Consider the following 72,089-nt stretch of genomic DNA (forward strand, 5'->3'; position numbering starts at 1 on the left):
GATTGGTGTTAAAATACACAACTTGCTACCTGCAGAAGTTATTTTTCTTTATTTGTTTTAGATTTTTAGCATAACCAACTCCAAGTTGAATAACCCAGAACCTTCGGGATGAAAACTTGTGTGAGATGTGATCTTCTTATGAGTTGGATGATCATTTTATTGATAGTGATTGATAGTGACTTTGTCATAGCCTCAAGATCAAAGCTGTGCGCATAATACATAACACGATGCAATACAATATCTTATGATATTGAACTATGCACAGGGCATCCTGGCTCAGGAAGAATTCAGATGAGAGCGGTGAGAGTGAACCAAAAGTTGCGGGCCGTAGAACCAAAACAAGGAGCTGAAAGACGCGAAAGCGTTCCATACATGTAGAGCTGAGGGGAACTGCAGAATTGGGTGAGAATTCTCTGTGGACCCCTTCCACATTACCAGACCGCCATATACAGTAGGTCATCTGTGCAAGCACGACCCATATTTACGTTTATTATTAGGCGGTGACCTCGAGTGGACGTAGTAATTATGGCAGGAGCAAAGGAGGTCAGGTGAGGTAGTACAAAGAGCGACTTTGACCCGGGAGACTGCTGTTCGTGTCCCGAGTGAAACCAAAAGTCACCGTTGACTTATTTTAATTGACGTACGTAAAGTAAGTTATGTTAATAAGTCACTTGACGTAACTTAGCTTACGTTCGTGACTTAACTTAGCTAACTAACGCACTTATTTGGACCCAAACCATGATCGTTCCCTAAACCTAACCAAGCAGTGTTGGTGCCTGAACCTTACCAAACTGCGACCCCTTTCAAAACGCTAACCACATGTCTGTTATTGTCACCATGACAACGAAGGTCCGGTATGCCTGTCGCTGGTACTCCCCAACATATATGTCGATTTGGGAGTCATTGGCAAACGAGCTATCCTGTCGTTTAGGTATGAGGATGTGTTGCACTTAAAACACTGTAACTGCACTGTAAATGACATTATCACATATGTCCTCTCTATCCTCTTATTCCAGTCTTTCTGGGACTTCTTTCAAACACGAGACAACACGTTTTAAGGCTGCAACAATACCTCAAATGCAGAATTCTGCTTGTGCATCATCCCCCTTTTAATTCAAAACAGCTGATTTCAGAGGGCAGACAAAAAGACAAAAGCCTGGATATTTGTCAGTAAAGCAACACGTCATCCCTCGCTCCTCCTCCCCGGTTCAGATGAGGGAAACGTTTCAGTCAAGAGTGTTAAGAGTGGAGGCTGAGTGTATAGCTACACCTCCTCCCTCCCTCCCTCCCTCCCTCTGTCCTCCTTTCTCACAGGGTGTGTCTTTTCACCCCGAGCTAGAGAGCTCCCCTGGAATGTGGGATGAAGAGAGACGGCCAATCGGCTTCACAAGTGGCTTTAATGAGTTTCTATGGCTGTGTGCCTTATTTGACCGTGTGTGTTTTCATGTGTCAAGGCAGGAAAAAAGTGGTCTCAGAAGATATCAGCATGCATGTGTGTGTGCGAGTCCAACAGAGTGTGTGTGTGTGTGTGTATTTATGTCAAATGAATCACCATTGTTTAGATTTGCCCCCTATTCACAAATCCAAGACAAAGCCCTGAAAGCCAAAGCCTGGAGCTTCCAAATTGGTGTCTGATGACTGTTGCGTTCAAGTGCTTTTGTGTGGGAGAGACAACATTGTTAACACTAAGCAAATACACACCGGCTGATGTGATCGGATCAACAAAAAAAAACCTGTACAGCCCGCCACTAACCAATCATCTGCGTGGAAAGATTGAGTCATCGTTCCTACAAGTTCCCAGAACCTTTACTTACTGTATCAGTCCTGCATTCAAAAGTGTTTCTTAAGTAAAAGTATGTCAGTATTATCAGCAAAATCTCGTTTAGGTATCAAAAGTAAAAGTGTGAAATGAATACAATCATTTAATCATTAATACTGATGCAGTAATGTGTGTTTCAACTACTTTATACTCTGTTGGCTCCATTAATCTGTAATCATATGTTTTGTATGTCAAATCTAAATTGTCAAATCTTAAAGTAACTAGAAACTTCATCATGTCTTTTATTTATGTAGAATCTTAATCTGAAAAGTAACTAGCAACTAGCTGTAAAAAACAACAACAATGTACTGCAGTAAAAGGTATAATAGTTCCCTCTGAATTCTAGCAGAGCATGAAGTATGAAGTATAAAGTGGCATGAAATGGAAATACTTAAGTACTAGTATCTCAAACGTATGCTTAATAAAGTACTCTAGTAAACGTACTTAGTGTATTGGCCTGAATACAAGAGCAGGGGGCTTACATTCGAAGACTTGGCAATTTTGTCAGATATTCTTTTTGAATGGAGAGAGTTCCTCCAGAGAGTGTTGCATTATGGGTTGTCAGAGGTACACACTGGCCACATCCAAAAAATCAATAATGCTATTTATGTTTTAAAATGCGTTGTGTCTTAAGTAGCTGGCGGATCCAATCAGCTGAGAGAGAGAGAGCTAACTTCTCAAGCTAGCGTTAGCACCACGAGTCGGTTTAAAATGCTGTCTCGGCTCAGTGTGCTCACCAGCTGATGATCCACGTCCAAGACGCTGGAGTTAGTCCTAGTGTTATAGCACACTATGATAAGGAAAATGTGAGCATGGAATTATACTTTATATATATATATATATATTCCTTTAATTTAAATGCAGCACGACCCTCCATACACATGTATGGGTCCTCAACACCTCTCTCTCTCTCTCTCTCTCTCTTGTTTCCTCTATGTCTCTCTGCCTCTCTCAGTCAGCCTGTCTGTGCCTGCCTCCAGCATACCTCAAGTTCCAGCCCACTTCTCCTAATAGTTTCCCCCTCTCTCCCTTCCTCCCTTCCCCTCTCTGCTCCCCTGAGCCTCTTTTCGTCCTGTAGGTGTTTTTTCTTCTTCTTCTTCTTCTTCTTCTCTTTGCGACCCCTCTCCCTCGTACGATATCCGGAGCAAGTCACAATGATACAAAAACGCCACAGACCTCTACGACATTTGTGTCAAAGGCACTGTGTGTAATTTCTGCCGCTAGGAGTCCCTCAGTCAGAGCAATAACAAACACGCCGCGCGATAGCGTGGGATCATGGGAGTTGTTGTCTTCAGTGTTAAACAACCACCATTGCAGGTGAAAACATATCTGGCGTCATTTCATTCTAATGAAATAGCCGCAAGTCGACTTTGACTTGCTAACTTCCCATTAGATGAGACCACTACCCATACAGCCACTGTGGCTAACGTCATGTGGCGAATTCGATCGTGGGGTAGCCCAGCGCTCTTATCCGTGGTCAAAACTTTCACACTGAAAATAACTTTATGAGCGCGTTGAACGTCGTTGTAACGTAACGTTACCGTACGCATCAGGTCGGTGGCTGGCACCGGCTACGTGTCATAGGTGCACATCGTAGCAAGCCAGCTCGATATTGAAATATCATATCAATATATTTGGTCTCGACTGGATTACTTTGTTGCAAAACGGCATGCAATTAAGTGTAAATCTGTGACATTGTGTGTCCCTTCCTCCCCAACCCTCTGATGCATCATCTGGTGTGTTTTCCCCAGAAGTTATAATAACTAGAGGGGGTAAAGGGGGGTATGACGCCATTGACAGGTGACCAAATGCCTTGAATAAAATGACCTATTTCTCTGCGTTTGAACATTGTTAGAAACATTTGAGAGAATGCGATAAATGTTACATATTGTACCTTGAATACAAACTTGCCTGGAAGACAGAATTACTCTATGACCACCCAAGCTTTGAACACACACCTGTAGGCCCATTAAGTTACACCGGTTTGACCTCTGCCTATACAGACACATTGAGACAAGCCGGGACAGGCATGCTGCTGTGGATACAGGTTTACACACACACAGTGTAGTGGCCTGGTCATGTCCACATTGCAATAAAAACATAGGACCTCAGAGTGAGGAGATTAAATATGGAAAAGAAGCGGTGTCCCTGCTTCTTTGCAGCATTGAAAAGAACTAGTTAAGGTGGATCAGGCATGTGGTCATGACTGATCCTGGACACGCTGACTTGGAGGAGACCATGAACAACAGTAGATTCTAACCTACAGTTGTGACACCTTGAGTATCCCTCTGTTGTTTGGTCAGAAATAAGGATGTACTAATTAGTCCAAAACAGAGCTGCTAGACAGTCTCTGCACTGTCAGTATCAAAACCAGACTTCATTTAAGTATCCTGTTGTTTAGGAACACCATCCTCTCAGGTAAACTTGAAGTGTTTTTGACTCAGCTTAACTACACGAGCCAAAAGAAAAGAAGTAAGGTGTTCTCGCAGGTGCTCTGCAGTGAAACGCATCGGCGCCACAGGACAGCAGCGAGTGTGACCTTCACAATGCAGACAGCAGCAGGCAGCAGGTGTCTAACAAAGCAAAACAAATAACGGATTCTTCAAGGAATAGACACTGACGTCTATTGACATAGAGCTGACACTTTGGGAAACATGCTTACTCCCTTGATTGATACTCAGTTGAGAATCAGTTGCTCAGGCTCGTTCCTCTCAGCCCAGGAACCCTGGAACCTGGAAACTGCCATTTGCGCGTTCGTCACTTCACATCTCGAGTATTACAAGTGCAATGCCCTGTGTACCAGCATTAGCAAGAACATCTCTCTCATAGCTGAGGCTTGTCTAAAACTAGCAGCCTAGGGTTTGAACTGGAACAAAGGCAAGACCGGCGCGTTTCACCCATCGTCGCGTCCAAAGGAGATTTATTCACATGAATTCCAGTTGCTTTCAGAACTGATTTCAAAATGTAGCTGATAACGTTTGAGGCTCTAATGGGCCTTGTGCCTGTCTATATTATGGAGCTGCTAACCCCCTTATGTGCTCATCTGTCTCCTTACGTGCCCCCCAGCTTTATGGAATTGCTTCTTTAATGAGATCTGCATAATTCTTCATATGGTCGCTTACATTACTTTCATGACTGGCAAAAATAGAGGAGGGAAGACCGGGCGTCCCTGTCCCTGATGCCCTGATATTTATTCATTTATTTCATTTTAGCCTTCACTGATGATGAATGTGGAGAGGCAACATGTAACAGAAGTCCCAGCTGCAATCAAACCGGTTACACTGCAATAAGGACTAAAGCTTTCCACATTTTGTATCATCATTATTAGCTTTTTTTCCCACACATGTACTGTTTAAAAAAGCATGCATCGTCAACGCAATCGTCATGGCCAACATGTATAGCCAAGTATCACCCAAAATCACATCTCTGCCGTTAATTCCAGTCAAGTCTTGTACTATGTGTCTCCCTAACATGAAGCCTGGTCATTCGTCACGGGGGAACATTTAGAATCCTTTTTAAGTCTTTGCAAACAATCTTTATATATCATTATATAGAGGACTAATGGATCCTCCTTTGAAACTCCCCAGACCAGATCATCTGGAGCTGGTTCAGTGTTGTAGTATCATATGTCTTTGTTGCTGCGTGTTTCTTGCAAAATGATTTCTTTTACAAAGCACTTTGACTTTGCCTCACGTGTGCTCAACTGTGCTCTATAAATGAACTTTATGCCATACTACTGAATTTCTATTGCTGTTTGGACCTTAAAAGTCAAGCCAGGCAGGGTGCCTCTGGTTGGGCGTATCTTCCAGGCTGGGTCTAGCAGCTGGATCTCTCTTACTCAATCCCAATGTAAAGCTCCCCCTAGTGGATCATTGCGTGCACCCACCGGTTATACACGTGTACTGTTTTCTCCAGTCGTGAAGCACAGAGCAGCAGAGCTGGCCAACCAGCAGCCTCCTGGTCACCACAGAAAGGGAGAGCCGTGCATTATGGGAGCTCGCAGTGCGGCATGGGCCAGACTCCGGACCAATCGGGTCACTTGGCTGAAGCCCGACAATGTTTTAACTGGATGCGCTGCTGACCTCAGCCCTCTAAACCCTTCCAACACCAGACCAGCCTCGTGTAATTCTATGTTGCAGTAATAACACACGCGGGGGGAAGTCTACTTTCAGTATCGTGGTTTTATGCACATGGCTGCGTTTTAACTCTTAACTCTGTCTTTCTAGCTTTCTTCTACATCTACAAACCAAAGCGGGCGAATGCACATCACAAGAGGGCTGACGTTCCCGCCCATGCTCTAAAACGGAGATCTGATAGATACGGCACTCATAGATACTTGGGAATTTGATTAGACAGCAGATTGTCCTGCAACACTCGTGCTGGCCATCAGCTCAAAAATGTAAAATTCAAATTGGATCATTATCCTGAAGCAGAGCTTGTTTCTCCTTTGACGATTTGCGTTGTGGATGACTGAAGTTAGAGTCACTCATTCCTCTGAGAGACTTCAAAGCTTTGCGAGCTTATATATCCAATAGTATCTATGGCTGTTTTAATTAGTGTGGCCACATGTGTGTGTGTGTGTGTGTTGTGATGGTTGTTTTGAGTGGATGCATTTCTTGCTGTGATCTTGTGTATATGTAATCTGTTCTCTCTGGTCTCTCTCGCAAGTAAGATCTCGATCTCAATGAGATTTCCTGAATTAATTAAGTGACTATACTGGCAGAAAGGCGCACTTATCCCAGTGGGATTTGTGGGGGAAAAACCCTCCCCAGATATCGATATATATATCCAAACATGCATTCAGGCAGAGGCGGAGCCAGGGGGCAGGCTTCACACAGTCAGCTCAGCGGAAGTCGAGACTAAACTGTGGATCACTTCTCATTGCCTTCACACAGAATGCATCCAATGACCTCATCTTTCAAAGTTCATGAACTGTTTTCTCAACCACCACCACGGCTCTGCATATTCACTCTACATATCACACGTTTGCATACTATTGTAAAAACTGTTACATTTACATTCAAAACCTAACTTAACTAAAAAGAAATTGAAATAAAAATGCACATCTGTAGCTGTCCTACACAAGGATGTGTGGTGAGTATTTACAGTTTTGTATTGCATTACTGGAATTTAGTGCACTTATGAAATTCATTTGATTAATCGCACAATCCATGCAATGAAGAAGCGAAGCAAAACAACCACAAAGAGACGCATGAGTAACTGATGCAACTATTGATCGTGAAGAACCCTGACCCCTTAGACGTCTGAACGCGGTTCATTCCAGTGTTTTCTGCAGCGGTTTGAGCGGATTTTTATTGATCCCTGCAGGCAAACAGGGAAGCGGTGACTGGAAGCTGCAGGTGATGGAGCCTCCGAGGAGGGGGGCGGCAGTCTGAACCAGGAAAAGTATGACCTTTGGAGGATTTTCTGAAGCATCCTAGTGCCCCCTGGCGGCCATGTTGGAAGGTTACCACAAGGCTGCCCTGAATAAACAAGTCACACTGCTCTGACTGGAAGAGAAAGGTGAAAATGTATTGTATTGTATTAATGTATTAACAGCTTTTTTTGGCGTTCATTATTAAGTAAACAACAGACAAGGAAAATCTTTCGTTTTATTGACTTTTATGAACAGAACTGGATTCATACACATAAAGTCTGAATAACTGCTTCACTAGAACAATGTTACAAAAAGTTATGATCAGGGTTTCTGAACACACCTTTCAGCGATTCAAATCTGCTCTCCCTGCTTTGCATGCTCGGGCGTCTCACACTGTGTGAACTGCCGAGACGGTGAAGTGACTGCGATGCCTGACGTCGGGACCAAATTGGTTGGATTGGAACCAAAAGCGCTATGTTCAGTTCAGATGTTCAATCATGACTGAATCAATACTCATTCATCCGTTATCTCAAAACGGGGCCTGGGACTGAATTTTGGTTCATTTTCTATATATTGACACAATGTTACACTGATTTACCTTTTCATGACATTTCCTTTACGTATTTGATTTCTTATTAACATTTATTAACATTTGCACGACATAATATTGCTCTCAACATGTAAATAAAGTTGGTGAAAAGCTTTTTTTATTTTTTTCTAACTCTTAAAAGTCAGCGGGATCCGTTTAAATGTACATCATTTTACAGTGGATCACCTTGGAAGTCCGACTTTGACAGATATGATCTGTCCATAAACAACCATCATTTGTATCCCTGAGGTTACCATATACATAAAAAAAAGTGTATCTTTAATAGTGCAGCTGAAGAGTAACTTTGAGTTTCAGTGAGACATGTTTTCACCGAACTGCTCAGCATAAAAGAGGCAATTACTTGTTTGATACTTGTTGTAGTCGAAGCGGAAGCCTGGTAATTGCTGGCAATGAGCCCCTAGTTCAGACTACATGTAACTGATTTCGTTTTCTTTGTCACCTAAAACCAAACAAGTTGAATGCATCACAGTGAATTGATTTATTTAAAATAAATGTGCCTCACAACCCCCCCCCCCCCTCCTAAAAATGGCTGTTTCCCTGTCCTCGTTTAATTTAGAACATTTTGGCGGGAAGGTCGGCCAGGGGGCGCATCAAGACACCATCTGAAGTTGGCACTGTTGGCACCAAACAACCCACAGCAGCCTGGGCGAGCGCTAATGCAGCGGAGCGTGTTTTTATTGGTCACACAATAGTGTGGCAAAATGGCCGCTCATTGCCGCCACTGTTTACGTGTCGTAGATGAATAGTAGTAGTAGTAGTAGTAGTATTGATTAGTGCAGCTTTTAAGTAAAAGAAAGTCAACATTTAATGTAAAAGTTGAAAAGGTAACTTTTATTGCATATTCTGTGATAATCTATTTTCCATCTTCAAATATTTGAAAAGCAAGCGAGTGAAAGCACGCTGTTGGATATATTAACGATGAACTTGTAACCATTTTCTCGATATTCAAGAACAGATTCGTATATTGGAACATTACATTTCATTCTGCCGACAGTTCATAGAAAAAAGGAATGAGATAAGTTCGTACACTACAAGCAAACATGTCCATCAAATACTTAACTAGTCATTAAACAACAGAGAGGACAATCTTTTTTGGGGGGGGGATAAGACGTGTTTAAGGCTTCTTGTAACAGAGGAAGTTCTTCCTCTGCATGCAGTCCTTTATATGGAAGCGTGCAGCGCCGGTCTTCAGCAGGGCGCCGCAGAACCTCTCAGTTGGGCAACCTTTAATGCCCTGGTACTGCACCCCTCCTCCTCCTTCCTCCACCCACACCCACTCACCAGCCAGGTAACGCAGGCCCGTCCACACCTGCCAGCAGAGAGAGAGAGATGTAAACACAGACGATGAGTTGCTCAACAACACAAATGACACTGTAGAAAACGGCCCTACCTCATCAGTGGTGGCCCCTTTAGCTGTCTCTTGTGCAAAGTCGTGGTCATCTTGGGTGAGCAGGGAGGCTAGGTCATAGCGGTGGTTCTGGTAGGCCGTGGCTGGCTTACTTGGGTCCACCGCCTCCAGAGCCCTGCAGTGCTCTAATGCCTCCTCCCACGTCTTCGCCTCCTTCACCAGAACCAGCCTCTTGTCGTAACATATGTAACTATGAACAGTTTCACAGGGATGATCTTCCCATGTTATTCTATCGGGTTTCTTAAAAGCACAGTTATGAAACCATGGCGTTCCTGCAGGAAGTAGAAGAGGGGGCACTTAACTGGCGGCAAATATCTACTTTCATTTATGTCTAGTCGAAACATTCTTGATATATTTTTGTAGATTTTATACATTTTATTTGAAGAGACTGCCGAGAATTGACAGCAAATGAGGGGAGAGAGATGGGGGAGGACGTGTAACAAAGGTCCCTTGCCAGATTTGAACCGGTGAGGTTGCAAATACATGGTCAACTTGTGGGCCACTAGGACGTGATTACATGTTAACTAGTGTTAACTAGTGTTAACTAGTTAACTAGTTTAGTGTTAACTAGAAAGATCAAGGTTTGGGTTAAACCTTCCCCTCAATATCTCAAAATAACACAGCAGTATTGAGTTGGTCCACATAAAGAATTGAATATTATCATAGCTAGTACTTTTACATATTAATATGTTAATGGTGATCATTTTTTGCACATCCAACAAATGTTGCATTTTTTGCGTGGGCCGTGATAGAAAATACAAATGTGAATTGGCATGAATGTAATTTTTAGTAGACAAGGGTTACATTAGTATTTCTTTGTCAGAAAAACATGAATTTTGTAGGCTGTTTTATTTTTTACCTGTTACTAAGTTATGGTGTGTCTACACAGGAGGCAGTGCAGATGCATCTCATGTGCATCTTACAGAACAGATACGCTTCTATTTTAATCAATCCATCTGGCTTGTTTGTATTTCTTCAAACCAATCACAATCGTCTCGGGCGCCGCTGAGCCCAGGATGCAACGACGGCGCCCTCGCAAAACGGCAACACGCAGACAGAGGAAGGGGAGGAGAATTATGACTGAAATGATCGGCCAATGCCGGACTTTTCCCAACAGCCTCCATCTGGCGAGTCAGACTACTCGTGCACTAACTACAGCGGTCGTGTGTTGGGCTTTGAGCGCTACACTCAATGCTGTGCCTGAACGCCTCCTGTGTAGACACAGATTTTCGTCTTTAGCCCAACTTACTGTCAAAGTTGGTGAAGTTGGCGGTCTCATCTCTTCTGGACCATTTCCACTCAGAGGTACGATGCACTCGGTGCAAACCGATCCAGCCCTGGGCAGCAATGGCCAGATTCTCTTCTGCATTTCTGATGGTGACCAGGTCAGTGTGGGTCCCCCTGCAGTGGCCCTGTGCACTGCGCCAGTCCTTCAATTCACTGTAATGTATAAAGGGCGCCATTCTCAGGCCTAACACCTCCCCACACACAGGAGGAAGGAGGAGCAGCAGGGGGACAAGAATGCAGACTTTCCTCATCATGTTTTCCACAGGAAGGATTCCACATACCTGCAGTTACATGCACATTTATTTTTAGCTGAAGATGCAACATTTTTGAAATATGAATCAAGCGATGGAGCCGACTTGAAAAGCCGGACCCCCGTCTGCTGTGATGGTGCAGCCATGAACAGTAAATCCTACTGCACTCAAATGTCTGTTTTCACTGGAACTATGTGGTACCAAAGAAATAGTCCCTGAAAACTGTTCACAGTGAGGTATGTGGATTACTTACACTGAGACAGTGCTTCTTGACCATGTTGCTAATGTTTTAATGCTTTGCCAAACAAAATTCCATTCACCTCCACTGTAGTATTGCATTGTTGTTAAATTGCCGTCTTGCATGGCGAGATTCCGCCATTGGCAAAGAAGAAAAGCTTGGCTGAAGTAGCCCTTTAAAAACTACATGAGCATTTCCATTCCAATACTTTACAACACTGTCCACCACATGTATCCCTTTTTTTAACTTGTGACTTTGCAGATTCTACATAGTGTTTATCGTTTAACTTTGAATCACAAGGTCTTCCCCCAGCAGCAACACTATGATATAATCATACACAACTGATGCCCTGCTGTAAATGTTAATGCATCAATAACCAAAGATTATGCAACAGACAGTTCTTCATAATGAGTACTTTAACCTTTGAGTAGACCTCTCTGCTAATGCCGTCCCTCTACCACTCCTACTTATACTTCTCTAACAGTTTGAATGCCTGACTTTTACTTGTAAAAGGTTTTACGCTGGTATTGCAATGTGCACTGAAGAATGCAAATAATTCTTTGACAAATGACAAGCAAGAACAGTTTGATGACAACTTGATGATGACCAAATTACAAAGCAAATAAAGGCAAGGCAACACAGCGTCGTGATATCTCAAGCACAAGACAGAACCAAAGTGACCTGGAACCCGTTGCTTGGCAGCCTTGTTCCTACAGCAGCACTCACCATGGACGACGGCAGCAGGGGAGCCAGCTTTGAAACTCTGGGTTTCCAGGTACTGAAGTTTCTCAGTCAAGTCAGATTGACCGCACCAATCACGGCTCAGATAGACTCCGACTACACCTATCACAACTATGTGCAAAACCTAGATGCAGAGATCCTGCCACTCATAACATGCACAAGGTACGAGACATCCGCCCATCCTCTTTGTCTCCCTCTCTTCCCGTCTCCCCAGTCATCTTAATCTCGCTTGGCCTTGCAAATCCTTGCAGTGTCCCAGCAACTATGCAAAGCAGAACTTAGCATCTTGGTGTTCGGTCCTTTGTACCATCCTCACAGTAAAGCTACGGGGTTCACACCTTCTCCAACTCTGAACAGAATGATTGATATTTAAAACTGCAATAACAGTTTTTGTTTAGCTACTTGGGGGCAGCAGAAAGAAGTTGTGAACACAACAACGACATATCATCAGATTCTAAGTTGACATCCAGCAGTTACAGAGAAACATTTCTTTTCAGGACGCTCTCGATGGTGCAGGAGGAGAAATTCCTCAGTATTTGAGGAGATACCCGGAATTTCCTCAAGCGTCTGAGGTGAAACAGTCTCTGCCTTGCTTTTCTCACCACTGAGTCAGTATGCAGCGACCAGGGCAGGCCCTCTGTGATGTGGACACCAAGGTACTTGAAGCTGTCCACCGTCTCCACCAAAGACACTTTGATATTCAGGGGGGCATAGGTCCTTCCCTGCTTCTTCCCAAAGTCCACTATCAGCTCCTTGGTCTTGTTGACGTTCAGGAGTAGGTTGTTGTCCTAACAGGTCCTCTACTTCCTTCAGGTAGGCCTTTTCATTGTTATCTGTCATCAGGCCCACCACAGCACAGCAGCAAACTTGATGATAGTGTTACAGTTGAAAGTGGCTACACAGTCGTGTGTGGACGGGGAGTACAGCGGGGGGCTCGAAACGCAGCCCTGCGGTACTCCGGTGATGAGGGTGGAGGAGGTGTCTCCACCCACCATAACCACCTTGGGTCTGCCCGTGAGGAAGCCATGGATGCACATGCACAGTGAGGTGTTTAATCCTTGAGCTTTGTGACAAGTCTGGAGGGAACTGTGGCGCTGAATTGTAGTCAATGAACAGCAATCTCCCATAGCTCCCTTACTTGTCTAGGTGAGATAGAGTGGTGTGGAGGATGTGTGCTATGTCGTCTTGCGTTGATTGGTTGGGACGGTAGGCAAACTGTAGTGGGCCCAGTGTGCTCGGTAGTGAGGAGCAGATGTAATAAAATTTGATATCACTTTGCTAGTTCGAGCTCAACCAGCAAAGGTGATATTTAATAGTACAGCTTTCTTTTCACGCCTAGCAAACCTACCTGTTTTCACCAAATTGCTCAGCATAAAAGAGGCAATTACTTGATTAATACTTGGTTGTGGTTTAAGCGGAAGCCTGGTAATTGCTGTCATGGCAATCAGAAAACCTGATGCTGTCTAGAGTCAGTGAGATGATGGCAATGAAATACCCAAACACAATATCTGTCTTTGTCTCTAGTTCCCAAGAATTCTTTATTGCTTGCAAGCAAGTTGCATATATATATATATATATATATATATATATATATATATATATACATATATCACAAACAAGTCATGGACAAGTCACAAGCTTCACCACCTCTTATCATCACCCCACTATCTTGCTTATCTAATAGGGCAACAGGCTCTGCTCTGCATGCTCTATACCTTGTGATACATAAGATGCAGCACTTGTCTTTGTCTAACATATATCCTCATGGATGACACTTATGATCCCCCCCCACCTACAGCCTTTTCGTCCTGTCATGTGGTTATCTTACAAGGTCATGATGCACACACACACACACACACACACACGCACACACACACACACACACACACATAGGGAAAGTCTAGTACTTTCCCAGCCGTTTACCCTTACATGGTTATACTTATGTTTCACAACAATAACTCTAAGATTAAATAAATTTTCCATGTACTTGTACATGAATATTTTAACGCATACATTTCCGTAACATTGAGAAATCTACGGCAATCACAGGATTGAAACATGAGCCGTGGAGGACGAAGTGGACTTTTTTTTGGGGGGGGGATAAGACGCGTTTAAGGCTTCTTGTAACAGAGGAAGTTCTTCCTCTGCGTGCAGTCCCTTATATGGAAGCGTGCAGCGCCGGTCTTCAGCAGGGCGCCGCAGAACCTCTCAGTTGGGCAACCTTTAATGCCCTGGTACTGCACCCCTCCTCCTCCTTCCTCCACCCACACCCACTGACCAGCCAGGTAACGCAGGCCCGTCCACACCTGCCAGCAGAGAGAGAGAGATGTAAACACAGACGATGAGTTGCTCAACAACACAAATGACACTGTAGAAAACGGCCCTACCTCATCAGTGGTGGCCCCTTTAGCTGTCTCTTGTGCAAAGTCGTGGTCATCTTGGGTGAGCAGGGAGGCTAGGTCATAGCGGTGGTTCTGGTAGGCCGTGGTTGGCTTACTTGGGTCCACCGCCTCCAGAGCCCTGCAGTGCTCTAATGCCTCCTCCCACGTCTTCGCCTCCTTCACCAGAACCAGCCTCTCGTCGTAACATATGTAACTATGAACAGTTTCACAGGGATGAACATCCCATGTTATTCTATCGGTTTGCTTAAAAGCACAGTTCCCATCATAATTTGTCGTCCCTGCAAGAAGTAGGAGAAGAGGGGGCACTTAACTGGATTCACATTGCAAATATCTACATTCATTTATGTCTAGTCGAAACATTCTTGATATATTTTTGTAGATTTTATACATTTTATTTGAAGATACTGTCGAGAATTGACAGCAAATGAGGGGAGAGAGATGGGGGAGGACGTGTAACAAAGGTCCCTTGCCAGATTTGAACCGGCGAGGTTGCAAATACATGGTCAACTTGTGGGCCACTAGGACGTGATTACATGTTAACTAGTTAACTAGTGTTAACTAGTTAACTAGAAAGATCAAGGTTTGGGTTAAACCTTCCCCTCAGTATCTCAAAATAACACAGCAGTATTGAGTTGGTCCACTTCGTTTAGCCATTAATAACTACAAGGGCATAAAGAATTGAATATTATCATAGCTAGTACTTTTACATATTAATATGTTAATGGTGAACATTTTTTGCACAGAATTATGACTGAAATGATCGGCCAATGGCGGACTTTTCCCAACAGCCTCCATCCGGTGAGTCAGACTACTCGTGCACTAACTACAACGGTCGTGTGTTGGGGTCTGAGCACTGCCAAAACGCGGATGACCTACACTCAATGCTGTGCCTGAACGCCTCCTGTGTAGACACAGATGTTTGTCTTTAGCCCAACTTACTGTCAAAGTTGGTGAAGTTGGCGGTCTCATCTCTTCTGGACCATTTCCACTCAGAGGTATGATTCACTCGGTGCAAACCGATCCAGCCCTGGGCAGCAATGGCCAGATTTTCTTCTGCATTTCTGATGGTGACCAGGTCAGTGTGGGTCCCCCTGCAGTGGCCCTGTGCACTGCGCCAGTCCTTCAATTCACTGTAATGTATAAAGGGCGCCATTCTCAGGCCTAACATCTCCCCACACACAGGAGGAAGGAGGAGCAGCAGGGGGACAAGAATGCAGACTTTCCTCATCATGTTTTCCACAGGAAGGATTCCACATACCTGCAGTCACATGCACATTTATTTTTAGTTGAAGATGCAACATTTTTGAAATATGAATCAAGCGATGGAGCCGACTTGAAAAGCCGGACCCCCGTCTGCTGTGATGGTGCAGCAATGAACAGTAAATCCTACTGCACTCAAATGTCTGTTTTCACTGGAACTATGTGGTACCAAAGAAATAGTCCCTGAAAACTGTTCACAGTGAGGTATGTGGATTACTTACACTGAGACAGTGCTTCTTGACCATGTTGCTAATGTTTTAATGCTTTGCCAAACAAAATTCCATTCACCTCCACTGTAGTATTGCATTGTTGTTAAATTGCCGTCTTGCATGGCGAGATTCCGCCATTGGCAAAGAGGAAAAGCTTGGCTGAAGTAGCCCTTTAAAAACTACATGAGCATTTCCATTCCAATACTTTACAACACTGTCCACCACATGTATCCCTTTTTTTAACTTGTGACTTTGCAGATTCTACATAGTGTTTATCGTTTAACTTTGAATCACAAGGTCTTCCCCCAGCAGCAACACTATGATATAATCATACACAACTGATGCCCTGCTGTAAATGTTAATGCATCAATAACCAAAGATTATGCAACAGACAGTTCTTCATAATGAGTACTTTAACCTTTGAGTAGACCTCTCTGCTAATGCCGTCCCTCTACCACTCCTACTTATACTTCTCTAACAGTTTGAATGCCTGACTTTTACTTGTAAAAGGTTTTACGCTGGTATTGCAATGTGCACTTAAGAATGCAAATAATTATTTGACAAATGACAAGCAAGAACAGTTTGATGACAACTTGATGATGACCAAATTACAAAGCAAATAAAGGCAAGGCAACACAGCGTCGTGATATCTCAAGCACAAGACAGAACCAAAGTGACCTGGAACCCGTTGCTTGGCAGCCTTGTTCCTACAGCAGCACTCACCATGGACGACGGCAGCAGGGGAGCCAGCTTTGAAACTCTGGGTTTCCAGGTACTGAAGTTTCTCAGTCAAGTCAGACTGACCGCACCAATCACGGCTCAGATAGACTCCGACTACACCTATCACAACTATGTGCAAAACCTAAATGCAGAGATCCTGCCACTCATAACATGCACAAGGTACGAGACATCCGCCCATCCTCTTTGTCTCCCTCTCTTCCCGTCTCCCCAGTCATCTTAATCTCGCTTGGCCTTTGTTGGCAAATCTTTACAATGTCCTATGCAAAGCAGAGCTTAGCATCTTCCTGGCAATACCCTTTGTTGCAGGGGTAGGTATCACATTATCTAATGGTACTTGTTGTTGTATAGCACACTTGGCAACCAATCGAAAACCAGATCTGCCCAAAACAACAAAGTAATGAAACAGTGTTGGTCAAGTTATGTGAGATACACATAACTTGTGTATCTCACAAGTTAAGGCGCCGATGACCCCTGTTTCCATCCAGGGGGTCAGTGTGGACATTGTAGAGGATTACAAGTACCTGGGAGTTCACATAGACAATAAACTGGACTGGGTAAAGAACACTAATGCCCTCTAGAAGAAGGGCCAGAGCCGTCTCTATTTTCTGAGGCGGCTGAGGTCCTTCAACATCTGCCGGACTATGCTGAGGATGTTCTATGAGTCTGTGGTGGCCAGTGCTATCCTCTATGCTGTTGCATGCTGGGGCAGCAGGCTGAGGGTGGCGGACTCCAACAGACTCAACAAACTGATCCGCAAGGCCAGTGACGTTGTGGGGGTGCAGCTGGACTCTCTGACGGTGGTGTCAGAGAGGAGGACGCTGTCTAAGCTGCGGGGCATCTTGGACAATGTCTCACATCCTCTCCATGACGTACTGGTCGGACACAAGAGCAGCTTCAGTGGGAGACTCATTGCTCCCAAATGTACAACAGAGCGCCACAGGAAATCATTCCTGCCTGTGGCCATCAGACTGTTCAACTCCTCCCTCTGAGTGTCAGACACTCAGGAAGAAACTGGAAATCTGTATCTGTATCTACTTCACCTGTCATACACTACCTCACTATTTATTGTGAATGTTTAAGTGCAATACATGTATAGCGCAATACAGATATAGTTATAAACTACAGTGCAACACATCCATACATATATATACATTGTTACTGTATAGATATATATTTTTTACCTCACTTCACTTAAATACTGTAAATGTGTATATTTCTTATTTTCTATTTCTTATTTTTATATTTTGTACATACCTTTAGTTCTAAATTATGCTATTTTTCTACTCTGGAATGGGAGCACCGGTACTGTACAATTTCCCCCCGGGGATCAATAAAGTATTTCTGATTCTGATTCTGAGTTGTGTTCAAAATAATAGCAGTGTGATTAAAAAGGTGAGTAAACGTCAAAATCCCTCAAATAAATTGTATTTTAATGAACACAAATGCATTGGGGACACAGCACTTTCTATTTCAAAGCAAGAAAATTGGGAAAAGTAATTGAATTTGATAATATTTTACAGAAAGTCAAGAAATATAATGTCAAAAAAATAGCAGTGTTGACATCTGTCTTTACTGTATAAACTAAGAAATGCTTGAAGATTCAACTTTCCTGAGAATCATAAACTAATATTTAGTTGCATAACCACGGTTTCTGATAACTGCTTCACATCTGTGGTGCATGGAGTCGACCAATTTCTGGCACCGGTCAACAGGTATTGCAGCCCAGGACAATTGTACTACGTTCCACAATTCCTCTGAATTTCTTGGTTTTGCCTCATGAACAGCATTTTTCATGTCAGCCCACAAGTTTTCTATGGGATTAAGGTCCGGGGATTGTGCTGGCCACTCCATTACTTGAATGCGGTTTGTCTGGAACCATGATTTTGCTCGCTTGCTGGTGTGTTTGGGGTCATTGTCTTGTTGAAACACCCATTTCAAGGGCATTTCCTCTTCAGCATACGGCAACATGACTTCTTCCAGTATTCTGATGTACTCAGACTGATCCATGATCCCTGGTATGCGATAAATAGGACCAACACCATAGTACGAGAAACATCCCCATATCACGATGCTTGCACCACCATGCTTCACCGTCTTCACTGTGTACTGTGGCTTGAATTCAGTGTTTGCAGGACGTCTGACAAACTGTCTGTGGCCCTTAGACCCAAAAAGAACAATCTTACTCTCATCAGTCCACAAAATATTACGCCATTTCTTTTTAGGCCAGTCAATGTGTTCTTTGGCAAATTGTAACCGCTTCAGCACATCTTTTTTTTAACAATGGGACTTTGCGGGGGCTTCTTGCTGGTAGCTTGGCTTCACATAGACGTCGTCTGATTGTTGCAGTACTCACAGGCAACCTTAGATCTTCTTTGATCCTCCTGGAGCTGATCATTGGCTGAGCCTTTGCCATTCTGATTATTCTCCGATCCATTTGAATAGTCGTTTTTCTTTTTCTTCCTCGTCTTTCTGGTTTTGGCTGCCATTTTAAAGCGTTTGATATCATTTTAGCTGAACAGCCTATCATTTTCTGCACTTCTTTATAGGTTTTCCCTTCTTTGATTAATTCCTTAATCAAAGAACGCTCTTCTTCTGAACAGTGTCTTGAACGACCCATTTTACTCTGTTTTTCAAGGACAAATGCACAGCCAGCATATGCAGCGTCAGTTGCCTTGATCCTTAAATGAGGGCCACCTGTTTAACACCTGTTTTTTTCACATTATCAATGACCTCACTTATTGAACTCAGCACTGCTATTTTTTTGAACACGCCCCTTTCAGTTAATGATTCAGTTTCACAGAATCAGCAGCATGCACGCCATGCCTGTTGGGTCTGTTGGTTTTCTATACCTTTACTAAACCTTCTAGAAACTTACTTGCAGTGTAGAAGTTGAAATTTTAACAAAAACTGTGATTTATCTTGCTAGTGATGTGGGACTGCTATTATTTTGAACACAACTGTATGTAACCAATTACTCATTGTACTCAACAAAAACCAGATATGTGACGTAACTCAGTTTACTTTTGTTACTCAGCGCAACTTTGTCAAAGGTGCCTTTAAACGATTCCTTCACACATGCTGCATCTTCCGTTTTCAACACATGCAGAAAAACAATATGAGACGTTGCGGTTTAACAAGACGTCAACCTACCTTTCGGAGGCATTTACTCACCATTAACGGCTAGCTTAGCATACTCACAGCAAAGGTATGGGGTTCACACTCCCTCCAACTCGGAACAAATTGACTGCATTTTCTCGCATTTTCGCCACTTGGGGGTGGTAAAAGTTAATACACATGTGGCAAACTTGTTCGCAAACAGTTGTTGCGCAGAAACATGATCATTTATTTGGAGTTGTGTGTGCTTCACCTGGTGAACGGAGGTCCAATGTCGCTGTTGTGCAGAGCAGCACCAGAGCTGAACTTCTTCAGCTCCTCAATGCTCCACTGTGTTCACCAGCTAGTTGCTTGCTGTGTCTGTCTGCTGTTTGCTGCTGACCAGTGGGGTTTTAGAGCTAGGCAAGACAGAGCAGCACAGTGCAACAGCAGCACCATGAAAAACCCATGAGCTTGAGTTTGAGATGAATACTACAAATTTGAAAATCAAATCACCAACAGCATCCGTTAACAATGTACGGGAACAAAATCCAATCATATCTGCTCATATGAGAAGTTGGCAGCCCTGACTAACTCAATTTCATTACTGCAAAAGTAATCATATTACCGTAACACGTGACCTTCCCAACACTGGTAATGAATCAAAAAACAGTTCAATTATGAGCGATGTAAAGTGAGGAAGTCAAAAAGTCAGAGGTCACAGCCCCCCCCCCCCCCCCCCCCCCGACAATAGATGAAGTCAATATTGCAGATTTTGTACCTCAGTCTGCTGATCTACAGGCTTGTAATGGAGACTTATTAATGGAAAATGTATTTAAAATCCCAATAGGGTTATATTATTTGGAGAGTATACGTAAGGTGTATGGTACACTGAACTGAGGCCAGAGCTTCACAGCTTTTTTCTGACAGGTTACAAGCACTTAACCTGAAGAATGAAGAATAAAACAAACAAACAAAAATAAATCTCTTAAACCTTACATACTGCTTAGGTCAAATTTGACCCGTTTTGACGTTTGACAGCAGTAAAAACATCCCAAGTGCCATTCTTTTAGTGTGAAATTTGATGAATTTTCCAAAACGCACAAGAACTGCGTTCTTTCTCCACTACTCTTCTCCCTGTACACCAACAGCTGCACCTCCAGTCACCAGTCTGTCAAGCTCCTGAAGTTCGCGGACGACACCACCCTCATCGGAGAGGATGAGTCTGCCTACAGGTGGGAGATTGACCACCTGGTGACCTGGTGCAACAGCAACAACCTGGAGCTCAACGCTTCAAAGACAGTGGAGATGGTTGTTGACTTTAGGAAGAGCGCAGCCCCACCCGCCCCCATCACCCTGTGTGACTCTCCAGTGGACACTGTGGAGTCCTTCCGTTTCCTGGGCTCCATCATCAGCCAGGACCTCCAGTGGGAGCTGAACATCAGCTCCCTCATCAAGAAAGCCCAACAGAGGATGTACTTCCTGAGGCAGCTGAGGAAGTTTAACCTGCCACAAACAATGCTGGTTCACTTCTACACTGCCATCATAGAGAGTCTGCAGTCAACCTGACAAACTCTCACTGACCCCCCCCCCCAGAACACAAACACAAGCTATACGTTATATTAACGTACATCACCCCTGTCCCCACTGCGTTACATTAACGCACCCACCCCCTACTGGACACTTTATTCTGGTCACTGCACTGTTGTTATTTATCTTATCTTATTTTTATTTTTATTCTTATTCTTATTTTAGCTTTTATATTCTACTTATTTGTTATCAAAACAATAGCACCTTCAGACCACAGCAAATTCCTTGTAATGTATGTTACTTGGCAATAAACAGTTTCTGATTCTGATTCTGATTGTGATCGACAGCGTGGCTAAAAAGTGATGCCAATGGATATCCTCTGTACTGGTTTTGTATGAACTGTGTTCACCTCGGCACAGGTGTGTCAAACTATGTTGTTCATTGGTATGGGCTCTTTATTAAAGCCCTTTTCATTTTTATCATCCTCTTGAGTGACTGGACATATTCTGCCTTTGAAGTCTATCAGATGGTCTGCACCCAGCCATTCAAATACCTTCATGCCTCAGCGATAGGCAAAACACTGTATCCGATAAACAAATGTTTATTTTCACTCGCTCACCTTGGTCTTGCACCCTGACATATTGTGTTTCAAACAATCGCGCACACACAGACATGCGAGCGCTCGGAGGCTTTAATCACGGTTAAAAGTTCAAAATGTGTGCGTCCGGCTCCCTCGTTACCCGTGCAGTTACAAAGAATGTGACGATAAGGCTACGAGTTGAAGATTGCCCATCTCGGTGACTGAGGTACAGCCTGCCATCAGTGCATTACAGAGTGGTAAATTGCCAGGTCTGGCTGGATACGTGGCCGAGTTCCACTAAACGGAACCAATTCTCACCTGTCCTGTTAAGACGCGCCCAACGGATGCTTTCAATATGGTTGCCAATACCAAACTACATCACCCATTTTTTTTATCTGCTTACCAAAGATAAGAAGCCTCTTCAGCACTAGTTACAAGCCAGTTACGTAGCTTTGCGAGTGCAACAAGTTCTGCCCACTTTGATCTCAAAGGACCAGACTGGATTCATGACAGGCAAACACTAATAGATTACTCAGTGTACTGAACGTATCAAGCTCTGAGCACCCAGAAGTGGCCGTAACTTCAGATGCAGACAGAAGGGGGTGGAGAGTCCATCATATCAGGTTCAGGTTATTACAGAAGACCCCGATTTGCCTTTGTTCTCTAGTAACGTATGCTCTCGTTCGCCCCGCCCCGCCTTTATTTGCCATCGCTGGACTTTTTCCAGCTCTCCATTGCGGCTTGCCTTGTGACCACGGCAACCACAGAAATCAACATCGAGAAAAGCGACGGAGGAGCTAATCACGCTTGTTTCCGACTACCCTGAATTACAGGACATCTCTTGGGTTTGGAGCAACGTCTGCTCCAACTGGGATTATCCAATAAATATAGTTAAATCTTAGCTAAACGTCTTTCATCAGGCTGTATCGCTAATCATTATTTAAGCTACAAACTTGTTTCAAACTCTTACATCCATCCTATGAAGTATAGCCTACAATAATGGATAATGGTAGGTAAATAGCTGATTAGCTGAAAAGAAAGTTGATACAAGACCTGTATGTATATATCTACAGTGTACAAGTACATTTTATGATACTGCCATATTTGCCTACTTAAAATACTATTACTGTCACTTTGCATAACACTAACCATTTCCCTAAGAATACCATTAGTCTTAAGACGGGCTGCCTAACTTCTGGGAAACCATTAGCTTCACATTTCAGTAGCTTTTCTGGAACATAAAACAACTCGACAACCTCACAAGATTTCATATACAGTAAGACATATGGTTTTGCCCTTGTAAAGCAATTTTGATGAGCGCTATATAAATAAACTTCACTATTGTTTATTATGAATCATTTTCAAGAAGATCCCGAAAAAGAAAGTCAAAGTAATTTGATACAAATTATACAGAAAACAGGAATGTCCTTTAAAGAAAAGCTCCATTTATAAATAAGTATATGCAGTTGTATTCTTGCCTGTAGAAAAATGTGAACTGACTAAATAACTTTCTAGGCTACCCGAGCATTTCATTTCAATTCATTAATAAGAAACGTACCAACTGAACACTGTTTCTATTTTCCCTATAATTAGTTCCAAATTACGTAGTTCTTTTGAGGAAATGTCTCAGAAATTATTAGCAATTTATTTGGAGATTATGGACCTGTAAAACAAAGCGTTACCGTTTTTCCCCACAACATGATTCATATTCAAGAAATATGTACTTCCAAAAAGAAAAGAAACAATCTGTAACGTCGTCATATGAATTGGAGTGGCAGGTGGTTATGTAAGTGCCTTTAGTATGAGCAGCTCAGCAGGCGGGACTCATCACACGCCTCAGTTCCACGTCACCATACAGTCTATGGAAGTCACGCTTAAACCGCCGGGGGGGGGGCAGTAAGTACAGGACAGTTCATGGTCAGTGTCATCAGGAGTTGGCGCCGGTCCGTGGCCCTCTCGTGACGTGGATCTTGGCTTCATCATCCAGCTCGTCCAGGATTCTCTCCTGTTTGACCGACAGGATGGTGTAGCTAACTGGACAACGAGGGGTTAAAGGAAAACACGACAACACTGTTAAAAACAGCCATGTACCTTGTTGGGTGTATGGATGTTAACTTTCTTCTTCTTTTTTTTATTTATTTCATTCATTGAATTATTATTGGACTGGAAACTCAGACCTAGCCTATTAATGTGGATTAATCCGCCGCTGAAAATAGTCTCCAACAAATGCACTACATCCCCCCGTCCTCTACATATTATTGTCGTCATGGGCTATTCTTTGGTACCCTCTGGTGACAAACGGTTATAGTGCAGAAACAAAAGCCCAACACATGCACTGATTGTGTTCCTATATACACAGCAAATTGAGTAACATTTCTAGTGTTAGATGAGAACTTCACAAGCGGAGGTCATTAAGTTGAAAAGTGGGCGCGTCATAACCGACGTACCACGCTGTTGCTAGCTAGGCTAGCTAATGAATGTTAGCTCTGTGCCGCTAAGAAAACGCTGTTGGATTTTGATACAAGAATTCAAAGAGACGGGGGGGGGGGCTTATATTTCATTTCATCGCAACTTTAGCTCTGCTTTGAGTGCTTGTTTCCAAAGTCGTTTCCTGTAAATGAACTCCGACAGCGTCATCGTAACAATATCAACCAGCGTGCTGCATGTTTTCTCCTTCTTTAAGCATCGTTTACTGAGTGTGTATATATATAGATATATAGATATATCTATATATATAGTGGATATTCATATATAACCCTATGTACTTGTGGTCATATGTTTAGTAACCAATGACGCCGTGAGGGGGAGGATGTTGTGGGGACACATTGGCGTTCAGTTCAACCAGCTCACAGTGGTGTGGATCTATATTAACGCATTTAATGGGTTAAATTGACTTTTTCAAAATGACACATCGTTTACAGCATTTCAGATTTCCTTCGTGGGTTTAGATTGAATTTTTTTTGTTTTTTTTTACACCTACGTAAGCAACTACGCGGCTTTGCGTCGACCGGAGCATAATAATGAATAATTCAATCGTTTTCCTTCTACCCCTCGAGACCCCGAATGAAGGGCACAGCGGAAGGATACACATGCCGACCACGAACGCCCCGATGGCCAGGCCGGTCAGCAGGTTCCGGCTCCGGAGCCGCGTCGCCCTGTCCCTCAAGTGGTCGAGCTCCCGCCGGCGGCGCAGCAGCTGTCTCTCTGCCGCTGTGGGTGAAGGTTTCGCGGGCCCGCCTGCTCCTCTCTCCGCCATGACTTTGTTTGGACGATCAGCTGTGCTGGAGGCGCCGCGTGTCCCATGAACCGGAACAATAAAACCAAAACCAAAAGCGCATACCGCCACCTACTGTTTCGGAGGGTGTAGAGTCCCTGCATTAAATCACCTGGTTGTAAATTAGAATTATTATGATTATTTTAAATGATGTCCTACTCCTGTAGTTTAATGATGGCACATGTTCTGTCGTTTTGCATACTCTTTTATTACATTAAGTTGCTGATCATTTATTATGGTAATAATTACAGAGCCCGCCCCCAGAAAATACAGAAAGACGACATATGGTGGCAAATAAAAAAAAAAAACAAGGCGGAAATCACCATGGAATCATCATAGAAAACCAGGAAGAGCTGTCACCATTCCATAACACCACCCATCACACAGACGATCATTTTAAACTCGACAGCACAGATACTACATGGAGCATTACTGGGATTCTGGTACCATGGGGGACAAGGAACACTACGAAAATGTCACCATGACAATCAAAACCATTACAGAATTATTATAGAAACATGAGCTCTTCTTCTTCCAGTCTTGTCCAGCCCGCGAAACACACAGCGCAGCACATGACATTTGGAACAGGCAGCCCATAAAATGCTGTTTGTGCCCACGTGCGAACCTCCAGACCCGCTTTTGTCACAAAGCGTAAAAGGAACACGATTGTGGCGCGGCGATGGAGGTCAGCATTCTGTGTGCCGTGTGGTTTTCCGGTCTGTTCTTCTTGGTATGGGTGCGGTTCAACAGCCTTAAGATATGAACCCAGTATCAAATGTACCTGCAAATCTGTTTCTTTAAATTTCATTATTTGTAAATAACCAAAGGCTATAAATGACGAGAACTAGTTTTATGTGTAACACTAACAAGGAAATGGTCTTAACTGTAACACGAGTCAGCCGTTTTATATACATATACAATGCTGCATTTATATACATTTACATGGTTAGAAACTTTATTGCTGATTGATTTTGGCTTCTCCACATAGCATTAAAACACTTCAAGACACAAATGAAAACAAACCGCAGGAACACAGCACCAGGTATCAATCTAGCAACACATTGTGTTAAATTTGATTATCTTGCTTTATCTTATAATGGTGTGATGCTGTGTTAACTGCTGTATTATTACCCACAGCCTTACTAACCCTATCCAAAAATCACATTTTGCCATTAATTCCAAGTTATAATCACAAAAAGATATTCATGAAATCAGACCCCCCTTTTGAAAATATTTATGGTCCGCATTGTTTCAGCCACAGCCATTTAATGTATTTACATTCAGTAACTACCTCTATATAGTAGTTTTCATTGTTAGTGGCGGAGTCCGCCATTCCCGCTGGATTCAAGTAGCCTTCCCATTCATGAATGATTCACAGGAAAAGGGGCATGCATGTAATCCAGTGTACAGTGCAGCCGGAAAGTATTCACGGCGCTTCACTTTTTCCACATTTTGTTATGTTACACCCTTATTCCAAAATGGATTAAATTAATTTTTTTCCTCAAAATTCTACACACAACACCCCATAATGACAATGTGAAAAAAGTTTTTTTTGAAATTTTTGCAAATTTATTAAAAATAAAAAACTAAGAAATCACATGTACATAAGTATTCACAGCCTTTGCCATGAAGCTCAAAATTGAGCTCAGGTGCATCCTGTTTCCACTGATCATCCTTGAGATGTTTCTGCAGCTTAATTGGAGTCCACCTGTGGTAAATTCAGTTGATTGGACATGATTTGGAAAGGCACACACCTGTCTATATAAGGTCCCACAGTTGACAGTGCATGTCAGAGCACAAACCAAGCATGAAGTCAAAGGAATTGTCTGTAGACCTCCGAGACAGGATTGTCTCGAGGCACAAATCTGGGGAAGGTTACAGAAAAATTTCTGCTGCTTTGAAGGTCCCAATGAGCACAGTGGCCTCCATCATCCGTAAGTGGAAGAAGTTCGGAACCACCAGGACTCTTCCTAGAGCTGGCCGGCCATCTAAACTGAGTAATCGGGGGAGAAGGGCCTTAGTCAGGGAGGTGACCAAGAACCCGATGGTCACTCTGTCAGAGCTCCAGAGTTCCTCTGTGGAGAGAGGAGAACCTTCCAGAAGGACAACCATCTCTGCAGCAATCCACCAATCAGGCCTGTATTGTAGAGTGGCCAGACGGAAGCCACTCCTTAGTAAAAGGCACATAGCAGCCCGCCTGGAGTTTGCCAAAAGGCACCTGAAGGACTCTCAGACCATGAGAAACAAAATTCTCTGGTCTGATGAGACAAAGATTGAACTCTTTGGTGTGAATGCCAGGCGTCACGTTTGGAGGAAACCAGGCACCGCTCATCACCAGGCCAATACCATCCCTACAGTGAAGCATGGTGGTGGCAGCATCATGCTGTGGGGATGTTTTTCAGCGGCAGGAACTGGGAGACTAGTCAGGATAGAGGGAAAGATGAATGCAGCAAAGTACAGAGACATCCTGGATGAAAACCTGCTCCAGAGCACTCTTGACCTCAGACTGGGGCGACGGTTTATCTTTCAGCAGGACAACGACCCTAAGCACACAGCCAAGATATCAAAGGAGTGGCTTCAGGACAACTCTGTGAATGTCCTTGAGTGGCCCAGCCAGAGCCCAGACTTGAATCCGATTGAACATCTCTGGAGAGATCTGAAAATGGCTGTGCACCGACGCTTCCCATCCAACCTGATGGAGCTTGAGAGGTGCTGCAAAGAGGAATGGGTGAAACTGCCCAAAGATAGGTGTGCCAAGCTTGTGGCATCATATTCAAAAAGACTTGAGGCTGTAATTGCTGCCAAAGGTGCATCAACAAAGTATTGAGCAAAGGCTGTGAATACTTATGTACATGTGATTTCTCAGGTTTTTTATTTTTAATAAATTTGCAAAAATCTCAAAACTTTTTTCACGTTGTCATTATGGGGTGTTGTGTGTAGAATTTTGAGGAAAAAAATGAATTTAATCCATTTTGGTATAAGGCTGCAACATAACAAAATGTGGAAAAAGTGAAGCGCTGTGAATACTTTCCGGATGCACTGTAATTTCATCGCATCGCTAACAGCCTCATCTTTTACTGTTTGTTGACTGTAGCTATATTAAATTAGTGCTGATGCCAACCAAACATCCGTCAAGGTCACCCTGCATTGGAGATCTTAATTCTTAATTAATTCTTCACTGCACTCGTGATAGTCTCAGAATTCGGTGCTAGATGTCAGCTGTTGTTTCGTCATCTGTCTGGCACAGAGACAGTGAGGAGCCAACCCTCGACATTCGTAGGCCACCAGACGTGAACTGAAAGCCAAAGCCAGGGTAGAGGGGTTCGGTGAATCTGGAGTAGATGGTGTAGACGTGTGTCAGTGTGTCAGAGGAGACTGTGTAGAAGGAGAGAATGCCAGCTGACCAGTCCAGATACACTGCTACTCTGTTAGCGTCGTTGTCTGGGATATGTACCTGTGCTTCTGTGTTATTGTGCCAAAGATAGTTATTCATACTATAGTAGGTCAGGCTCCAGGACTTGCTATTCCCTTCAAACTTGCAGTCATTACCGTTTCCTCTCCTGCCGATTCCTCGGTAAGTCACTGCTATAGAAAACATGCCCCGAGTCTCAACCTCCCAGTAACAGCGACCAGTCAAACCATTTCTACACAGCAGCTGTTTGAAGTAATCAAATCTCTCTGGATGAAACCGATAAGGCTGTTCCTCCTCCACATATTTCACCTGTCTGTTGTTGTCAGACAGTATAAGGCTTCTGTGTGCCGTGTTTGGGTCCAGTGTGAGTTCACAGGCATCTGATAAACAGAACAAGACAAAGCTAAGCAGAAGGACATACAGCATTAACAACTTGGCAGTTACTAATACAGTATATATAATAAATAACCGTTTAATGTTTTGTGAACAATACACTCTGCACATACAGTATTTCTATTCTGATAGGTAGATATATAGAAATAAAATGTTATATATTTTTTATTTATGGTGAGGAGTGAGTCCATACAATATGGAAGTTGCTTTGCTCTCAGTAATAAAAAACAAAACAAAAACAATACTTACACTTCCGCAGACCAGATTTTAACCTCTGCACTCCACCATGGTCCACTCTGAAAGAATAAATATAGAAAGAACAGCATATACTATGGTGGCCTTGGGGTACAAAATACAGCATTGGACAATACACAATAACAAATAGAAAACATTTCACAAAACACAACAACATTATAGAGAACACAATGATATTTCAGGAGGGGGGGGGGGGGGGACAACAACTCTTGTTCTGTCTTTGGTTTTGTTGTTACGTTTTGTGGTTGTGTTTTCTGTAATGTCATTGTGTTTTATCAAATGTTGTGTTTTGCACCTCAGGGCCACCGTAATATTCTCTTTGAGTGTAGAAATAGTGTTTAAACATCCTTCATTAGAAGGAATTTTCCAACCTCAGTTTAAAATCTATGATAAACTTTTTTTATATTTTAATAGTTTCTCAGTTATTATAACCCATATATCCCCAAAGGTTTCCCCAGTGGTTTCCTATCAAATGTTTTTCCAATCTATAATCTAAAATGATTTTAAGATCAAGACCTAAGTTGTAGAATGGATGTAAGCGCTCAGCCCTCTATGAGCCATACTTGAGAGTGTCCAGTCTCCACTGTGGATCCTCCAGTCCAGCAGAGAGCAGCGTCACTCCGGAGTCTCCTGGATGATTGTAGCTCAGGTCCAGCTCTCGCAGATGGGAGGGGTTGGAGCTCAGAGCTGAGGCCAGAGAAGCACAGCCTTCCTCCGTGACCTGACAGCCCGACAGTCTGTTAACATTGATGCATAGTTAAGTGTTGTTTTGACTATGAAGTGAATTATTGTTGCGATATCCATCTGGATATCACAAGGATCATTACTACACCTTTGTGGTCATTGTGAGATCAGACGCAGGTTAAGAACCTAGTCATGTGATGTAAAACTGTATGTGAAGGAGCCTTTACATGTCAATGGGAATCTGTTCTAACCTGAGAGTTTCCAGTCTGCATTGAGAACTCTCCAGTCCGGCAGAAAGAAGCTTCACTCCTGAATCCTGCAGGTCGTTGTTGCTCAAGTCCAGCACTCTCAAGCTGGTGGTCTGGGAGGTGAGAACTGAGGCCAGAGCGTCACAGCTTCTCTCCGACAGCTTACAGCCACTCAACCTGGATAAGAATGAGATGATGACAAAGAAGACTCGGCAAATGTTTAAAATCATTTCCAATTTTTTTTTGAAAAAAATAATAAAATCTCTACCACCATCTCTAAAGACACTAAATATTTCACTCTGCTGACCTGAGGGTTTCCACGTTACAGTGTGCACTCTCCAGTCCGGCAGAAAGGAGCTTCAGTCCTGAATCCTGCAGGTTGTTGTTGCTCAAGTCCAGCACTCTCAAGCTGGTGGTCTGGGAGGTGAGAACTGAGGCCAGAGCTTCACAGCTTTTTTCTGACAGGTTACAAGCACTTAACCTGAAGAATGAAGAATAAAACAAACAAACAAAAATAAATCTCTTAAACCTTACATACTGCTTAGGTCAAATTTGACCCGTTTTGACGTTTGACAGCAGTAAAAACATCCCAAGTGCCATTCTTTTAGTGTGAAATTTGATGAATTTTCCAAAACGCAAAAGAACTGCGTTCTTTCTCCACTACTCTTCTCCCTGTACACCAACAGCTGCACCTCCAGTCACCAGTCCGTCAAGCTCCTGAAGTTCGCGGACGACACCCCCCTAATCGGACTCATCTCTGGAGAGGATGAGTCTGCCTACAGGTGGGAGATTGACCACCTGGTGACCTGGTGCAACAGCAACCTTCCGTTTCCTGGGCTCCATCATCAGCCAGGACCTCCGGTGGGAGCTGAACATCAGCTCCCTCATCAAGAAAGCCCTACAGAGGATGTACTTCCTGAGGCAGCTGAGGAAGTTTAACCTGCCACAAACAATGCTGGTTCACTTCTACACCGCCATCATAGAGTCCATCCTCACCTCCTCCATCACTGTCTGGTACGTTGCTGCCTCCACCAAGGACAGACACAGACTGCAGTGTATCATCCGCTCTGCAGAGAGGGTGATCGGCTGCAACCTCCCCTCTCTTCAGGACCTGTACTCCTCCAGGACCCTGAGGAGAGAAGGGAAGATCGCTGCCGACCCCTCCCACCCCGGACACCATCTGTTCGACCCCCTCCCCTCTGGCAGGAGGCTGCGGTCCATCAGGACCAAAACCTCCCGCCACAAAAACAGTTTCTTCCCCTCTGCAGTCAACCTGACAAACTCTCACTGACACCACCCCAGAACACAAACAAAAGCTATACGTTATATTAACGTACATCACCCCTGTCCCCACTGCGTTACATTAACGCACCCACCCCCTACTGGACACTTTACTTTATTCTGGTCACTGCACTGTTGTTATTTATCTTATCTTATTTTTATTTTTATTCTTATTCTAGCTTTTATATTCTACTTATTTGTTATCAAAACAATAGCACCTTCAGACCACAGCAAATTCCTTGTAATGTATGTTACTTGGCAATAAACAGTTTGATTCTGATTCTGAAAAGTGGATTTTATATCCACAAATGTTGTTTAATCAAGGAAAATGATGGTTTTAGGGAATCTTGAAACTGTGAAACTGTACATGCCATGTCTGTGTATATTATCTAGTGGGAGAGGAGTGACAGAGTTCAAGGGGGGCCCTGACACCGTCACGAGAACTGCCTGCGTTCCCACCACATCTGCCCAGGTTCCCACCCAGACCAATATCAACCTGCAGAGACAGAGAGCCCCCGCAGACACGTGGCTCCCCCACTGTTTTAGACATACGCATGCGCAAGTTCCAGACCCAAAATAATAGTCCACATGAAATGTGTATACTGTATTCAATGAAGGATTTTTTTTTTTTTTTATCTGTAATGTTAGTGCATATCTCCACCGAAGCATAATTCCAGCTTTAGTAAAAGTAAATCTTCTAAACTTGAGTGCCAGAAGCTGTTATATCAATCTAATTGAAACAGTACAGAGAGCAGCTGACCTGAGAGTTTCCAGTTTACAGTGTGGACTCTCCAGTCCACCACTGACCACCAGCACTCCTGAATCCTGCAGGTTGTTCATACTCAGGTCCAGCTGTGTCAGACTGGGGGACTGGGAATTAAGGAAAAAGGCCACAGCGTCACAGCTTTTCCACGTCAGTGCACAGCCAATCAACCTAAAAAAAAAAAAAGAAGTGATAAATGCAAACATAAACTTTAAAAAAGGGCAGAGTTTCTATCTGATGCGACAGAATCGAGGAGTCTGTATGTGCATAAACACAATTTTCAGCTCGTGTTAAGTCACTTTTCAAATGACAGATAACGGCTGGCTGACCTGAGAGTTTCGAGTCTACAGTGTGGACTCTCCAATCCCACAGAGAGCAGCTCCACTCCGGAGTCCCTCAGGTGGTTGTTAGCAAGGTCCAGCTCTCTAAGCCTGGAGGACTGGCAACTGAGAACTGAGGACAGAGCTCCACAACTCGTGGATGTCAGATTACAGCAACTCAGCCTGAAGGAGAAGAAATGACGAAGACGGGCAAAATGTTTGATTCAATGCAGTCTGAGAGAACGTTGATTTCTCCATAGTCACAGTTTTATTGCTCTTTTTATTATTAGGTCCTCTTTATTTCTTATTATGCTTGTTCGAACATTAGCGCATTGTGAGAAATGGGCAGCGGGAGAAAGTGAAAGACCTGTACTAGACGGTCATTACCATTAATTTCATGCCGTTAAAAAAGGAAAATTCCAGTATATTTCAATCTTCCCAAAAATGTAGCCATTGTGACTCTATAGGTCATGCTAACTTTGCATTTGCCACCTCTGTTGTAGAGATTAAGGGAAATGAGGACTTGCACAAAGCATCATATCGAGACAAGCTGCGCGAGCCTCCTGCGCTTGTCTAAGTTCAGCTGAAAGTAAACACAGAAAGTTGCCCCCTGGAATGACCAGCATGACTAACTACATACATCAGGGATCTACATCCAGTTCAACTTGCTGGCTGAGCTAACCACCCTACATACTCATCCACGCACGCCGGTGTGTTGACAGTCGACTGTTTTTATTTGAACCGGAGTACACAGTCAAAGAGCTAAATCAAATGAAAAATGAAAGAAAAATAATGGAGGCAGTGGCAGAAAGGCAACAGGACTGTCCCGAAGGACAACGCAGCTCAGGAAACTGGTGGCGCTCCTGCTTTCACTGCCCCACAACCGAACGAGGAGGAAAAGGTTTCCAGCAAACCAGACTTGAAAATCCAGATGTGTCCATGGGTGAGTGTGATCCCAAATGTGTAACAAAAACAAAATGAATTTGCAGCTCTGATCAACACTGGCATCCTGGAGACTGTTTCACCTCCCCAAAATCAACTGAAAGAAAAGGCAGAGGCTGGCTGGACCAAACACACCCACAACGATCCCATATTACAATGGTAGCTGAGAGAAAAGGCCAGGAGGTTGACCCAAATCTAGATCCCTATGCAGTTAGCCACAATGGCTATTCCAGGCAGCATTGTTTGCCCAAGTATACGTTTCCCAAAATCTCTACAACAGAGGTGGCTGGTGCAAAGTTAGCATGATCCTTTAAGCAATGCACATGACCCTCGGCTGCTTCAGTGAAGCTGCTCACTGTCCAACGGATCAGACTGCGGTTGTACAGGATAGCCTCCAGATATGAATGTGTGTGTCCAACATTTTGTACAGATTGAAATTATGATCCAGTGATGACATGATGAAATAAGGAGATCGCCAACAGTCACAATTGATGCTGTAGGGAACATGAATGTCTGTATCAAATTTCAATCCAATAGTTGAGATATTTCAATCTTAACCAAAAAAAAAAAAAAAAGAATTACCTGCTGGTGGTAACGGAGGAAAAGTCAGTCATCACCAAGTCATTAGGATAGATCATCTGGGAACCATGAATGCTTGTACTAAACTTTATGCTTTAATTGGACAATTAAAAAAATCATTAAAGTCCTTGGAGGACAGCGAACACCTGTAATCTATCCAGTACTTCTTAAGATATCTCAGATATTTATATCTGCACCAAAGGGGTGGACCGACTAACTGACCTTTCTATCCCTAGAGCCACACCGCTATTGTGGCTAAAACGTCTATAATGAGTAAGAATAAGCGCAACAGTGTGCCACCTTCACAAAAACATTCATTAAAAGTAAGATTCCCATTGTTTCAGTAGAGACAAAGGCAGACCATAGTTATGAACAAAGAAATGTAGAGAATCACTATAACAGAGTGATGTATAAGAACATCCTTAAATAAAGCAAGCAGACCTGAGAGTTTCCAGTCTGCATTGTGGATTCTTCAGGCCACCTGTGAGCTCCTGGACACCTTGACTCAAATTGCTGTAGCTCAGGTCCAGCTCTCTCAGATTAGAAGACAGGGAGCTGAGAGCTGAGGCCAGAGTTTCACAGGTTCTCCGAGACAGCCTACAGCCACTCAGCCTGAAGATGTCATAGCCAGAGAAAGAATGTATGAAGAACCTAAAAATATAACATTTACAGTATTTAAAATGTACAGTAAGTTGTACACTCACAGGGATAGACTGGAGGCTTGAACCACTGGCAGCAACCTCAGAAGACCTTCCTCAGAAGCAGAGTATTTCTTCAGGTCAAACACATCCAACTCACTCTCTGATGATAGTAAGATGAAGACCAGAGCTGACCACTGAGCAGGAGACAGTTTGTTTGTGGAAAGACATCCTGAACTCAGGCACTGTTGGATCTCCTCAACTACAGAAGGATCATTTAGCTCGTTAAGACAGTGGAATAGGTTGATGCATCGCTCTGGAGAGGGATTCTCCCTGATCTTCTTTTTGATGTACTGGACTGTGTCCTGATTGCTCTGTAAGCTACTTCCTGATTGTTTCACCAAGTCTTGAAGAAGTGCTTGATTGGTATGCAGTGAGAGGCCGAAGAGGAAGCGGAGGAACAAGCCCAGGTGTCCGTTTGGACTGTGTAAAGTCTTGTTGACTGCACTCTGGAAGAGGTGTTTTACTGCAGATTGCTCTGTGACGAGCACAGGCTGTTCACAGGCTGATTGTTCTTCAGACAAGAGATTAACACCAGAGTTGATGAATGACACAATGACGTGAACAGCAGACAGAAACTCCTGAAAGCTCAAATGGACAAAGCCGAATCGTTTGTCCTGGTTCAGCCCACGGTCCTCTTTAAAGACCTGTGAGAACACTCTTGAGTACACAGATGCAGATCTAATATCAATGCCACACTCTATGAGATCTGCTTCATAGAAGATCGGGTTGCCCTTTTGCAGCTGCTCAAAAGCCAGTTTTCCCAGAGACAGGATCATCTTGCTGGTCTCGGTGTTCCAGAGTGGATCTGTCTCAGCTCTTCCAAATTTGACATTTGACAGTTTGGACTGATATAATAGAAAATGGATATACATCTCAGTCAAGGTCTTGGGCAGCTCTCCTCTGTCATTGGCTTTCAACACATCCTCCAGAACTGCCGCAGTGATCCAACAGAAGACTGGGATGTGGCACAGAACGTGGAGGCTTCGTGACGCCTTAATGTGGGTGATGATTCTGCTGGCCAGCTCCTTATTCTTGAATCTCCTCCTGAAGTACTCCTCCTTCTTTGGGTCAGTGAACCCTCTCACCTCCGTCACCATGTCAATGTACCCTGGAGGGATTTGACTGGCTGCCTCAGGTGTTGTGGTTATCCAGAGGGAGGCAAAAGGGAACAGTTTCCCCATGATGAGGTTTGTCAGCAGCACGTCCACTGAAGCAGAGTCAGTAACATCAGTCAGGATCTCGTTGTTGTGGAAGTCCAAAGAAAGTTGACACTCATCCAGACCATCAAGGATGAACACAACCTGGAGTTTATCAAAACCGCATATTCCTGCTTCTTTGGTTTCAGCAAAGAAGTGATGAAGGAGTTCCACCCAGCTGTATTTTTTCTCCTTAAGCAAATTCAACTCTCGGAAAGTGAATGGAAATATGAACTGTATATTGTTGTTGACTTTGTCTTCAGCCCAGTCCAGGGCAAACTTCCGTGTCATGACTGTTTTCCCTATACCAGCCACTCCTTTTGTCATTAAAGTTCTAGCTGTTCTATCTTGACCAGGTAAGGGTTCAAAGAAGTCTTCTATATTGATAGTGTGCTCCAAATTATCTGTCTTGCTGGTGTCCGACGCAGTTTGTCCGATCTCCTGGTCGACATTGACCTCCCCGAATGTTTCCTCCGTGATATAGAGCTCAGTGTAGATCTCATTCATCAACATCTGCTTTCCAGATTCTGTGGCTTGCGTAAACAAATACTGAAACTTCTTCCTCAGGTTGGATTTGAGTTTACGCTGGCAATCAGCGAGAGTCTCTGAAAAGAATAACAGAGGACATTAACTAGAATATCCCAGATTAAGTGGAGTTATGCATATCATACATTAACAGATTTTTTGGCCAGCGGTAACTAGCTGTAAACACAACACTGATATATATTTTTGTGTTTATGTTGATATGGTGAACTTGTTAGCAAACGGTTATTTACGTATTTTGGTTGGAGCCATGGTTTTCATCCTGCAAACGGACAAACATATACTGCAAACAGTATAACCGCTTGCCCTGGCTTTCTTTGTTACGTTTTTTTTTTTTTTTTTTACACGTTGCATGTCATGTGTTTCGAGTACTTGGCTCAGATTTTTTCAGCAGTGCCAGCAGGGACTTTTCACCCACTGCCTGTAATGCCTAATTAGCATTGCTTTGCAGATATACCTCAACAGACACATAATTAGCTCCAGATGTGTGCCTTTTGAACCAACATAATGGTACAAAGTAGTGATATTTCAAGGTTCAATTTGCAGCAGTTCTGCTTTAAACACAAGGTACAGTTACTTCAGCCGATTAAGATAGCACATTAATTGAGGTGCCCGGGTGGTGCAAGGAAACTCTTGCCAGCCTGCTTACGCCCTTACCTTACTTAAAACTGGCAGTACTAACCAGTGAGACGTCAGTGAGGGATCATGTCTTTGACACAGCACTGGCCTAGTCACTCCTAATTATTGGTCTGTCAATACTGTCTCCTTCTGTCAACAGAGTAGTAAGAGTAGTAGTCGGCAGCCACTAGTGTTGTGTCGTCCGCGAACGATTCATTCAAAAGAATAAATCTTATGGTTGAACGAACTGGCAGTTGAGCACTGAGCCAGTTGCGAGCGAACGTGCAGGGATACGGTATTACTCTCATTCACTGATTCAAGTCATTCATTTGCAAGAGGAATGGGTGTTCAAGATGGCAAATACACAGCTTATTCGGGTTGCTAACATTGAGCTGCAATGATTCAACAACATTGGTCTTGGACTGCAATCCAGATACATGGCATTATCTATTTTCGACTAATATTATATGCAAGACATTTAACGTCACTGTGCCATGCGCAGATGCTGCGCACAGCACACATAATACTGTTATGAGAGGACAGCTAGCCTCCTGAACTAGATATAATTTTATATTAGGCAGCTCTGTTTTATTTCTTTACTGTACCAGATGCAAATATGCTTTGCTTACAATTAAGTGGCCCTTCTATATAACAACTTTGTTTTCTTGAGTTAACTTTCGTTTTCTTCCGAAACTAGCGTTCGCCTGGTCTTGGATAGAACTCAACCATTATTAGGGTCCTTAGTCAGTGGTGACTGGCAATTTCGGAGCAGTAAGAGATGAACATTCTCAGCTTGCTAGCTTATCCTTCCCAAACAAACGCTCTGTTAACTAGTTAAGGAGCTGAACTGATCGTTCAGCCGTGTTTCAGTTTAGTGAGTCGGACTACGCAGTCGGAGCTCCAGTCAAGCCCTGAACGCGCCGGTGAACGAATCTTTTGAACTGATTCTAATGATTCAGTACACTGAATGTGGCTGTTAGTGATGCTTTGCCCATCACCAGCCACAAAACTGCAGTATAGGGGAAATGGCTGTAACAAATTTTGTAGAATTAAAATGGGAAAATGGTAACAAACCGATTTAATCAATATTGCCTCAGGTGCACTTTTGATCAGAGGGACATAGAATTGTCCTTTTGAGGGTGCAAATCTCAGGGGTACAAATATAGACTTGCAAGAAAGGGTACCTTAATGTACTTGTAGAGGGTAATTTCCCTGCAACAAATGTTTGTACTCTAAAACGGTCCAATACTTCTTTACCTTTCTGTGGGTCCTTTGGGTTAGTCCTCCCACAATGAGAAGTAGGAACTACAAATGCTATGTTATATGGTAGAGGGACGTCGGACAGCACAGAGCAGTAAGGAAGCAGTAGAATACTTATTTTATGGTTGGTGCAAGTGGCATACCTTTGCCATGATCACAGGTGATAGCCAAGTGTTTTTCACTTGCAGTTACACATGTACGTCTGTTCTTCTGTGTATTTATTTACCCTCCAACTTACCTTTGGGTGTTGAGATGATGTTTGCTAAACGCTGCACCAAGTCATTCTTTTTGATCATCTTCAAAACCTTAATGGTGACCTCCACTGCATTTTTGTCATAGGTGTCTGTGATTTCGGTCACTGTGTCCATTCTGTCTGCAGTCTCCAGTTGGCTCCTTGGGATAGCTGGGAAACCTTCCAAGACCTCAGCCTGCTGCAGGAACCACTTGAACTTTTTAAACTCCCCATCTGCCAAATCCTCCAATGTTGCCAGCAGGTCTATAGATGTTGCCGCCATGGTTCCTTCCTGTTGAAATGCATTAAACCATAGTAACAGTTTACAATAAGGGTGCATTAATTAACATGAATTGATGAATACATTGGAGTATGTTACTGTAGTGTAGTTGTCACGGCTGGTGGAGCAGGGCAGCAAGGAATACAGGAAATGCGACACAAATGCAGACACGGGCAGAACAGATGCAGATAAAAGGTTTTATTGCAACAAAAAAAACAGGGAAACAAAGACTTACAAGGTGGTGAGGCAGGCAGGGGTCAAAACCGGTAAAACAGTCCAACGAGGCAAACAGATCAGGCAAGGAACAGGCAAAAATCAGAGTCCAAAAATAGTCCAAAGTCCAAAGACACTAGGAAAACAGGGAATGCAGGGGAAACAAGGAGCCAAGACAGGCAACACACAGCAGTGACATACAACGAACTGGCACTGGGGAGAAAGAAACACACACAGACTAAATACACACAGGTGATTGACTAACGAGGACCAAGTGAAGACAATCACACAGCGGGAAAACACACAAAGACAGGAAGTGATACTTCACTTCCGAAACAAGAGGAGAGTAACTTAACAAAATAAAACAGGAAACATGAAACCTAAATGACTGAACTAAGTACACAGGAAGCACTGTGACAGGAATATCAAATGGTTTGTAAATGTGTTCATTATGCTACGATTTGGGCATTAATGTAATATAACATATAACACATTATATAATATAACATCACATTTATTGATGATGTGTGTATTTGCTGAAAAGGTAGTCCGGCAATTTACAATAGAGTGGGCAAGAGCATATTCTAACTGTTAGTCTGGGTAGTATGGGTGAAGCTCTAAAAACATTGGATTGTACATTCCCCATAATGCAACTGAATATTGTATTTCATTAGACTACTGAGCAACACAAGACTACAACTGCATGACAGGCTGAGTCATAATCCTAATGCTGAATAAACTGAACTTTATGCCTAAAATCGGTGAAGTGCCCCTTTAAGTGCTGGTTAATTATGTAAATGATATAGTCGCTTAATTGGTTAGTAAAATAATAATTTGTGGCAGAGGGCCGCTGTAGTCAGCTTGGAATGACAGCAGTTGGAGGGAATCAAACATGAAAAGCATCAAAACAGCCAACATGAAACATGAGATAGCGGTACCTTTCCTTCTCCAGGCTGAGGGCTCGACTGAAGCTCCTTCACCAGGCTGACGGCTTGAATATGTGTGGTGTTGTAGCAGCTGACAAGCCAGGACAACGAGAAATGAGAGGAGGAAGCTCCTCATGCGTGGTCAGTTCCTCTGGCAGATATGATGGCGTTGTTTTATCTACTGCCTGCTGGGGGTGATGTATTAAGTGGGAAGAGTCTAAAACCCTATGTATGCACAAAAACAGGAACTTGCACGTGCAGTCTTTGGAAATAATTTAAAGGAAACCCATTTCTAAATGTCTATGTAATTAAATATTAACTCAAAGACACTCACATTTTATCACTGGACTTTAAATGGCATTAGTCAAATACAAAACTAAGTTCAGTTGAAGTAAAGCTGTCAGGTTTATTATTGGCGTGACTTCTGTAAACAGTCCAAACATTATCCCGATTATTATACTCTGCTCTGAGTGTACCAAGCAGAGTGTACGCATGCTGGGAAGCCGCCAATGCAGTAGTGAATAAAGTTGTCCTCGTGTTCTTCTACATCAGGGGTGCCCAATATGTCGATCGCGATCTACCGGTCGATCGCAAAGGTAGTGTGGGTAGATCGCATGGCATTAAAAAAATAGACGTCAGCCTATCATCCATCCTCACTATGAAATTTGTCATTTGATTGACATACAGGGCAGCCAGTCTGACATCTGATCTTTTCTGACACATGGGTCACCACGCATGCGCGTACAAGCGCGCCAAGTGCGGCAAAAAAGCAAGCTACCGAGTTCTGGCAGTTCTGGAACTTACTCACAGAGGAAAAGTACCCCAACATGAGAAAATGTGCTACCTCCTTGACTGCATTGTTATTAAGTTTATTAAGTCCAAATACCGTTCCACCTTGACTGATGATCATTTGGAAGTGTTCTTGAGGCTGGCTATCAGCAGCTACTGTCCGGACTATGCATCCCTGGCTGATTCCATTCAGTGCAAGTCATCAGAGTAAGGTAATGACAAAAAATGTACAGAGTTATATTGTGCAATATGGGTTCATGCAGTTATGCAAGGTACACCAACATATATTGTACATATAAAGAATACTCAATATATTTATAAATAAATACATGTTTTGCATTTTTATAGTAGGTAGATCATTTTGCAGCCCTAACCATTCCATGATGTCAACAGCGATGTGACTCCATGTAGCCTTTTTTTGTCGAGAAACACAGCCCTCTCATTCATTTGAACGAAAGCCAGTCCTTTGACACAGAGGGTGGCTGGCAAGAAAGACAAATTGTTTGTGTGGGGCAATCCGATGTCATCCAGCTAGACGCTGCACGGGCCACACGCGTAAATGCAAGCCTACGTTCTTTGCCACATTGCTTTGTAACGCCGTTGGCTATTTAGTTGGCTAGTAGTCCAGATATTCCAGTCTGACGTTGCCATCCCTAGAGCTGTGCTGCAGACATGGCTAAATGTCAACACCTAAAGCTGCATTACATTACCATGCAACTATTAAGCAGATGTGAAACCACTGACGTACTGACGTACTGCGGTAAGCGTATTGCTTCACTTCCGGCTTCTGTGTCATTGGTAGCGTGTGTGTTTGGCCGCTCTAAGCTCAAACAAGTTATATTTGTTTGGTATATATTTCATTACAGCAGCTAACTAGCCGCTAACCACTTAAACGTACATTAGTTTTGCTTAACACTGATAGTTCTCTCCTTCTTTTAGCGACTTTTTCGCTAATCTCACAGTTGTTTACACACTATTCTGTCTGTTACATTAGCTTAGCAGCTAGCGATGGCTTCTCTCTCTCCTTCTCGCTCTCCTTCTCACTCTCCTGCTCTGTCCTGCTCGGTGTGTCAGATGTTTAGCTATCCCCCCGCCTCCTTTAGCGATAATGGTAAATGTAATAAATGTAGTTTATTTAGTGTGCTGGAGGCGAGGCTCAGCGAGTTAGAGGCCCGGTTCCGCACCATGGAGACGGCTGTAATCAGCCAACCCCCAGTAGCCGGTGCGGACCAACTCAGTGTAGCTCCTGCTAGCCGTCCCCCGGCAGCTCCCGAGCAGCCGGGAAGCCAGGGAGGCTGGGTGACTACCCGAAGGAAGCATAGCCCTCGGCAGAAGCCCACGGTTCACCACCAACCACTTCATGTTTCTAACAGATTCTCCCCACTCAGCGACACACCCGCTGAGAAGCAGATTCTGGTAATTGGCAGCTCCATAGTCACAAACGTGAGGTTAGCGACACCAGCGACCATAGTGAAATGCATTCCTGGGGCCAGAGCGGGCGACATTGAATCAAATTTAAAACTGCTGGCTAAGGATAAGCGTAAATACAGTAAGATTGTTATTCACGTCGGCGGTAATGACTCCCGGTTACGCCAATCGGAGGTCACTAAAATTAACGTGGAGTCGGTGTGTACGTTTGCAAAAACTATGTCGGACTCCGTAGTTTTCTCTGGGCCCCTTCCCAATTTGACCAGTGATGATATGTTTAGCCGCATGTCATCATTCAACCGCTGGCTGTCCAGCAAACGATGTGGGCTTCGTAGATAATTGGCGGACTTTCTGGAGGAGACCTGGTCTGATGAGGAGAGACGGCATTCATCCCACTTTGGATGGAGCGGCTCTCATATCTAGAAATCTGACCGACTTTATTAGTGAACCAAAACCGTGACAACCCAGAGTCCAGACCAGGAGGCAGAGTCGCAGTCCTACACGCTTCTCTGCGCTTCCATTAGAGCAGTTACCCACCCAAAACCCCATAATGACTGTGTCTGCCCCCCGACCACTTCAATTAATTCAACCAAAGTTAAACAGGAGAGGAGTCATTAATAAAAACTTCATAAAAATTAAGACCACTACTGCTATAGGCCAAAACAATAGGAAAATTAAGTGTGGACTGTTAAATATCAGATCTCTGTCATCTAAAGCTGTATTAGTAAACGAGCTAATATCAGAGAATCATATTGATCTACTGTGTCTGACAGAAACCTGGCTGTGTCATGAAGAGTATGTCAGCCTGAATGAATCCACTCCGCCCAGTCATACTAATACTCACATCCCTCGAGGCACCGGCCGAGGAGGTGGAGTTGCAGCCATTTTTGACTCAAGCCTGTTGATGAACTCTAGACCTAAACTGGATTATAACTCATTTGAAAGCCTCGTTATGAGTCTCTCACTCCCAATATGTAGATTAACTAAATTCTATTTGAGATAATGTAAATTATTGAATTGAATCATAAATAATAGTTTCTGAAGTCTGAGTAAACTTGAGGAAATGCAACCCTGTTAATGTAGTGCAACCCTGTTACTCTAATCACAGTAACAGGGTTGCAAATCCATGCTAATGTTAGCTTTTTCTCAGGAGTACAAGCTAGCTTTTTAGCTAGCTGGTGTTACTGCTGACCAAGAGGACACACTTACTTATGTAAAAAAATAAAGAAAAAAACGAAAAAAACATTGTCTTATCCTGATAATATGCATAACAGGGTTGCATGAGGTAGAGTGAGACATTCACTCAAGGCTAACAATGTTATAAAAATATGAAAAATGAAAAAGAGGACATACCTTTGCTCTGTCCATTCTTTTGGAAAACTGTTTGATGATGTCAATTCCAGCGTATCGTGGGATTCGCTGCTTTCTTCTTCTTCTACCATGCTAAAAAGGTTATGGTAACAGGGTTGCGTGCATGTTGTGGGACACATGTTCCATAAATAATAATTATTATTTGAAATATTATGTTTATTAAAACAAATGTTCCCACAGTTACAAGAAACAGCAATGAAACAAATAATACCAAAAAAATGAGATTTAAATTTCATTTTGACTGTTTTATTTGAGATTCAATTTGGTCATCAGGGGGGTGGGACAAGAGAAAAATGGAATTTTAGGGGGTACTCCAGACTTATTTGGTATTTTTAAAACTATTTTCAAGCATTGTTTTCTCCTAGTTTTTTTAGATTTGGTCTCAGGACAAGTAAATTTACACAGAAACTGCATATTTTAGTATTTTGTATATGGATTATTTAAAATTTGATGGGTGGGACGTAAAATGTCCTCCAATTCTGGAATGACCCAGGTTCAGTGGAGAAATACAGAATGCATCCAATCAGAATACATGATAGCTCGAAACATAGCCAATTATAACATCAACGTGACAAAGACTAAGGAGCTGACTGTGGATCTGAGGAGGACCAAGGCGCCGATGACCCCTGTTTCCATCCAGGACGTCAGTGATGCTGGATACCATCAAACCTACAGCTACATTACAGTGTTTCTTATGATTTGACTGCGAGTGAGATGAAATTCTTGGGGTGTGCAGATTAAACAAATGAGCCACAGCGTGTTAGTGTAGCGTTAGCCAGGCTAGCTGTTTCCCCCCTGCTTCCAGTCCTTATGCTAAGCTAGCCACATCCTGACTCCAACTCCGGATTTCAAACACAAACGTGAGACTGACATTGATTGATTTTTCATCTAACTGTTGAAAAGAAAGCAGATACACACATATCTCAAATTTCAAACTATTCTTTTAAATTGAGGTGTCACAGAAAAAGGGCCAATCGCTTTTTGTTTTGAGATTTATTTGCAGTTAGAACTAAAGAGTTGTGGATGGAAAAAAATGCCTTTTTTTGGCGTGTTCTCCAACTGATCATGAGGGAAAATGTAAGACTGTTTTCTTGTTTAACAGCATCAGAAAACTAGTTGTGGAAGAAGCAAAAGAAGTTATATTATTATAATTGTTATATTTATCACATATAATTTTATATTATTACTGATGCATTTACATGTATGCAGCATGTTAACGGTCATGTTCATTTAACTGTCAAGGTGGAGCTCAATTGAACTTACAATATAATATACAACAATAAATCATGTTCCATGAACTGACCATTTAAAAAAAAAAATGTACAATTTGAGAAATAACAAGATTTAAAATGAATGTAATGGAGTAAAAAGTATTTTCATTCAATTGAATGTTGAAGGGCGGGGCGGCCATTTTGTTCCCATTTGGATCACAGACTGTGGCTTTGATGAGTCTATGATGTCAAAGTACGAAAAAAGATCGTCTGTCAATAGAATGTTGGACACTCAAGCCTTTGATGCGTTCCGGAATTCTCGCTTGTGTACAAGGGGGGCGCCAGTCAGAAGTCGCTACCGTTGATCGCAAACACTTGAAGCACTTAGGAGACACAACCCGAGTGACAAAAACAGTTTGAAAGACACTTCGACAAGTACTGAAAACACTTCTCTTCAAACAAGAGCTTGGTTCTAGCAAGTCTTTATTGAACAGACAGGAAGAATCCTCAAGTCCCACGAACCTGACACTGATGGAGTACATAAATAACCATACTATGCTGGACCTCCCTTACCGGCCGCAAGCCGAGACTCTCCGCCGAAGAGAGAGGTCCCAGCCCCAGGCCCCAACTAATCCAGAGCGGGCAAGATATCAGCCACAAAACCACCTGATGCAGGTGGAAGATCTGAAAAGGCGCCTGCAGGTATCCAACTATTACCTAAAGCAGGAGAAAGCCATGAGGATGATGGCGGAGTGCAACAGAGCCGCCGACAGGAGCAGCCTCCAGGCAACAGAGGGAAAACTGAGGGAGGAGATTAGCCTGAGAGTCGAGCGTGAAAAGGAGGTACAGAGGCTCCAAGAAGACATCAAAAAAATGAGTCTGTCCTCCGGAGCGCTTCCAGCTGAGCCCCTGAATGAGTCAACTACCACTGACCACCTCAAAGAGGAGCTCCTGAAGGACTATAAAGAGCTGGAAAGCGCAGCTAAAAACGGTCCACCTCAGTCTTGCGCCCCCAAGACAGAACTGGAGATAGTAAGTCGCCAGTTTATGGAGAGAGTCTCCATGGACCTGAAGCTGGTTAAGAGGCTGGAAGCAGAAAAAGAAGCCCTTCAGCAGGAGATGGAGGCGATGAAGCAGAAAGAGGCCTGCAGAGAAGAGGCGACCTCCGAGCAGCTGGAGGACCTAAAGAGGCAGCTGCAGGAGATGACCAGCTCCAGCCTCCAGCTGGCGTCCAAGCTGAAGGCCCAGGAAGAGGCCAGTGAGGCGCTGGAGGACAAGGTGGAGGCGCTCACCAAGCAGATGAAGACGCAAATGTGCGCGCTCATCCAGGAGGCCCTCCCCCTGAAGGAGACCGCTGAGGTCCCCGAACAGGCCGACGCTCCAGAGATGCTCCAGGAGACGGTCCAGGAGACGCTCCAGGAGACGCTCCAGGAGACACTCCAGGAGACAATCCAGGAGACTCTCCTGGAGACGGTCCAGGAGACGCCGAAGAAGCCTTCTGTGTGGAGGCGATTCAAGAAGTGTGTCACTCCCAAACACCGCCGCAAATACAAGACGCAGCAGCAGGAGTGAGACAGAAACACACACACACAAAACACATCCCCCCCCCCCCCCCCAACACACACACACACACACACAGGCCGTAACAGGCCACAGGGCAGCGCGGAGGTTCAGTATTTGGCACGTCCTCTCCGTGTCTGCGTGGGTTTACCCCGGGTCCTCCGGTTTCCTCCCACACACTACAACAAATATATATACAGTGCTTAACTAATGTATTAGACCACCAAACGAGAAAACACAAATTTTTAGAAATCTGTCAAAAACCTGTTTCAAACTAAAACTTGTATTGTTATTTATTAGGCAAATAACATTTGAACTAATTTGCCCAATGCGGTGTCCACAAATGGAACCCCGTACCATAATGGAATCTCCACCGTGTTTCACTGTGGCTGCAACGCATCCAGCATCAAAACGTTCTCCAGCTTTTCTGCGGACATAAACACGACGATGCTGACCGGAGAGTTCGAACTTGGACTCGTCCGTCCAGAGTACCTTCTTCCAGTGTTTGTGCTCCCTGGCTACTGTGAGGCGTTTTTGGATGTTTGCAGGCCTCAATAACGGCTTCTTAGCAGCTATTCTTCCCTTTAAGCCTTGTTCCTTCAGTCGTCTGCTTCTGGTCATTTTGGAGACTTTTCTCAGATTCTGATCTAGAAGCATTAATCTCCGACTGAAGATCAGCAGTGGTCTCCCTTCTGCCTGTAGTGCTTAAAATGTTGAGGGGCCGGACATCTGCTTCAGTTAGCTTTTGTTTTCGGCCTCCTCCTTGACGCATTTTGTAAGTACCGGTCTCTGCAATCGAGTCCGAGGCACACTCGACCACGCTGAGAGAACACTTAATGTCTCGCCCTATTTGTCTCAAAGACCATCCAGCATCATGAAGTGCTTTAATTCGGACTCTTTCTTTCTCAGTGAGTTCCCTGCGCTTCCCCATTTTGAACGGGAGTGAAGAAATTCAAACTGAATTCAAATGTGAGCCAGCACACTGGAATTCTCTGAGAAGTCAGAAATTAATCAAGAATAACATACAACCACGAAAACAAATTCGAGATATCATTTTGATTCAAGAGCTTGCACATACTGGTGGATTAACCATGACAGAAACATCAAAAAATATTTTGGTCATCAGCAGTACTGTCCATTTAGGGCAGCAAACACCTTACACTGGGTGGTGGTCTAATACATTTGTTAAGCACTGTATATATAATATATATTACAATTTGAACAATAACAATAATTGGAAAAATGATAATAAATAATAAATTCTTGAAATATACATACTTCCTGTATAATTGTATTTGTGTAGAGCATTGTTAAGTATTCGCCATACTGTCGTCTTACTGTTGTTCATAGTGAGAGTATTATGTCTGTCAAAGGTTCTTGCACAGGTGTTGTTCACAACCCCCTTACACATAATGGAGCGTCATTTGATTCAATAGTGATGTAAAAATATTGATTGACACAGCTTTACAGCTTTTGGTTTCTTATTTCAAGTTCATATTTCAGTTCACTGTATTGATGCATGTGTTTTGCCGATGTCATTGAAATCCTGGGTTACATAAAACAGAATTAGTTTTTGGCCTTTTGGAACACCGCCGGTGTTGACTTTTAGTGGGGAGTTCGGTGTCCAGCTGTGCACCAGCGGGTGGGAATAAAAGTCAGTGGTGTAACAGCACTTGTAGCGGTGCACAGAATGATGTCACACAGGCTCAATCTGGTGCTACAAGTTTAATGAAGAATTTCTGCAGAATGCAAAAACATGACTTTAGGTTTACAGTCGCTGCAAAGCGTTTTCTGCTTCAGTGTGGTACACAGAGATTTTCCTTGAACTCTACCCAGGTAGATGAACATTGATTTCATTTAATTTAGTTTGTTATTTTATCAGAGCTCTGAGTAGTTTTTTTGGTTGTTTTCTCCTCAACCTGAGTTGGTTGAAGGAAAAAAAACCTGTGTTTCTCAATTTAAAGGACAGTGGAGGACTGAACTGACTGACAAACTGAGGTTAAACTAATAGGGCTAAGAGAGACTTAAGGATTTGTTATATTCTTGTGTACTGTTTGCGTTAAATAAAGGCCGGCTGTATGTTCTGAGTATTATAAGCAGGCGTCCTGGTATTTTTTATTCCTCTACTCCCCCTTGGAAAGAAGCTAAGATAAGTACTTGTACATACACAATAAGTAGTGCTTACACTGGTGTCGTTCCTTTATAACGTTAGCTTTTCACTTCTGCCGATTGCATTTACGCTTCAAAAATCATAAAAAGTGGTGTTCATTAGTGAAGATTATCTTGCTGAAGTATCATAAACCTTTGTTTGCCACAGAGCTAATTTTCTGTGATGATCCAAAATCTAATAGAAAAATCCCCTAGGCTTTTTGTTGAGGGAACCAGGGTGATGCTAACTTCCTGGTTGGCCTACAAAAACACGTCATCCCTGCAACACCTTATTTTACTCTGATTTATTTATATTATTATAAGTGTGACAACGCCACCCTGGGAATTTCACCCAGAGAATAACCATTTACTGTACAGATTCTTATAGTAAGATAAGCAGAGACATGAGTTTCTAGTTCAAAATTGATGGTCCTTTATTTCAACAAAATTTAGTTGGGGTGTTAATAATCAGGTAAAAAGGGTGGTCAGTTAAAAAGACAGTTTATTACAAAAAGAAAAGATACGTTAAAATCTAAACGCTAAAACATACCACCATACTAAGGGTCAGTACCAGTACAGGCAGGGGTGTCAGGGAAACCTACAGGAGTGAGGGGAAGGGGAGTCACCACCACCAAGGAGGGGAGAGGGTCACACACACACACACACACACACACTGCAAAGCAAGAAAAAAAGAACGTATTAGAATACGGCGCAAATTAAATCGTGCAATAAATACCCACACAATGTATTTGAGAGAGCATGCAACCAAAAGAAACCAGAGAGGGGAAACCCTCCACCTAGTGACTCACCACCTGTAGGCACCAAACAGCCAACCTGTACTGGAAACTAACAAACCCCAAAATGTTACAAATTCCCAACCAAAAAAACTACTCACAGATCTTGGTTTTTATAAAGAAAGAAACAGAAAACAAATACATCCTCGCACCATACAAGCCCTGCTTAACTTAAATATGGGGGAAAATCAGTCAACCCAGGAAGCAAAGTAAAGAAAACCACAGATCACCAAATTCATATTAAGAAAACAAAGAAAACAAAGTGAGGTAACCAAGAATATCCAAAGGAAATTAAACAAAGGACAAAAACAGCAATTGCCCCTGTTTACCCGATTCTTTAGTTGGAAGCCCAAGAACAAACCGGAGCAATGTTCAGTTCACAGATGTAAACTTTATTTCGGTCACAGGTAAAGTAAATGCAGCGCTGGGCTCGGAGTGACAGAGCTCTTGCAGGATCTCAGTCAGAAGGAGCCCCGATGTCCGAAAATGATTCACATTTATCTTCTGGGGCTGGGCCTGCCCTGTACAGAGGTTGGACTTACTGAAATAAATCATGTTTGGATGTTGGTGGTACGGCGTAAATCTAACTGATAAAATAGAGGAGTTTCAGCCATCTCCTGGTATGAAAACCAGTTCTAACCAGTCATGTTATCTTCAAGGACATACATTGTGCTCAGTAGAAAAGTACAAAACAAGATCATAGGTTCAGTGGAGAAATACAGAACACATACAATCAGAATACATGATAGCTCGAAACATAGAACAATTTTAACATTCCCCCTTTTGACATGATTTTATCACGTCAATAAAATCCAGGTGGGAACGTTATTTCTGTATTGTATCCCAACTGCGTGCAGCAGCCAGCTCAACAGGCCTCCAAACTGTGAGTGACTAACCGCCATGAGTTGCAACACAATAATTCTATTATATCAGCACAAATAAAAATCTCATAATCGTATAGTGGATATGTCAGCATGTCTTCATTGCGTTGAGTAGCCTATATGTATGCCAGTACGTGTAAGCTGTTCTGCATTTACTTGCAGCAAGCAGTTCTTCATTGCACACGCATGTGGAAATAGTAAACAGAACCATGCTGATTAAACAAAACAATTATTATTATTCAAATATTTTTTATTGATTTTCACATTATACACTCACACTAGTACTCAATACCCCAGACCAGAGGGGAAAGAAATAAAAATAAATAATAATAATAATAATAAATAAATACAAGATCAGGAGAATAAAACAGATAAATCACTCGGTATACACAAAGTAGTTATACATACACATATATGCATATACACGCATGACTGCATATACAGTTACATATAAATACAAATAAAATAAAATAAAATAAAAAGGGGGGGGGGACTTAGGCTACACTATATTAAGGGAAGGGAGTTCATCCTCAAAATACGATAGAAATGAATGAATCCACTCCGCCCAGTCATACTAATACTCACATCCCTCGAGGCACCGGCCGAGGAGGTGGAGTTGCAGCCATCTTTGACTCAAGCCTGTTGATGAACTCTAGACCTAAACTGGATTATAACTCATTTGAAAGCCTCGTTATGAGTCTCTCACTCCCAACCTGGAAAACACTGAAGCCAGTCTTATTCGTTATAGTCTATCGCGCTCCAGGTCCATACTCTGAATTCTTATCTGAATTCTCAGAGTTTTTATCAGGTTTAGTCCTTAAAACAGACAGAGTCATTATCGTAGGGGATTTTAATATTCATGTGGATGTTGATAAGGATAGCCTTGGTACTGCATTTACCTCTTTATTGGATTCGATTGGCTTCTGTCAGAGGGTACAGAAACCCACTCACTGTTTTAATCACACCCTCGACCTGGTTCTGACATATGGACTTGAAATTGAACATCTAACTGTCTTTCCACAGAATCCTTTGTTATCGGACCATTATTTAATAACTTTTGAATTCCTATTACTGGACTACACGCCATTAGGCAAAAAAGTCTACACCAGATATCTATCTGATAGTGCTGTAGCTAAATTTAAGGAAGTGATTCCATCGGCATTAAATTCAATGCCATGTCTCAATACAACTGAGGACTCCTATGCTAACCTTCGTCCCTCTCAAATAGACAATGTTGTTGACAGCGCTGTAGGCTCAATGCGATTGACACTTGACTCTATTGCCCCTCTTAAAAAGAAGATAATAAAACAAAGAAAGTCAGCTCCATGGTATAACACCCAAACCCGCAAATTAAAGCAAACAGTGCAGAAACTTGAAAGGAAATGGCGCTCCACCAAACTAGAGGAATCACGTTTAATTTGGCAAGATAGTCTTAGAACTTATAGGAAGGCCCTCTGTAAAGCCAGAGCAGCCTATTACTCAACATTAATAGAAGAGAACAAGAACAACCCCAGGTTTCTCTTCAGCACTGTAGCCAGGCTGACAGAGAGTCACAGCTCTATTGAGCCATGTATTCCTATAAGCCTCAGCAGTAATGACTTCATGAGCTTCTTTAATGATAAAATTCTGACTATTAGAGACAGAATTGATCACCTCCTGTCTTCAGGTGGTACCTTACCTTCAAACACAGGAATCTCAGAAATAGCTGTAAAACCTGATGTATATTTAGATTGCTTTTCTCCCATTGACCTTCACCAAATTACTAAAACTATCTCTTCATCTAAGCCATCAACTTGTCTCTTAGACCCCATCCCAACCTGGCTGCTCAAAGAGGTTTTACCTTTAGTCAGCACTTCTTTACTAGACATGATCAATCTGTCCTTATTAACAGGCTACATACCACAGTCCTTTAAAGTAGCTGTAATTAAACCTCTTCTTAAAAAGACCACTCTTGATCCAGAGGTTTTAGCCAACTATAGACCTATATCTAACCTTCCCTTTCTCTCCAAGATTCTTGAGAAAGCAGTCGCCAACCAGCTGTGTGACTTTCTACATGACAATAGGTTGCTTGAGGACTTTCAGTCAGGTTTCAGAGCTCATCATAGCACAGAGACGGCACTGGTGAAAGTTACAAATGACCTTCTCACTGCATCAGACAAAGGACTTGTCTCTATACTCGTTTTGTTAGATCTTAGTGCTGCATTCGACACCATTGACCATCATATCCTATTACAGAGACTGGAACATTTAATTGGCATCAAAGGAACCGCACTAAGCTGGTTTAAGTCGTATTTATCAGATCGATCTCAGTTTGTACATGTTAACGATGAATCCTCCATGTACGCCAAAGTCAGTCATGGAGTTCCACAAGGTTCTGTGCTTGGACCAATACTATTCACCTTATATATGCTTCCTTTAGGGGATATTATTAGAAAACACTCCATACATTTTCATTGCTATGCGGATGATACCCAGCTATATTTATCGATCAAGCCAGAAGAACCTCATCAGTTAGCCAACCTCCAAGCATGCCTTAAGGACATAAAGACCTGGATGACCTGTAATTATCTGATGTTGAACTCAGACAAGACAGAAGTTATTGTTCTTGGCCCTGAACACCTCAGAAATACAGTATCTAAGGATATTGTTACCATGGATGGCATTGCCCTGGCCTCCAGCGCCACCGTGAGGAATCTCGGAGTTGTCTTTGATCAGGACATGTCCTTTAACTCCCACGTAAAACAAACTTCACGGACTGCCTTCTTTCACCTCCGTAATATTGCAAAAATCAGGAAGATCCTGTCTCAAACAGATGCAGAAAAATTAGTCCATGCATTTGTCACGTCTAGGCTGGATTATTGCAATTCCTTATTGTCAGGCTGTCCCAATAAGTCCCTGAGGACTCTCCAGCTGATCCAGAATGCTGCAGCACGTGTACTGACAGGAACCAGGAAAAGAGATCATATTTCTCCTGTATTAGCTTCTCTGCACTGGCTCCCTGTAAAATCTAGAATAGAGTTTAAAATCCTTCTCCTCACCTACAAAGCTCTTACTGGTCAGGCACCATCATATCTTAAAGAGCTCATAGTACCCTATTACCCCAATAGAGCACTCCGCTCCCAGAATGCAGGGCTGCTTGTGGTTCCTAGAGTCTCCAAAAACAGAACAGGAGCCAGAGCCTTCAGCTATCAAGCTCCTCTCCTGTGGAATCGGCTCCCAGTTTGGGTCCGGGAGGCAGACACACTCTCTACTTTTAAGAGTAGGCTTAAAACCTTGCTTTTTGATAATGCTTATAGTTAAGGGCTGGCTCAGGCCTGCCTGGACCAGCCCCCTAGTTATGCTGCTATAGGCCTACACTGCTGGGGGACTTCCCATGATGTACTGAGCTTTCCTCCTCTTCCTCTTCATCTTTGCACATTCATCACAGTCCAATGCATGTTACTAACTTTATTTCTTCCCCGGAGTTTCTTTGTGCTTTGTCGACTCGTAGGTCGCTGTGGATCGTGGTCCTGGTACGCCTGGGTGCTGCTGCCGCCATGGGCCTGCCTGACTCTCATCACTACAGTTATTATGTTTAGTCGTAGTTCTGTCACTATGAAAGCTCCTATTATTAATCTCAGCTAATATTACAGCTATTTCTACTGTTAGTGCTGCCATACATCTTTGCCTACCTATCTGTCTGTCTGTCTGTCTATCTGTGTCTCTATGTCTATCTCTCTGTCTCTGTCTCTGTCTCTCTCTCTCTCTCTCTCTCCCTAAAACCCAACCGGTCAAAGCAGATGACCGCCCACCTAGAGTCTGGTTCTGCTCGAGGTTTCTGCCTCTTAAAAGGAAGTTTTTCCTTGCCACTGTCGCCAAAGTGCTTGCTCATGGTGGGAACTGTTGGGTCTCTGTAATAACATTATAAAGAGTCGGTCTAGACCTGCTCTATTTTGTAAAGTGTCATGAGATGACTTTGTTGTGATTTGGCGCTATATAAATAAAATTGAATTGAATTGAATTGAATACACCAACATATATTGTACATATAAAGAATACTCAATATATTTATAAATAAATACATGTTTTGCATTTTTATAGTAGGTAGATCATTTTGCAGCCCTAACCATTCCATGATGTCAACAGCGATGTGACTCCATGTAGCCTTTTTTTGTCGAGAAACACAGCCCTCTCATTCATTTGAACGAAAGCCAGTCCTTTGACACAGAGGGTGGCTGGCAAGACAGACAAATTGTTTGTGTGGGGCAATCCGATGTCATCCAGCTAGACGCTGCACGGGCCACACGCGTAAATGCAAGCCTACGTTCTTTGCCACATTGCTTTGTAACGCCGTTGGCTATTTAGTTGGCTTGTAGTCCAGATATTCCAGTCTGACGTTGCCATCCCTAGAGCTGTGCTGCAGACATGGCTAAATGTCAACACCTAAAGCTGCATTACATTACCATGCAACTATTAAGCAGCCTTAAACATCTTGTTAACTCTGATGTATTCCTAACTCAAATAGGTTTCAAGGCTCAAACACCCACCCACACCATTTCGTAAAGGTATACTGGTATACTACTGTATATAAAGCAAATTAACGTCCTTCTTGGAAAATAGACTCCTCCTCCACAAATGGGGTACAGGCCTTGGGTGTGCACACATTGTCTCTTCTCTTCTCAGTTGTTGCAAGTTGCCGAAGGCTACTGAAGAACAGGTTTGCCAACAGACAGACTGTCAAAATGGCCGCCGGTTAATAAGAACACAAGTCAAAACATATTTGCTCTCTGCGGCGGCAATCCTGCAAAGCTGCATAACGTCTTCCTTCAGTCACCAGCCCAACCTGCCTGCCTGTGTGCACACCGCTGCTCCCAGCAGATCACTTGAACAGCTGAATGCAGTATTATCAGGCCAACATTTAAAAATAAAAATACAGCACTGTGAAACGCCAAGAAAAAATTGCATCCTCAGAAGTAATTATAACATTGGGTTCAAGTTCCAGGACTTGAGACTCGTATGAGAGGCGTTCTACACTGCCTTTCAGAAGGGTCATGACACGCAGAGCCTTTTAGTTCAAATCAGTGGAAGTTTGAACTGTCAAACAGCAGTGAAATGCAAAATGCCGTAAATAGCACTACAACATAGGCAACTTACCAACTTGCCAAAATTCTTCCGCTGTCCAGTTCCCCCTTTTTTTTTTATTATGACTGTAATGTCTTTAGAAGAGCAAAGTAACGAATGAAATGAAATACATGTAATTAGCTGGGTATATTAAATTGTACCAGTAATAAAATTGAGATATCAGTCATTATGCAGATGACATCCTCCGTTCTGAGGACGCTTGTCAGCGCATTGCAAAGTGCATAAAAACGATAATCTTTTTTTATTGTGGGGGGAGGTTGTGGGGACTCCGGTTACTGACATACGGAAGCCGAGAAGGGCCGTGTTTGCAACTAAATTTTTATCGCGAGAAAACATGTTTTTGTTATCTCGAGAAAACAAGATAATCAACCCTCTTGTTAGCCCACTTATGTTTATCAGAGATCAGGACGTGCCATGCCAGCATGCATAGATGACGCCTTGACAACTGAGATGACATTCAGATGGAATTTAAGGAGAAGACTAAGAGATGAACTAACCCGTGGTCACGAAAGGAAGCGTTGTTATGTTGAGATAACGAAAATAATTATCTTGTGATCTCGAGATTAACATCAAAAACAAGTAATCTGCCGTTGATTTTTCCTTGATCAATCTCTGAATGATTGTTTTTCCCGTTAAAATATCAGAGAATAGTGAAGTATATATAACCCTCAGTGTGATTCCATGGAGTGATTGTGGTGTGTTTGGTAAGTAAGGAGCCCAGACACGAGTTGTGGAATGTTTGGTCTGAAGTGCTTTAATGACAATATGTAGTATAACATCTACACGAACACTCTCTTTGGCGTTTAAGAAGTGCGTGAGAACCAGGGCGAGGAGAACTTCGTGTTGTGAGCAGCTGCCCAAAAAAATAAAAAAGCTAGTGGATTCTAACCTTTACTGGCCACTTTCTCAAGAAAAAAAAAAGTTTGGAACCCATTTTCTGTTAAAAATTTAGAGTTTCCGAGCCAAGGCAGAGGCAACCCTGATGACACTCCTCCCAACAGAGCCACAGAAAACATCATGAAGCTGTTTCTATAGGCTGAGTAGGACTCCTGATAACAAGTAAACTTTGTGTGAACTCGGTGGAGAGCCCCTTTAACGACACCCGCTCAGAGGTGTTGAGTGATCTCAGAAAGATCCGCAGGCGATATGGCACCTGGCTGTGTTTGTGAAGGCATGCAGTACTGTAAGACTGTAGTTCTGAGATTTCTCCAGTCTGGAGAGCATTTCAGGCGTGAAAAACGCACCTTTTTGTTTTGTCTGGATGTAAAATGGGCGAGCTTAGAGAGTAAAAGTTGCTTTTTCAAACTGAGCAACCTCAGTGTGTACAGCGTTTCTCAGCAAAGTGATAATGCCACACCCTCAGCTCTAATCACTAGAATGCTTAGAGCTCACCTCAGCTCTACCAATACATATATTTATAGCTTTTTAAATATATATATTCATAAATTCATAGCTTGCCAAAATATCGCGGGTATGAAAACTCCAAAAAAGAAAATCCAGAACAGAAAAAGTCCCAAGGCTGGACAGAAAGGGACTCCAGAGCCTCGGGGCTAAAAGAACTGCAGCACTAACAATGTTGTCAAAGAGCTACGCAACCAGCAGCTGGGAGGAGTCAATTCAGGATTGCTGCGGCAGGGGCGGGGGGCTGCCCGGCGGCGGCGAGAGAAGAGGCGTGGAAAGAGTCGGGGAGGTTCTTGGCGTACTCCACCAGCTCGTAGGAATCTCTGATGTCTGTCAGGCCGAACCAGAAGACGGTCCAAACCCCGTTAACAAAGCTGCCATCGCAGTGTTTGAAGTACCTGCACAGACAGAGAGAGAGAGAGACAAAGATCACGTGGCATTGTTTATCTGAAATGAATGCCGTGACAAGACTAAAGGCCCTCTTTTAAATCGCAGAAAAAGTGCAGTCAATTTCCAAGTCAGTAAAACGCCGAAATGTCACAGCAGTTTGCGCTGGCCGTTGATCCTGAGCGGAAATGGGGCCCTCCAAGTCTGGAGTCACACTCGTGGCTTCGTGGGGCCGTACTTACGCACAATGGACTGCTTTTTAGGGATGCAGGCATGTCCCCAGATCTTAGTATTTTGTACTATTCACCATTTACAGTTATTCTTTAAGAGGCCGTAAATGAGGTCAGGACACTAAACCCACCTTTACATCTCAACGACCCTTCCTAGCACTTACTATGTTATTCTTGAAGAAAAAAAAAAAAAAACCCCGGTTTTGGGTGATGTGTAGCTCTTGCTCCCACGTGGTGGGACAAAAGCATCTGAATGGCAACACGGACGCCTTAAAATGTGTGCGCGTCTTACCAGGGGTTGATCCTGTTGGTGGCTCGGGACCTCCAGAAAAGTTTGCCCAGGTCCTGTCTGATACACTCCCACAGGATGTGGCTGGTGCCCTGGCCCTGCTTGCTGCTGCTCACCACAAACTTGTCGAGGTAGGGAGTGCCGCTGTTCACCGGCTCCATGGTGATGATGGCCGCCGCGCTGTATCTGGAGGGACAGAGAGCGAAGTCTTCGTCTATATTTGACATACTTACACCCGCTGGACGACCATACTATAGTGTTCACATGTGGTCTCGTGGACATGTTTAAGACTTGAATTTGGACATTTCTGTTGCACGCACCCTTCAGAGAGGTAGATGGAGTGCAGTCGCCCTTTCAGAGAGTCGATGTAGTCTCGCCTCAGGGTTTTATCGAACGACTTGTTGATGAGGGCCAGCAGGCGCTCTACATCGATCCCATCCAGGGAGCTGTACCTGCACACACACACACACACACACACACACACACACACACACACACACAGAACAACAACATACTCTAAATGCATTAGACGATGGATAGATTTAAGTGTGTGAAGGAGAAAGCAAACATGTCGGATCACGGCGTTTCAAGCGTCTTTGCGTATGCGCGATAAGCACTTACCGGTGTATGGGGTCTCCGTTTTTAAAGAGTGTCCCCGACCCTGAGCCACACGTACGGACAGACAGAAAGAAACAAAAAACAGGCAGTTGTGGAAAATTGTATTTAAACATAACACTCATGCAAGTCATTGTTGGGTGGCCAAAACCCCCTCCCCACACACATACACACACACACACACACACACACACACACACACACACACACACACACACATATATATGGACCAGCGCTCTCTTGGGTTACACCTCAAAATAGACAGCTCTCCGTGCATAAGTGCGTAACATGTGGGTGACAGTCAGAAATGTCCTAAGGGAGGACAAATCATACCTTTTAGCAGTGTTACATAAAATAGCAATACCAGGTCTTATGTGCAGCCCACATTACTGCGCCGCCTGAGCCACAGGACTACACACTTCCAGGCAGGTTTTGATTATATTACTGTACTGGTATTTCAGTAGCCTAAAGCAAAGTACACAGTTTGTAACTTATAATACCCTCTGCTAGTTTTTGCAAGCTATCTGGCAAAATATGGCTTGTTACCGTCTGCATGTGACACGTCTGAGCAAATAACCCCTATATTTCCCTTTTATTCCTGTTATTTCCCATTAATTCCCATGGAAGGTTTCCACCTCAAATCGACCCCGGTATTTCGAGGGCCCCCAGTCACCCAGCAGTCTCTCACCTCTGTGGCTGAACAGCTCGGAGAGCAGCGTGTCCGCGGAGGTGATGACCGCCGTGGACTCGGTCGGCAGCTGATTGAGCAGTGTGGCGATGGCGGTCACTCGGCGCCGCTCTGTGGCGTTCAGCCACGCCGCCACGGAAAGGCTGGGCAGGTCGCTAGGCAGCGACACTGTGCCCAGCACCTGTAACACAAACACAAGGGAGCGTTCAGGAGAAGTTGTCTTTCTGCACAGTGATATTATTCTGCAGAGGTGCATATAGTCAGACTGGACTGTGTCCTGGATTAAGATCACATTCGCGATCTGTCTGACTTGCAAACCTGACAATGGATGCGATATATGAGCGCTGCTATATCAACTACGTCTATGGAAACCCGGTCTGAGCGGGAGCCAACTGTCGTGCCTTGCATTCTTGGCTGCGGAGGCCTCCTGAGTTGTTCAGGAACATGACTTTGTGGGGTTGCAGGGCTCTGGAAATGGCTGCCGTCACCTCGGTCGGGTCCAACATAACCGAGCAGCCTCGCCCGTCCCTCCCGACCGGGCAAACCATCGGGATTGTCCCACAGTCCAGACTCCACTGGAGGAGGCCGGTGTCCACAGCAACGGAGGGTGGAGCACTGCAGGGTGAGGAGGAGGAAGAGGGTGAAGGCTGTACAAATATTCTCTCATTTCATCCATATAATGACAGACAGACCGTTGCTACAGCTAGCTCTCAGGCTACAGAGAGCTATTCTTTATTCATTCATTCTTTATCTTTTATTATTCATTTCCCAAGTCAAATCCTTTAAACAAAGGGAGCCTTATAATTTATTTTAACATGCTCAAATGTTATTGGGCAGACGTGGTGTCGAGAACCGGTTCCAAATTAAACAGCGGCCAAACGAGTTGAGCTTTTGCACACCTGAGTCAGTGCCTTCCTTCAGACTCAGAGAACATGAAAACACGTGTAGGCCGACTTTACACACAGAAGATTGATCATCATTCAATAAGGGAATCGGGCCGATACGCAGAATCGATAATGGCACTGGGATCAGTAAGATCATATCATTTCACATCCCTGGTTGCCATCTTAACAGCCTACCCACTCTAATTCACTGTCCAACCAACTGTGAAAACATCAAGAGTTATGGCCATAAGTGCGTTTAGTGAGGTCACAGTGACCTTTGACCTTTGCCCACCAAATTCTAGTCAGTTCATCCTTCAGTCCAAGTGGAAGTTTGTGCCAAATTTGAAGGAATTCCCTGAAGATATCACACTGCAGCATTAAACTCTTTCCTGTATAATATTAAGGCAATTGTTTCGAATACTGAATTACTGGGGAAGGTCGCAGACATCAACCCTCACCTGCTTCCTCGTGGGGCTTCATGCAGAAGGAGGAAGGACTCGGCGGAGAAGAGTGGCAGGACGGTGGCCGAGTGCTGCTGCAGAGCCTCGGTCAGCTGCTGGCTCCGCTCCACCAGCCCTCGGGTGCACCGAGACCCGGCCACCGGTTCCTTGGGCCCCGTCTCCTCCTGCTCAGGACGGCCCATCACCACCACGGGCTTCATATCCATCCGCTGCAGGAAGGAGAGCCCGAAGGCCAGGCTCTGAACCATTTCCCTGCTGTCGAACACCGAGCTGTCCACCTGGGAGGGACGGAGACAGGCAGGCACACACACAAAGACAGGAATTTAGCACCGTCTCACACCAAGTAGTCTTCCAAAAGAGGTTTCTTTAGTGTCCGAACCACAAAACAGGGTCGATTTGGCCTTCTCCTATAGCTGACCCTGTCTTGTCACGGCATCTGTCGCAGCTTTCTGTGTTATTCTACTTCATCTGTGGAGTTTCTTGGGTTTGGCAAAGTTACATTTGGAGGTCCAGTCATGTTTTTGTCTCGTATTTCTCTGTAGTTTAGGGCGACCACTCAGGTCCGATGGATTTACACTCAAACACACAGTTTACTTGCCATCTCTTGAACAAGCCTTTTTTGTGTCTGTTTTGACTGTCAAATCTTTAAATACATGTATGAATTAGAAAGAATCATATTTGGTACCTGCCAGCTCCCATACATTTATACTTTCTTAAACTTTGTCTTGTTACTTTTTATGAATTAGTATTAGTTTGAACTCTTAGATTGGCCTACTAGTCCCGCCCCCGTGTTTTGAGTGGCAGACATGGGCTTCCATATCATATCCCGAAACGTCAGTAACATTATTCATTTCAATAAACAGTTTGTGCGACTTCATTCGAGATAAAAGTTTCTATGAACTTTGTTGAATTGATTAAAAGTTTAGCATGTCTTACCTCCAGTATGGCAAAGGCAGGGGACTGAGCCGCAGCCGCTCTCTGGAACTGAGTCAGCCAGTACCGAGCCTCCCGGGGGTCTCCGCCGACTTCGTTGAGAAAAGCCTTCACGTCCCGGTATATCAGATTCCGGTTGGCCAGCGCATGTCGGTCCGCGGCGGAGAAACACCCGAGGTGCTCCTGCTGGGCCAAAGCCGCGCTCTTTCCTCCCGTGCCGGCCGCGTCAGAGCTCACCATGCGCCGCTGCGGACCAAACATCCTCCGCTGCCGCTGGCCGGAGTTCCGGCTCAGCGCCGGGGGGGACGGGCTCGACAGATACTTTCCTGCTATCACCATGGCCCGGCAGCCGGAGGAGCCGCTGCTCACTTTGGCCATGTCGCTCGCTGACAGAGTTCCGGGTCGTCCCTCGGTTTAACGGCTGGAGTCCTGGAGCGCCGCATGAAGTTCCCGCCGGAGCGCGAGCAGCTCTCGGCAGCAGTTGAAGAGCGTCTCATCCAACGTGCTGCTGCGTCGGCACTTCTCACATTTCATTAGTCCGGGACATGGGGAGGGGTGGTGGTGGTGTGTGTGTGTGTGTGTGTGTGTGTGTGTGTGTGTGTGTGTGTGTGTGTGTGTGTCATTTGATTTGATTGTAGTGCCAGTGTTAAACCACTGGGATGTGCACTCGGCTCACTGGAGATTCCTCTGGAACAGTGGCCAGTGAGGGCCTCTTTTGTGGTCACTAAACAGACCCCCCACCCCCCACCCCCCAAACAGACACTGTTTGAACATTTGCCATACAGGCTGCTTAGCACGTTCATTCAAGACTGTCCTCCCAAGAAAAACAGTCGTTGGGCAAGTGCCCCAAAGCAACGCCTAAGGACTACTTCAACCCCACAACCACAATCTTTCCCTAAACCTAACCCAGTGGTTTCTGAGCCTAAGCCTAACCAAACCTTAGCCATGGAGTCGCCGCGACCTTTTTCAGCGGTGATTTGCACCTGTTTGGGAGGGCGCAGACAAGTGATGTCAATGCTGCTGATGTGGGGGGCGTCAGATCAGAAGAAGAAGAAAAAGAAACCCTCTGTGTGTTTTCCGTCGTTTGGTTTTCACAAACTGGTCAGAGAAGCCACAGCAGCTGCAACTTCAATTTCTACGCTAGCTATTGAAGCTCTTAAGATGTTAAGATATTGTCTCCATGCTTTTCTTTCCCTTCTTTTTCTTAGTTTGACTCTGTCATGTCTTTATTCAGTGTTTATTATTATTATTATTATTATTGTGAATAATCTTTAAAGTCATGCTCTTGTTGCAGGCTCACACTTGGACCCCATCATAGTTTTGTGAACTGATGTAATAGCCTCTTTATTCAACCACAGAGTGTCAAAGGCCCCTGCTCACTCCTGCCTCGGCTATTCTGGGACGCCTTCACTGCCCCCCCAAGAACCATAATTTTTTACTGAGTCCTGCCAGAATACTACTGATAACTAGCCGAATGCCTTTACCAGCACTTCCAGCTGTTTATTTTTCGCAGTTTAAAACTGTGCCGACTCCTTTGGTCAGTTAGTACGCTTTATGCACTTCGGCATAACTGCCAAACTTTATTTATAACTCCTCTCAGTTGTCACTGTTTGATGACATCACGCGTCTGTCTCTGTTTCTTCCCTATCTCTGTCTGGATCTCAGGCTGGGCACAGAGGTCTACATCTGCCCTGGCTGCCCTCGGGCGAGCACACACACACACACACACACACACACACACACACACACACACACACACACACTCATTGAGGGCAGTGCGGAGGTGCACGTACTGTATAATCTTCAGGAAGTGATTAGGGGGTGTGAGATCAAAGGTTTTGTGCGACAGGAAAACATTCCCCCCCTCCGTTCGGCCCCTCTGGGACAGAAGGACGGACAGCTTCCTCATGTTTAACTCCGACTGCCTCGACACAACTGACACTCAGACAGCGTTTATGGTGCCAAAGGCCCTGATCTAAAACTGTTACGGCATAAAATCGTTGGAATCCAAACGTCCGGCGATGAAACTTCAGCCCTCTCTGCAGTTTCAGCATCAGGGGTTTGAAGCGCGAGGAAAACATAATTTAATGATCAATACCCTTAAAATGTCGGGGCTTCAGATGAAGACTGAACATTTTACCTTGTGGTACAATAATATAACAATATATGTATATACTGTATATATATACTGTATATGCAACTAAAAATTCTCCATAAAATGTACATTAAAAGTAAAATCTAGTAAAAATACACAATTAAGTCTAAGTCAATATAATAAAGTGGCTTGAAAGCAACTGTCACACACGTAAAGCATCTAAGTACATTTACTCAAGTATTATGTATTTTCTGCTACTTTATATTTTGACTCCCCAACATTTCAGAGGGAAATGTTGTACTTTTTACTCCCCTGCATTATTGTCAGGTTTTACACACAAAACAGATGATTGTCCTCTGAATTATGATGAATTGTTAGAGATTAAACTACCAAACAGGGTGTTAAGTAATACAAATCCAGTACTTCTACACTACATACTGTAATAATAAACACTGTAAACATTGTTCCTCTGTTCATATGGGGATGATCCTATCAGATTTTTCTGGACGCAGTGTCCCTTTGAACTATACAAATGTGAAGAACAGTAAGCAGCTGATTACCACTTTGAGATGCCTCCGTATTAAGTCAGTCCACCTCCAAACCCATGTACGCATTATATGCCAAAATCAATGGTGGAGGACAGGAAAAAAAAAGATAATATGATATGGAAAATACACATATTGGCCTCATTTCTGCATGGTGTTGTAAAATAACTGAAACACTCCATTACAGTTTCAATGCAGCAAGTAGTATATCTTAATGACGTGACAATAAAATAAGAGTGTGTTAAAGGGAACACACAGAACCCGCTTGAAGCAGTAAAGTTAAAGGTAATTCTTTGAAATCCCATTAAATGTGTTCGGCTGTCAAAGGGGAGACTCGAAAAGTGCATCTGATTTCAGCCCGGCTCAACTGTCTTAAAAACAGTAGAGGGCAGTAGACACCAGGGGCTCTGTGTGTGTGTGTGTGTGTGTGTGTGTGTGTGTGTGACTGCACTGTTTCTAACTCCCCTGGGATCTGGCCCAGCCACCTCTTGACTTGACGACAACGTGCAAGGAACTATTTTAAGGTGATTTTTTTCTCCCCACAAACACGCAGGAGTGCAATTCCGCTGAAAGGGTCCAGGTTGTGAGCAGCTGACAAAAGTCTGGCTTTGGCAGCAATTTTAGCGCTCTCAAGGTAAGTCGATTTTCAGGTGGGAATGTGGCCGAGACTTTCTTGGCAAATAATATGCCAAGAAATATAGTTCTTGTCAAAGCACGTATTGAGCTTTACCTGTTTGAGTTGTTTATACGCTAGAGTTAATAGTCCCCCTCCACTGTGCATAATATGACCCATTACTTACCCGGTTAAATGGTTGGATGGATGGGTGGATGGAGAGCTGAAGCGATTGAATCGGATGTGAGGGTCCGATGCTTTTCCTTGTCATGTAGGAATCGCAGGTTTACACCGGCCAACATGCTGTAACTGTATGTTCAGTCAGTTAAGTGCAGCATATGGGATATGATGGTATTTTCACAACGTTAGCATTAGCATTTCATAGCTTCTTTTTTTTTTTTTTTTAAATGCGCTTAATTACTGCATCTTTTACAGTATTACAACTCTTTTACTCGAAACGGTTTAACAATCTGCACGCACAGATTTCCACACCAATGTTTTCCAGCAGGTAAGTTAACCTGCTGCAAGCACAGTAGACAGATACGGGCCTGTAACTGTGTGTTCAGACCATAGACCGTATTTATAAAGATGGGCGACAGGACAGCTCCCCCAACAGTGTTTTTTCTGTCATTTCAGGTAGTTCTTATCACGCTGATGTTTGAGATAAATTTGGCTTAAATTAGTTATTTGACTATAAAAATTGGGGTGAACGTCATGATTGACAGCTGAGATCGACTGTGTTGTGCCCGCGAGTGTTAAGTTGTCGATTCATTTTTATTATATTAAATTTAAATTCAAGTATTAATAGTATACGGACAGACTGCTGGAGACGAAATAAGCAGGTTTATTGTATTGAACAGGCTACTTCACATGGACAAGGCAGCTAGAAATGGAGGTTAAACTCAACCAATGAGATTTTGACTGCTCAGAAAATGAGTCCCCCCCCACCCCACCCTTCTGCCCACCTGCCCGCTCACCCTGCTCGTTTCCCTACCTGTCTGCCGGACTGTGCGTCGGCCTGCCTGTCCGTGTGGGTGGTCATTTAATCACAGACTGCATGTGGTCCTCCATCCTCTGAGGGCGAGAGGGCACACTGAATTAGAGCTTCAGAGCGTCCCTGATTACACGGGCAGCCGCTTGTGTGTGTGTACAAATCCATCAACAAGGGGTGTTAAAGTGATATTTCTCTCTCTAAGACTCTAGCGGGCAGCAAACATGTGCGATTCGTTGGTGTATGGCATATGGTTTCAATGCTGATGTTGTTGTTTAATCCAGTTTTAGTTTAAAACATGTTTGTAAAAGCCTGCCTGTAGTACACCCACAACACAAACACACTGTGAAGACTTTCAAAAGTCATTGGCAGAAATCTGAGGTGTATTTTATATTGATAATATTGATGTGAGATAACTGCGGGGGGGGGGGGGGGGGGGGGGGTAAAAATAAATAGTAATAAGGCACAATATATATGTTAATATATATATAAAGTCAATATATGTCGGACGTGAGTACAGTGCTTTTTTATTGTAATGATACTGTAATACACTGTAAGCTTTATAATTCCCTGTATTGTTATTATTATATTCTCTTACCCCGAGTGATGTCCAGCCATGACGACAGGTTTGTTCCTACTCGCCCAGGTTTTCTAGATATCTGAGATTTTTACCCGCATACATTGATTTTTAAATTTATACATTGGAATTAAACTTGTGGCTCTCACAGCATTGAAAAAATTACATTTGGACGACGTTGCTTGTGGTTTTGTATAATTTCCTGAAAAGCCAACGATGAATTGATCCCACTAACTGACCACGTGTTGTGTATCTCGTCCCTCTGTGTCACAGAGCTCCACTGTTGTCCAGGAACTATTAAAAACACATCAGTGAGCTGCAGTGTTGCACTGGATGGCCTTCATTACCACGAACACGGGCACTGTGGTTCATTTTAAATCAATCCCACTCACTGTGTATTAATCCGCAGCTGAAAATAGTCCCCAACAAATGCCCATTTTACTCCTGTTGGAATACGGTTTGCTAAAAAGTACAGTGCCCAGCTGTTTTAGGAAACCAAGCCTTGTTTTTTTTTGTTGATGTTTGAGGGGGGCAAATATTAGTTTGGGGGGGGGGGGCTGAGCATCACAGACAGGGCAGGGAAGTCAGAAAGTATTGACAGTTAGACTACGACATTGTCAGTGGTGGAATGTAACTAAGCACATTTACTCAAGTACTATACTTAGGTACAACTTTGTGGTACTTGTACTTTAGTTATTTCCATTTTATGCTACTTTCTACTTCTACTCCACTACATTTATTTCATAGCTTTAGTTACTTTGAAGATTAAGATGATTAATAAAAAAAACAAAATGCACGGGGGTAGGGACTGAATTGAATATTAACCTTTATGTTGAAACAACAAATGCAAATATATTAATCATGATTCTTCAGAGGCTTCATTTAATGAGTCTTGTGAACTCTCAGCAGCTAATTCGTTCAAGTTCAATCATTTCAAATCACAAGTCTTCAAGTCAGATGAACTTGTGTTTCTAAGTTCTTGAAGTCAATATCAACGACCTGCAGAGCCATGCACGAGTTCCAGACCCAAAACAATAATTATAATAATAATAGTAATTTTTTTATCAATCTAAAACAGCTGTATGCCTACACACACCAGGCGTAACCGCGAATAAATGCAATCATTACTGCGCTATATCATTACTATTCATGAATTCATGCCTAAGCTAGCCGGCTAACCCAACTTGTAGCTGGTTCCCAGGGTGTTGGACGGGACAGGCTGACATTATTCATTGCCGGTAGGTAGCTAATGTTAGCTTAATGACAATAAGTTAACCGCTGCGTAAGGTCATCAAGCTGCATTTAAGTTGGATTGACTTGATATTAATAAAACAACAACAGCAAAAATATTTACATTAAGTTAAAGACAAAAGATGAAGTTGATTCCCCTAAATTCCAGTATGATGTTTTACAGTGTAGATCCAATCAGAAGTGGGAATATGTGTGTTTTTGTCATTTGGGCGAACTGTTTAAGAGAAGTACCTTGGATCATTCTCTTCTGTCCATCTCGGAGCACTTCCTTTGCTCTGAATACCGCCAGACAAAGAGGTAGTGATCAGCATCCACGGCAAGCACACGTGCACGCAAGCTAAAGGTGGTGAAGGGTTAAAAAGCAGCTTCACAACAGTAATTCCCAGAGTCCCACAGTGCTCGGTAGAGGTGACAGTGTGTAAAATGCAGCATTTTGCACCAAACAAAATGAGAGGGCTGCTTTGAAGCCTGGCAGACAGCTTGTGGGCACATGCCCCCCCCCCCCCCCCCCCACTGGCAGTGTAGACACCCACAAATCCCCAGTGGTGCCACCCTGCCACCCCGGTGCCACACAGAGACTTGAAACGCTAAATTAGAGTCAGTTGGGATGGCGGATTTGGATGCAGAGTCAGGGTGGGCTCCTTGGTGTGGTTGGATATGTTGGCGAAATGCGGTTTTGCGTGGGTATGAAGTATTTATTTTGGTGATGGCGGGCTGTGTGTGTGTGTGTGTGTGTGGTCAGTGTCTGTGTGTGCCTTGAAACCAGGTCTGGTCTGCACGTCCAACCATGCGATCTCCTGATTAAAATGTCACTACACAGCTGTCAGATCCACTCACAGTATATTTTACTGCAGAGTAAACAAACACCCATGACTCCCAACTCCGATTTACTTGTTGCACTTTAGTGCAACGTAGTGAAAATATGCATCACGGGTTTCACCTTTATAAGTACATAGCCTGGTCTTCTTTTTAACTTTTTTATTCAAATCTTGTACAAGAGGTGTTCTAATTATTTTGGCCATTGAGATATGAACCATGGACCCAATGAAGAACTATATATACAGTATATATTGTGTGTAAAGACAGCTTTTCATGCTCAAAACTAGCTAATATGTGTCTGCTCGGGAATTAAAAGTTCAGTTCACCCCTGACGTAATAGACACTTCTCTAGTGCAGTGGAGTCGGTAACGGGTGAGGGTGAAAGCGACTCAGATGAGCATATCAACATTTTTATCAACTCAGAGCTCCTTCAGAGAACGTTTACGAAGAAAATCAACCTGAGACGATAAAAGGCGGCTCAAAGAGCGGACTGGTGTCGACCGGAACGGAGCATTTTGCACCTCACAAAGGTTTTACGCAATATTTTAGTGGTGTTCGTACAACAACTGCAGCACATTTTAAAATAATAGCTTGCCATATTTGACATTATTTGACAGTTTGATATACCCAGACAAGTTAATACAAATTGAATAAATACATTTAAATACGGAGCAAGTGTGTAGCCCGATTAATCCCTGCACGAGCATGACTAGTGCTGCATTGATGATGTTTTTTTTTCCCCCACTTCTGGTCCAAATCCTTCACAATAAAACCATCAAACATGGAGAGTTTGACTCATTTTTCTTTGTTCCCGTGTCTTTTTTGTACCCTAATGACAATCAAATTGTAAAATTGACATTTTCCGATATCGATTTGTCCAATTTGTTAAAAATGTTTCATAGAGGTGCAATAAGTTCAAAACAAATAGTCTAGTATGTCGTTTGGTAGGAGTAGTGATTGGTGCCCATTTAATTCTCCTCACGACTTAACTTTGGATCCCCGCACCGCTCTTAGAAAACACCTTTTACACACACACACACACACACACACATCATAAACATTGAAAGACGCCCTCCTCGTATTTCATCCAAAGTGTTTCTCTCTCTCTCTCTCTCTCTCTCTCTCTTTTTTTTTTCTTACACCCAGAACACCCGTCCCTTTTGTTTTTGCCCAAACTCTGGTGAAATTCCAGCACGAGGCGAGCGGGGCAGGAGAGGGACGAGGGGAAAACATGTTGGAATTTTCTTCTCCTCTCAGATCTTCGGGGCTTCTCAGCAGCAATTACGCTGAAGTGTTACCAGATGCTCCTCGCCATTGTCGGACCAAAAACCACGTATCTGCACAAAGTCAGTCTGTCTTTCGGGATTGGGAAGTGCTTCTTCTTTCTTTCTTTTTTCTTTTTTTTTTCTAATTTATGGCTATGTAGTTTTAAAATTTCACCACGGAATTTTTTTTTTTTTAACAAAATACCTCGGGGTTGATGAGGCTCACCCGGCGCTCAAACCTGCAGCAAAACATCCATTCCCAGGAAGAAATCGCCGTTACATGGTTCTTTCCCGACAGCAGCGTTTTGGTTTCTGCAATCTTATCTTATCCTTGAGCCTTGACTCCTAGCTCTCGCCAATTAGTGTCTGGAAAACACACACACACACACACACACACACAGATGCTCTTCACACACAATTCTGCACGTGCATGGACACGCGTAAACACGCTCATCCATTCATTCATTCAGTTCAATGTTGTTTTCATCGACACATGGTCAGTTTGCCGGAGTATCTGCTCTCCCGCGCGCATACACACTCACACGAAAACCAGAGCTTTCGCTCACACACACCGTGTCGCTGCGAGCGATGAATCACTCGCGCTTTACTGTGTTATCCATTACGCAGCACATAAATCAATACTGAGATTCAGAAGGTCTCACGTGTTCAGAAGCTATACTTTAGTAAAAGCACCAATGCAGCAATTTAAAAATGTCAAAATAAAAGCCTTCATTATGCCAAATGGCCCCTTACGGAGTGTCATCAGTATTATAGGATTCTTATCACCAATGCTAATCTGCCAAAAATCTCAATCTTGTAAAGACATTTGTGTCTAAAAGAGTCCTACAAACCTCATAGTGTCGTGAGAATATTTACCTCACAACAACGGTACTAGAATTACGCAAAAGTTAATTTGACTAAATTCCTGAAATATGTTGATATGCACCGGCAGATCTTTTTCACTTAAAAATAAACACTTCAAGGACTGACTCAAAGACTTAAATGACTTTTAGTTGCACTGAACAATGCATCATGTTTAGGACACTGATCGTACGGTTTGTATAAGAAATAGTCATCAAAAAATGCAAAACAACTACTGGAGTACTTGGGCGAATCTACTTAGTTACTCTCCATACTGCACATTTCCCCATACGGCTGAAATCTGAGGTGAGCGTGACCCGTTTTACCAGAGCAGCGGGAAGCTTGTTTGTTTGTAGGTCCACATCGAGCCTCGGCATCATGCTGAGGCTGCGTCACGTCTCCGTCGTGGTTCAAGCGCTCACTGGAAGTATTTCACGCACCGCACACCTTTAAAATGCCTGTTCTGCGGCAGCCATATCGCCAGTGCTGTCTGAAGATGTTTCAAGAGCCTGAATACGCAGGGAGATTGTCATCACCCTGGGCATTTGATTCGCTGGGGGCCCTAACCCACGCTCACCCAGCACTCAGGACTTTACTGTACAGGAGTTACTTAGCTGGTGAGTAACTACGTACATTTAATCAATCAAGTTCAGTTTCCAGGTTCTTGTACTTTACTGGACACTTTTTAGTCCAACACATTTATCTGACTACTAGCTACTATGTACTTTTCAAATGGGCTTGTAAAGTAAAATACCATATAACACCACTTACACGTTAATGTATCAATAAAAATAACCCAATAATTTCATATATATGTATATACAGTATATACATATACATATATATATACAACAATTTCAAACACACAAAATGTGCTTAAAATGTCAAAATAAAAGCCTTCATTATGCCAAATGGCCCCTTACGGAGTGTCATCAGTATTATAGGATTCTTATCACCAATGCTAATCTGCAAAAATATCAATCTTGTAAAGACATTTGTGTCTACAAGAGTCCTAAAAACCTCATTCAGCAGTGTCGTGAGAATATTTACCTCACAACAACGATACTAGAATAACTCAAAAGTTCATTTGACTAAATTAATATAACAACACAACACTTGCAGGGGCCATTTCCCTGCATATTAGTACTTTTGATACAGTTGTATTTGTACTTGTAATTGGCATTCAAACGCAGGACTTGTTCTTTTACTACATTTTGGTATTGCCACTTTTACGGAAGTGAAGGGTCTGAATACTTCTTCCATCAGTGTTGGGCGCGCAGTAGCAAAGTGCCGAGTAACCCACACACCATGTATTGCGCTGCAAAATACGTAGATCACTTTGGTACGCGGCGAAGTGTGGAGACACTTCTAAAATAGTGCTCTTATTTCATGATTTAAGCCCTTCTTTGACACTCTTGAACGGCCGGAGCTCAGGCAATCTCCTCTACAGGCGATTTAGCCATAGTCCACCAATCACGTGGCTCGCTGAGCCCAACAGGTCAGCTCCACCTGCTGCGCGAGGCTGATGGAAGAAAGTGCGATTATGACAAATCAAATATATCAGCTGTCAGTTTTTGAATATTTTGGGTTATGTGGGTAAGCTCAGTTTTCTGACACGGTTTCGATTCAGAGCAGTCTGCTATGCATACACACCCCCTCACTCTTGCTCACACACACACACACACACACACACACACAGAGAAGCTGCCTATGCTCTTGAGTTTCTCCCGGTGTCTCGGGGGAGAGGGTAATTGCTGCGGAAGCCAAGCTACTGAGCGCCAGCCGTCTGTTTGGTCGATAGGGATCAGTGGGCAGAGAAGTGTGGAGCACGGCCTCAGAGCACAACACACACCGGTTTACATCCAACATTTCTGTCCCATGATTCCGTCTCTTCTCTGGAACTTTATCACCTGCGTTTTCTGACTCACCAGTTACAGATTTCGTTACAGTGCAGTAACACATGTAGACTGTCTGGACCTATAATGGTGTTGAGATAGGGGACTGTCTAAAGGCGGCAAAGCCAATCGTCGCCTCGGATCATCTGCAGCCAGATCACGCTCAGCCCCAGGGCTCATTCCCGCCTTTACGCTCACTTTGTACGTACGCACCTCATTCAGAAGTCGCCTCCCGTCCCGTCTGAACACACAGCAAGGGTCTGAAACTGAATCAGTTTGTTGTCGCCACTGAACTACTCAACTCATAGTTTCTGCAGCGC

At 43.5% G+C, this 72,089-nt stretch overlaps 3 protein-coding genes across 4 annotated transcripts; all 3 read right to left on the reverse strand.

Annotated features, from left to right (window-relative positions):
• Positions 1–22,979: 22,979 nt before the first annotated feature.
• coa3b (cytochrome C oxidase assembly factor 3b) lies at positions 22,980–24,815 on the reverse strand. Its single transcript, XM_070923596.1, has 2 exons — positions 24,634–24,815; positions 22,980–23,580 (listed from the first exon to the last, which is right to left on the reverse strand). Exons 1-2 carry the CDS (start codon positions 24,800–24,802, stop codon positions 23,474–23,476), a joined length of 276 nt encoding a protein of 91 aa, XP_070779697.1. The 5' UTR covers positions 24,803–24,815; the 3' UTR covers positions 22,980–23,473.
• A 3,213-nt stretch (positions 24,816–28,028) lies between these two features.
• On the reverse strand, positions 28,029–36,107 carry LOC139300479 (NACHT, LRR and PYD domains-containing protein 12-like). The gene is made up of 9 exons (XM_070923595.1): positions 34,402–36,107; positions 34,139–34,309; positions 32,186–32,359; positions 31,854–32,027; positions 30,120–30,293; positions 29,816–29,989; positions 29,444–29,617; positions 28,875–28,921; positions 28,029–28,612 (listed from the first exon to the last, which is right to left on the reverse strand). The coding sequence occupies exons 1-9, from the start codon at positions 36,105–36,107 to the stop codon at positions 28,029–28,031; spliced, it is 3,378 nt and encodes a 1,125-aa protein (XP_070779696.1).
• A 19,590-nt stretch (positions 36,108–55,697) lies between these two features.
• Positions 55,698–61,326, reverse strand: nags (N-acetylglutamate synthase). 2 transcript variants are annotated; one of them, XM_070923347.1, is made up of 8 exons: positions 60,861–61,326; positions 59,922–60,202; positions 59,068–59,194; positions 58,580–58,760; positions 57,898–57,937; positions 57,597–57,728; positions 57,280–57,462; positions 55,698–56,768 (listed from the first exon to the last, which is right to left on the reverse strand). In XM_070923347.1, the coding sequence occupies exons 1-8, from the start codon at positions 61,233–61,235 to the stop codon at positions 56,582–56,584; spliced, it is 1,506 nt and encodes a 501-aa protein (XP_070779448.1). In that variant the 5' UTR covers positions 61,236–61,326; the 3' UTR covers positions 55,698–56,581. The 2 variants fall into 2 exon arrangements, with proteins under 2 accessions (XP_070779448.1, XP_070779447.1); XM_070923346.1 differs by having other exon boundaries at positions 58,981–59,194.
• Positions 61,327–72,089: the final 10,763 nt, after the last annotated feature.

This window comes from Enoplosus armatus, chromosome 17 (genome assembly GCF_043641665.1).
Source record: "Enoplosus armatus isolate fEnoArm2 chromosome 17, fEnoArm2.hap1, whole genome shotgun sequence".
In the NCBI taxonomy this organism is placed as follows: Eukaryota; Metazoa; Chordata; class Actinopteri; order Centrarchiformes; family Enoplosidae; genus Enoplosus; species Enoplosus armatus.

Coding starts and splice junctions, on each gene's coding strand:
- coa3b (XM_070923596.1), bottom strand. CDS start 24,802: ATGGCGGAGAGAGGAGCAGGCGGGCCCGCGAAACCTTCACCCACAGCG. Junction 23,581..24,633: donor GGCGTTCGTGGTCGGCATGT/GTATCCTTCCGC, acceptor CTCGTTGTCCAG/TTAGCTACACCATCCTGTCG.
- LOC139300479 (XM_070923595.1), bottom strand. CDS start 36,107: ATGTTGATGAATGAGATCTACACTGAGCTCTATATCACGGAGGAAACA. Junction 32,360..34,138: donor TGCAGACTGGAAACTCTCAG/GTCTGCTTGCTT, acceptor CTTCTCCTTCAG/GCTGAGTTGCTGTAATCTGA. Junction 32,028..32,185: donor TGTAGACTCGAAACTCTCAG/GTCAGCCAGCCG, acceptor TTTTTTTTTTAG/GTTGATTGGCTGTGCACTGA.
- nags (XM_070923346.1), bottom strand. CDS start 61,235: ATGGCCAAAGTGAGCAGCGGCTCCTCCGGCTGCCGGGCCATGGTGATA. Junction 59,195..59,921: donor GAAGCCCCACGAGGAAGCAG/GTGAGGGTTGAT, acceptor CTCACCCTGCAG/TGCTCCACCCTCCGTTGCTG. Junction 58,761..58,980: donor TCCGCAGCCAAGAATGCAAG/GCACGACAGTTG, acceptor TTTGTGTTACAG/GTGCTGGGCACAGTGTCGCT.